Source organism: Apium graveolens, chromosome 1 (assembly GCF_009905375.1).
Source record: "Apium graveolens cultivar Ventura chromosome 1, ASM990537v1, whole genome shotgun sequence".
NCBI classification, from domain to species: Eukaryota; Viridiplantae; Streptophyta; class Magnoliopsida; order Apiales; family Apiaceae; genus Apium; species Apium graveolens.
In genome coordinates this window covers 178,820,007-178,892,095 of record NC_133647.1, presented here as the reverse complement: position 1 = coordinate 178,892,095, position 72,089 = coordinate 178,820,007, and the positions used below count along the sequence as shown (strand labels likewise).

Here is a 72,089-nt window from a genome sequence, read left to right as displayed (position 1 = left end):
TCCGAACCTCATCATTCCTTTCCAAGGCTTTCCAAGGGGATATCTTTCACAACACTAGGTCCCCTACTTCATACTCCTTGTCCTTTTATTGTCAAATCAGCATACTTTTTATGTCCATCTTGGGCTACTACCAGTCGTCTTTTATTAGATCTATTATATCCTTGGTCCTTTGGACCACTGCAGGTCCGAGCATCTTGTGCTCTACAACTTCATCCTAAGATAAGGGAGATCGACATTGTCTTCCCTCAAGGATCTCATAAGGCGACATCTCGATAATGACATATGATCTATTGTCGTAAGAAAACTCAATCCGTGTTAAGTGATCATTCCAATTTCTTTCAAGTCTATTGCACAGAATTTCATCATAGCTTCTGTCATTGTCTCTTTTTTGGCCTCCAACCTCTTCACCCTTGGTGAAACGTCCGAATTTTCCCCTTCGGATCAAATACTCAATCTCATCCTTAAGTTACCTACAATCGTCAGTATCATGACCAACATCTTTGTGGAACCTGAAGTATCGACTCTTGTCTCTTTTTTTGGGTCCCACCTTAGTGGCTTCGGCCATTTGAACTCTTTGTCCTTCTCTATTTCAATAAGGATCTGGCTCCTTGGAGCGTTCAACCTTGCATATTAAGTGAATCTTGATTGCTGATTCTTCTTAGAAGAGGAGAAGTCGGAGCTTTTGCTAATTCGAGGATACTTGTCCTTGACATCGTATTCCTGATCCGTCTTCCGCTTCTTATTTCCAACGGGTTCATTACTCACAGATATCTTCTTCATACTTTCCCTCTACCTTGATATACTTTCTGGCCCTATCCTGGTGCTGCAGCATACTTTCGGTAGGGCGCTTAGCCAGGGACATCTTGAAGAATCGTCTTTACTCCCTTATTGTAAGGCTATCATAGCTACCTTATCATCAAGATCAGGGACCTTCAAAGCCTCCTTCGTAAATCGAATCAGATATTCTCTCAGGGACTCCTTTGCTCATTGGACTATGCCCATGAGAGAGGACGAACTCTTCTCGTGTACTCTGCCACTTATGAATTGCTTGATAAAAGCTTGCCTCATGTCCATGAAAGATCCAATAGAATTTGGGGGCAAACCGTTGTACCACCTTTGATCCATACCCGATAGGTTTGAGGAAAGGCCCGACACTTGATAGCGTTGTTCACAGGCTATAGCAACAGGGCGTTAGGGAACATCCTGACATGATTAGCAGGGTTGCTAGTACTATCATATGCTTTGATGGTGGGCATCTTGAACTTACTTGAGATGCGGGAATTTATTATCTCGTCAGTGAATGGTGGGTTTGGATCATCAGGATCTCCTAGGGGCATAAGGTCACTTGGATCAGCCCTTGGAACAACAGCTCTTCTTGGTATTGGATCACCCGGGTCTATGATTGGAGGAAGATCTCTCCACCTCGGAGCAAGTGGGGGTCTTGGGGTCAGGTGCGTCTTCAGGTCGCGCTTCATCAAGCCTTTGGATCTCAGTTTCATGAGCCCTGATCCTCTCCTGTACATCTTGGGGATTCGTCCCTTGAGTGCTCCTGGGCCACTGGTCGGTACTATGCATCGGCTCTTTACCAACACGCCTCCTTCTTGGAGCAACCTCGTCATCCGATGATTTGGAGTCTCTATCAGAATAGGGTCCAGATAATTCTTGACTCCGGAATAGGAGCCAAACCACGTATGTATTGGGGCGTCCGCTCTTGAGCTTCACTCTGATTAGAGTGTCCACTTCCCCCAACCTCGGGGTATAGAGGCATCTCGTAAGGGGGTTAGTGGTCACGATTTTCGAGTACTCATACTCAACGGATTGAGAATTCACAGGTGCATGTAGTTGCTGAAATTGGGGATTCTCCCTTGATGAGCCAGGGGATTCGTCCCTTATGGTTATGCCTCAGTTGCCCCTACCAGGATTCTTCCTTGGGTGGAGGCATAAGTTGAGTGCCATATTTTATATATTCATTTAATTTAATTTAATTTAGGAAAGTAAAGGAAATAAGATTGTAATTATTTAATTGAAATTAACAGTGTTAGCGTAAAACTAACGAAAGCCATGATATTACATAAAAATTAATAATTCAGACACACAATCAGACACACAATCTGTAATTTTTATAATTCAAACACACAATTTACATTTTTGTAATAGTTGAGCTACACACAATATACTTTACTCATGATAAGATTTGATACTACTACATTATATAATAACATTGTAGCCTAATGTCTCTAGTTGAGGGTTCTACTGTTGGCATGTGAATGAGTATGCAAATAATTAAATATATTGGATCGAGAAGGATTTGATGTTGTTGATTATCTAACATGAAATAGTTAATGGAATAGTTAATAAGAAGGGTTTGTGCTGGTGCATATTATAAATGCAGGGAATTTATTATTATAAAAAAAATGAAAGATTATCAAAACTAGTTAATTATAAAATATTGTGCTTATTGATATACCATAGAAAAAACATATTAAGAAGTATAAGGTTTTTTTTCTTGATCTACAGTGTATGTAATGAGTATTAGTAAGTGATCAAACTAATAAACGAGCTACTTCACCGGTTGAAACCAACCTCTTGTAAATCTCCAAAACCAACCTTGCATCAACAACTTCATTGTTGGTCCCAGAAACTATAGGCACTGCTCGTCTTTTGTTGAAAAATCAGTTTTATCTTGCAAAAGCTTCTTATCAGACAAACTAGCAATAGTACCATTTCGAAACTTGGAGAAAAACTTAACGGCTGAAAAGAACTTTAACATAATCTTTGTAGTTTCACTTACATTCGCAACTTGTTGTCTTTGATTCCCAAGCCTTGCTATTCTAGGCTTTCGTTTTCTGTTTAGTCGCTGGTACTGTTTCCTCTTCCAGTACCTCTTCATGCTTGCAAGACTTGTCAATTTGTCAAGTGTGAGAAGATGATTTGTCAAGTCATTGGGTGAAAGACGGGGGTTTATATAACAATTAACAGCATTGCAATTTCATTCTCTATGATTATAAAAAAAAAGGCTTAATTATACATTAAACCCTGAAATATGATGTTTTGTACACATAAATCCTCGAAAAATTAAGTCATACACATTAAACCTTATGTATCGAAACTGTATATTTTGACCCTTATTCCAACAAACACTTCTAAATCGTTAAATGTTAGGTATCGGGTAAGGGAAATTTTGGAAAATAAATTAGACGGATACATATTATGTAATTTAGGAGAAGGGTTGATATGTTGGCGGAAAATGGACTTACAACTTTGGAAGAAAAAAATAATTTTCTGTCCACATTATCGTGCCTAAAATTGTGACATTTTATAATTCAGAATTTTTTGGCGGAGCAAGGGTCATAATGTATACATTTGATACATTAGGGGCTGATGTGTATGATTTTTTTCTTGAAGGGTTTATGTGTATATAGTATTATACTTCAAGATTTAAATTATAATTAAGCCTAAAAAAAATGTTTTACTGTTCGGTGGCCGAAACTTGAAAACGAAATTGCAGAATACATCATGCATTTTTTTTTGCAGAATTCATTGCAGTGACCTGTTCTCAGTGGTTATTTGTCATCAATTCATCATGCATATAAAGTAATACAAAGCTAGGCATTTAAATACTTGTTGATATACTATAACCCTCTCTAGGCTTTAGTTACTACATAAATACATGTACTTAAATATTAATTAGACACAAATCAGTCAGGATATATGTGTCCACATTGAGGTTATAAGCAACAAAAAAAAAACAACTGAAAAATTACAGAATGTTTTATCTTAATTTATCAAAAATTAAAATTTGAATCATTATATTTCTATACATTACAAAGGACAAAGCGGATCACAGGACGGCTAATGGGATCAAGTGGCCTGAGATTCTGTAAGCAGGGTGAACTATCTTGCCAACCAATTCTAGCGTCTAACGCAACATATAAAATAGCATTTACCGGTTCTTATTTCAAATTTACATGTTAAAAAGAGATCAACAATGAATTTGATGATAATCATAAGCTTAGTGTTAAAATTAGTATTTTAATTGTCATACATGTTATCCTGATATCTGTCTCTGACTGTTTCCTCTAGAATAAAAGCCAAGTACAAACACTAATATCTTCTTCCACTTTCAACTCCATTTAGCATAGGACTTACCACACCATTGTGAGATTGGATATACACATTTTCAAGTTCTGCTGGACGTACACCAAGACAATTGATGTTGCTGGATGAGGACTGGGTGCCATTTCCGGATGCTGAGTCTGCCAATGTCTGGAAGTACACATGAGGTCCCCAGCCTGAGGAAGGCATCGGTGATGTATGTATGTTCCATGTCTCAGATACAACTTGTTTCGAAATCATAGATACAGTGCAAATAATTTGTTTTGATTTGATGCAGTCTTTACCGATGCCTCCAATATGAAGAGCTTATTATAAGTTCAGTAATAAATGTGACAGTCACAGATCAACTACATATGCATAAAAATGTGAGCTAGCTAAAATAGTGACTACCTTAGCACTTAGTTAAAGTATTATTTATCCCAATGGCAAGTAAACATAGAAATGTAGAGCTCCTAGTTATCACTAAAATGAGTTTTGAAGTTTTAATTATTGTTCAAGAAACCGACGTTTTCAAATTTATGTCTGTCTTTGTTCATTGCATATGTGAAGTGCTGAGTGCATGATAGTATATGTCCCTTTCATACTTCAGGATGTTACCTTATAATTATCCTATTCTCCTTCAAGAATGCAACTTAAGCATGTGTGTGTATGATACATTGCTGCTAAGTTTACTGATATCTAAGATCTCTGGCAGGATACAAGCTACTTGGAGCAACTAGATTGATGTGATATAAGCTTTCAAACTAACTAGAGTGTGTGAACAATAAGACTGTGTTGTGGATCCGTAATGGTCCAAGATGACCTTAATTGATGTGTTTGGGACTAAGCATAAATTTTCATGTGCTTAGTTTGGGGAAGCTTGTGAGAGAGAACCGAACTGTGGAAAAATAATTCTAGTAGCAGGAAAATTACACTTATTTTAAGATACTCTTATCACAGACTCACAATCAATTCTGTAATCAAACAACAAACTATTGCAGTAAGAAAGTACCGTCAATGTCATAAGGTGGTGGAAAGAACTGCAAATAACAAAACGAAGCTACTGTCAACCCTGCATAGAAAAAGAACAGAAATATTTATAAAGATAATTGATATAAAAAAATAACTTGAGCCCATGTAATTTCTAAATGTTATAGGATAATATAACAACCTAGAACACCTCCAGCAAATACATCTTGCCAATGGTGCCAGTAGTCATCAACTCGCGAAACTCCAACTAGAGCTGCAACAAGCAAGGGAAGGAAGACTATGCAGAGTTTTGCAACATGGCCTCTACGGTCAAATACTCTGACCTTCCCTGATAAGTACCAGGCCAAAAAACCAAGGCCAGCAAAGGACCCTACATAATAGTAGTACATAGCTCATAAAGCTGAGATTTTCTTAAAACTAAAATTTTAAGTCTCAAAAGAAATCATGAAGATATAGAAGCATGGTCTCCAAAGTATACTCATAACAACCAAAGCTACTGCAACAATAATATTTAGATTAAATTTTCCAGATCAGGCTTCAGTAACTGGACTACATGTCTCATTTGTACTGTCAAATGCTATTTCCATATATAAACTGCTATTCTGATATTGAGTCTAGCACACGATTGATATCAGAATCCAAATGCTAATGTAGAATTCTAGTGCTAGCAAAGGCTAATTTTAAATTGAAGTCAAGTAGAAACAGCTCATCTGGTACACAGCGAATGATGATAGTGAGTGCAGAAAATTAATTTTATATTATTGTATTTTTGGCCTAAATTTCTGTTCTACTGATAAATTCATCTAGCTCTGCTATGACTACATGTAGTTCACCAATATGACTTACAATCGAGAAATTTGAGGCACAATCTGGCATTTGTTTTCCTGCAACTTCTTTCTGTTTATTGGTAAAGGTGGTGATTTTAATTTTAAAAATGTTTTAGACTGACGACACTTGACATAACTATGTTATTTACAAAAATCGTGTAGTCTACAGAATAAGATATTGAAAACTGTTGCCTGACTTACAAGAAGTATGTCCGCTAGGGAAGCTTTTGTGTCCTTCTCTTATGACACTCTTCTCTCCAGTACACATAACATTTTTGTTGTTGGATCAAATACCTGTTCACCAAATGCACCTAAAACGTTTACCACTTGACAAAGGATAGATGAAAGTTGACTAAAAAGCCAACTGACTAGGACTCACCCCTTTTCCATTAGGGAAGCACCGCCAAAAGAAGTCTGGACGAGGTCGACCAACAGCATCTTTGATAGAATCAGTTAAAACTGCAGTAACAAGTACAGCAAACAGAAGTCCTGCACATGCCAAAATTCAAATTTATTGCTATATATAATAGGTAATAACTGCTGAAGTATCTAGAGTATAGCATGGCAAAAAAGAAAACCTAAAACTGCTTGATGCAAGTCAAAGACATCCTTCCTAATGAAGTAGTATATGATAATGACAGCTAGAGGCAGTAATATTGCAATGATCTGTCAGAAAAAAAGATAGACGACAAAATCAGTCATATTATCCACTGTATCAGAAGATCCTGACTGTTAATACTAAAGTTACCGGAACAGCCCATAGGGGAACCGTGTTGTCCTGCAACGGATACTTGAGATCTTCCATCATCCCCTCTCCAACAAATCGGTGAAATGGTTCAATTACATTTAAACCAACTTCTATGACCACGAGAAGCATTAATATAAGCCAATCATGCATATGCAGCCTTGCCATATGAGTTCCATGTGACCTAATAGTGTGGGCGCCCAGTTGAATATCTGGCATCCTCGCCAACTAAATCAGATGAAAGATCGGTAGCCACATATAAATTGGTGATGATAACACAACAAAGAATTGAGAGAAAAAGACATTGCATTACGATATATCAATAATTAGGTTAGATAATTCCCAAGGACGGTATATTTCTGCAAATATGATATATTTATTCCTGCAGTAGTATGCATTACTGGATAATAAATCGAAATGATCCTCTAAGCCTTCTATTAATTATATAAATTGAAGTTTACAGTTATACGTTGATCCTCACAACTCACAAGCCTTCAGCATGTCATAATTTGTATTAGTAATCAAACTAAGGCATCTCATACCAGAGTCCAAACATTTTTATGTTTAGCAACCGTAAAGAACTATAAAACAAATGCTCGTAAAGAACTACAAAACAAATGCTCTTTCTAGTGGAGCACTCAAGCACCAATGCTCCTAAAACCTTGATGTGTTGATGGAAAACCTTAACATAATAATTCGATGCCAAATTAAGTAACCAACCCTCACAATTACTTAAGGTGTTGAGGCGAAGGGATCAATATCTATACCATGTGTAAATAAAAGTGGATCAACCTTTTTCTTCCTGTTTACGGAAAATTCTAATTCTGATTTAGAGGCCATGTCATTAGAAAGAGCTACATATTGTAATATGTAATGAAAAGAAAAAAGCACCTAATACTCCTCTATCTCAAATTGAGAATTCATTTTCCAAGTTACTGTATTTATATTCTAAAACAGATTAATATTCTACTACTACTATTGGAGAACTGAGTTTATAAAATAGATCTACCTCCAAAGAAAAGTTTTACAACTAGCTGCTAATACATGGTTAGTCTTAATTAGTTATCCAAATCCAAACTGATTAATTGTCAGCAGACAGTAGTAATTTCTAAATATCTCCCTCATTTATTACTTGAACACATAATGACACAAGTACAAAATACAAATGGTTCTGCATTACAATTTTTTTTTAAAAAAATAAAGGGCAGAACCTTACTAGCTTTTACGTGCTATGGATCTCCCCCGAACTTGACCTATGATCCGAATGTTTATTTATGATATAAAAATGTAGAACAGAAAGGAAACCAAGATATATGCTCATGAATTTACCTGAAGGATGAAGGAGATGACTTTTCCGGAAGTGTGTGAAAGAAAATGTAGCAAGGGGCTTTGCTTAAAGCCAAAGGGGTCGAGGGGGACAATGCAAAGTGCAGCAACAAATGAGAAACAGGGGAGGTCCTGCTTTAAGTCACTATATCCCATGCTTACAGCTTAGGTTACATTTACCCGGGCGATGGCAAAAAATATATCTTTTTTTAGAAGTTGTAACAAAAATATCACTTTTTGGAGTATATGGCCAAAAATATCCTTTTAATACGTATTTTAGAAATGAGTAAATCTATTACGCATCTGAAAAATGGGTATTACATAAAAAAAATTTTAAAAAAAAGCAGAACATGTGATACGCATGTCACAAATGCGTATCACCAGAATCAAATGGGTGAAACGTATTTTGTGAATGCGTGTCTCTTTTTTTATTTTTTTTTCATTTTTTAATACGAATTACTCATTTTTAAAATGCGTATTAGTAATACCCAACTGAAAAATATGTATTAGACGGGTATTTTTGGCCAAAATTTGAAAAAGGTGTATTTTTATCACATACTCTGAAAAAATAGGTATTTTGTTATTTTTTCCTTTCAGGAGGACAAACAAAAAGTTAAAACCAGCCAAATTCTCCTACAGTTCCTTGATTGCTTAGTTGCTTATGCTTCTTCTGAATTCTGATATGTTAATATTCTTTATCTACTTTTAGTAAAATTCGGTATACCTAGTCATCAATCCAATTGCTTGAAAGCAGTGGTGGTGGATCTAGCCAAAAAAAATAAATATGCCCAACATAATTGTTCTTTATGATAAATAATAGAGTTAATTGCAATTTGCAACCTCCACTTTTCATTTAAAATCAAAATAGTATTAATATCCGGGATTACGTATCACACCTAGTCATTTAAAACTTTGGGGCTGATGACAAGTTATCAGACCGAGAAACAGTAAATCAGGTGACAGAAGATGAGAATGCAAACTTAGTGGCTGAGATTACTATGAGGAGGTCAGAAGTGCAGTGTTCTCCATGCACCCGGATAAGTCACCTGGGCAAGATGGTTTAAATCCGGCATTCTTTCAAACTTATTGTTGCATAGTTGGAACAGATGTGGTCCAATTCTGCCAGCATTTTCTGAGTACGGAGAGCTCCCAAGTGGAATAAATCAAACGCTGGTATGTCTAATTCCAAAAGTTAAAGAACCTCAAGCAATGACTGATCTACCGACCAATTTCATTGTGTAATGTGTTTAGTTCGCATACTTTCTAAAGTCATGGCGAATAGATTAAAACCTTGTTTAAATTGTTGATTTCGGATACGCAGAGCGCATTTATAAGAGGGGAGATTGCTTAATGATTAATGCATTGATAGCGTTTGAAGTTAATCATTATATGAAAAGATTGTCTCAGGGAACTAAGGGAATTGCAGGGTTTAAAAATAGACATTTCAAAAGCCTATGATAGGTTGAATGGGAGTTTATTCGAAACATGATGATAAAGTTTGGATTCACTGACTTGTTGGATTGAACCGATAATGGGGGTGATCAATTCAGTTTCCTATAGTTTTATTCGAAATGGGAAAGTTTTTGGAGAGGTCATTCCATCCCGGGGGGTGCGACAAGGCGACCCAATATCTCCGTATATATATCATGTGTGCGGAGTGGCTTAGTTCTATTATTCGAAGGAATGAAGAGGTTGGTTTATTGCAACGGGTGTAAATTGCTCGGGGGTGCACCTACGATATCACATTATTATTCGCGGATGATTGTTACTTCTATTCGAGCCACAAAGACAGAAGCTAATATTATGAAGCGGATTCTGGGTAGGTATGTGTTAGATATATTTGATAATGTCATGGCTAATATGTTTTATGTTTAGATTTCAGATCTTACTTGAACAGGATAAATCAGTACTTAACTGCTGATCAGTACTTATAACTGGAAGTCAGGACTTAAGGGATATCAGTACTTATGTTATCAGGAGATAATCATCAGAAGATAGATATCAGAACTTAAGTGCTGAAGGACGATCAGATAAGGACAGTAGCTGATTAAAGGAAAGAAGATCAAGATAAACATAAGAGAGATATGCATGAGAAGGAATTCTGTAAATAATGGAATACTTGGAGGAAAAGATATCTGATTGATATATTTTAGGAAGCAGAATTATATTCCATATCAATTAGCGATTATCTTGTAACTGTGTAGTATATAAACACAGACGTAGGGTTTACACTATAAGTGTTATCATTATTAGAGAAGATTATTCATTGTAACCCTAGCAGCTCTCGTGATATTTGTTCATCACTGAGAGGTAACAGTTCCATACTGTAACAGAGTTTATTGTTTCAATAAAGTTTGCTTTTCTGTTACTTAAGTTCTTAAAGTTCGATTTGAGTGTACTATACACTGTATTCACCCCCTCTACAGTGTGTGTGTGACCTAACAATTGGTATCAGAGCCTACTCTGTTAACACACATACAGTTAAAGATCCAAACACAATCATGTCGGACACAGAAACTCCAACTAAGCCTACCACAACTGAGGAACCACCAAAGACACAAATTCAGAGTCGGTATGAGACCATCAGAGTCCCCATACTGAGACCATCTGAATATCCCATATGGAAGGTAAGGATGACCATGTTCCTGAAAGCAACAAATCCAGAATACCTTGATAGAATCAAGGAAGGCCCTCACAAACCAACCAAGCTCGCTGTTGCAGTTGCAGGTGAAGCAGCAAAGACCGTACCAAAGGAGAAGAGTGATTATACTGCTGAAGACATAGCATCAATTGCTAAGGATGCTAAGGTACGACACTTACTGCATAGTGCCATTGATAATGTAATGTCAAACAGGGTAATCAACTGCAAGACTGCTAAGGAGATATGGGATGTTCTGGAAACAAGGTGTCAGGGAACTGACATAATTAAGAAGAACAGGAAGACAATACTCACTCAAGAGTATGAACACTTTGACTCAAAGGCTAATGAGTCATTGAATGATTTATATGATAGATTTGTCAAACTTTTGAATGATTTGTCATTGGTTGATAAAGAGTATGATCTTGAAGATTCAAACCTTAAGTTCCTGTTAGCTCTTCCTGAATGCTGGGATTTGAAGGCAACGACAATAAGAGACAACTACAATCTTGATGAAACAACTCTTGACGAAATCTATGAAATGCTCAAGACTCATGAGCTGGAGATGGAACAAAGAAGCAAGAGGAAAGGAGGAAAGTCAAGGACAGTTGCTCTTAAGGCTGAAGAAGAATTCCCCAAAGCAGCTTCCTCAAAGAAAGACAAGGGTAAAGCTCTTTTTATAAAGTCTGATACTGAGTCATCAAGTTCTGAGAGTAATGATGACTCAGATTCTGAAAGCTTGCCTGAGACTGATGCTGATGAGGAGATGATGAAGCTATGTGCTCTTATGGTGAAAGGAATCACAAAGATTGCATACAGGAAGTTCAGGGAGGGAAAGAAGTTTTCCAGGAAAGGCATAAGTTCTGATAAGAAGAATTTCAGAAGATCTAAAGGAAGAGGAGGAAAATCTGACAGAGGAGATTACACCAATGTTAAATGCTATAACTGTGGTGAGAAAGGCCACATATCTCCTGACTGCAAGAAGGTAAAGGGTGACAAAGGCAAGGCTCTTGTCACAAAGCAGAAAAGCTGGACAGACACCTCAGACTCTGAAAGTGAGGAGAACTATGCATTGATGGCAAATGCTGATAAAGAAAGTGCTGAGAGCAGTTCTGAAGCTGCTGAAACAAAGGTACCTCAGACTACTTATGCTTTTCATACTGATGATATTAATGAGTTGAGAAGATATCTTAAAACCATGTTTGTTAGCTATAGAGATCAAACTTTAACATGTGAAAGATTAACTTCTAAAAATCTTGCATTTAAGAAAAGGAATGATTTCTTAGAAAAAGAGTTAGTCATGTTCCATCAAACTCAGAAGGATAGAGATGATGCTTTTTATGTTAGGAATGAAGTGCTAAAATTAAATGAATCTCTACAAACTGAGTTAGAAAAGGAAAGAGAGATTATCAGGACTTGGACTAACTCTGGAAAAACAACTCAAAATTTGCTAAGTAGTGGAAACTGGAAAGAGGGCTTAGGTTATGGAAAAGATAAGAAAGATAAAGGAACTGAAGAAATTAAGTCTGTTGATAAACAAAAGCCAAAGTGAAAACCTGTTAAGTTTGTAACTGTAAAGTCTGAAAATGAAAAATCAGAAGTTACAAAGGAATCAACTTCTGACAAACTAAAACAGGAAAAGACAGCTGAAGTGAACATAGGCTTAATGACGAAGAAGCAGCTTAAATATAAGCTGAAAGATGTTAAGAATGCAAACAAGGTAAAATCACCTAGGAAAAATAGGAATGGAAAGGAAGGTGTGAATAAAAGCAATGATTATAAACCTGTTCCTGATGCTCCTAGGAAAACATGTCATAACTGTGGAAGTTCTAACCATCTGGCCTCTTTTTGCAGGAAGAATAAGAATATTAACTCCTTACCTTCAAAATCAGGAGTTAAGAGTCAGTCTGTTAGATACAAACCACAAAATCCTTGTTTTCATTGTGGTAGTTTATGGCATTCCATTTATACTTGTAAGGAATATCATAGTTTGTACTATGATTATTATCAAATAAAACCTTCTTTGAAGAAAGTTTCCATTGTTCCTTCTAGTGTAAATTCTGATTCAAAGTCTGATAGTGTAAGTTCTGATAAGAAAAATGTTAACATAAACTCTGATGCTAAATCCGCTGCAAATGTTAACAAACTTAATAAGGCCAAAGGATCCAAGCAAGTCTGGGTCCTTAAAACTAATAATTAGTGGTCTTTGTGATTGCAGGGCAACAGGAAAAATATTCTAGTTCTGGACAGTGGATGTTCAGGACATATGACTGGAAATAAGGCCCTGCTATCAGACTTTGTGGAGAAAGCTGGCCCAAGTGTTTCTTATGGAGATGACAACATTGGAAAAACATTGGGATATGGCAATATCAATCTTGGAAATGTCATAATTAAACAAGTAGCTCTAGTCTCAGGACTTAAACACAACCTACTGAGTATAAGTGAAATCTGTGACAGAGGTTATCATGTTCATTTCTTTGAAGAACACTGTGAAATTGTGAGTAAATCTAAAGGCAAAGTTGTTCTGAAAGGATACAGGCGTGGTAACATTTATGAAGCTAAGCTTTCAACAAGTACTGATGGTTCTGCAATCTGTCTGATGAGTAGAGCATCAATTGAAGAAAGCTGGAATTGGCATAAGAAACTCTCTCATTTAAATTTCAACAATATAAATGAACTGGTCAAGAAAGATCTTGTGAGAGGATTGCCAAACACAGTATTTGCTCCTGATGGTCTTTTTGATTCATGTCAGAAAGCCAAACAAAGAAAATCTTCATTCAAGAGCAAGACTGAATCATCAATTCTTGAGCCTTATCATCTAATACATGTTGATCTATTTGGTCCAGTAAATATCATGTCAATTGCAAAGAAGAAGTATGCGTTGGTCATAGTGGATGAGTTCACCAGATACACATGGGTATATTTTTTGCATACAAAAAGTGAAACTGCATCAACCTTGATTGATCATATCAAACATCTGGATAAAATGGTCAAAGATTCTGTGAAAGTTTTAAGGAGTGATAATGGCACTGAGTTCAAGAATTTGATAATGGAAGAGTTCTGCAAAAGCCATGGAATAAAGCAGGAATTTTCTGCTCCTGGAACTCCACAGCAAAATGGAGTTGTTGAAAGGAAGAATATAACTCTCATTGAAGCTGCACGTACAATGCTTGAAGAAGCAAAGCTTCCAACCTATTTCTGGGCTGAAGCTGTGCAGACTGCTTGTTTTACTCAAAATGCAACACTCATTAACAAGCATGGAAAAACACCATATGAGATGGTGAAGAAAAAGAAGCCAAATCTGAAATATTTTCATGTATTTGGATGCAAGTGTTTTGTTCTCAAGACTCATCCTGAACAGCTATCAAAGTTTGATCTAAAAGCTGATGAAGGAATCTTTGTTGGATATCCACTTTCCACAAAAGCCTTCAGAGTCTATAATTTGAGAACAAAAGTGGTCATGGAATCTATCAATGTCTCTTTTGATGACAAGAAGATTACTGGTCTTGAAGATTTCATTGACCATGATCAGCTGAGATTTGAAAATGAAGACTCAAATTCTGATACTGAAAATCCTGACAGTCTAAGTCCTGATACTATAAACTCTGATGGATTAAACTCTAATGTTATTGAAACTGTGGTGACTACGTCAAAGGAAGATGCACCTATGCTGGGGGAGCATACTCAAGATCCTACCAGATCTCAAAAAACATCAGAACATGCATCTGGCTCTTCAAGTTCTGATTCATCAAGTTCTGATAAGCCAAGTTCTGATAGTGCTGAAAATCTAAATACTGAAGAATCCAACTCAGAGAGCATAGTTTCAGGGGGAGCATCAGAAAATGAAAATAGCATGGATCATGGGGGAGCATCCAGTTCTAGAGAAAACCTTCCATCTGCAAGGAAGTGGACAAAATCACATACACCTGATTTGATAATTGGAAATCCTGATGCAGGTGTCAGAACTACAATAGGTACTTCAAATGAATGTCTTTACAATTCTTTTCTCTCTCAGACTGAGCCAAAGAAAGTGGAAGAAGCTCTTTAAGATGCTGATTGGGTGCAAGCTATGCAGGAAGAATTGAATGAATTTGAAAGAAACAAAGTCTGGACCCTAGTGCCAAGACCAAAGAATAGATCTGTTGTTGGTATAAAGTGGGTATTCAGAAACAAAACTAACAGTGATGGCATAATTACAAGGAATAAGGCAAGGCTGGTTGCAAAAGGATATTCTCAACAGGAGGGAATTGATTATGATGAAATATTTGCACTAGTTGCTAGGTTAGAAGCCATAAGGATATTTTTGGCTTATGCTGCTCACAAAAAATTTACTGTCTTTCAAATGGATGTGAAAAGTGCTTTTCTCAATGGAGAATTGGAGGAAGAGGTATATGTTGAACAACCTCCAGGTTTTGTAGATACCAAACATCCAGATTATGTCTACAGGCTTGATAAAACACTTTATGGACTTAAGCAAGCTCCTAGAGCATGGTATGAGACTTTAGCTCAGTTTCTTCTGGAAAGTGGATTCAACAGAGGGATAATAGACAAAACACTGTTCTACCTCAACCATGGAAATGACTTACTTCTGGTCCAGATTTATGTTGATGATATCATTTTTGGATCTACAAATGACAAACTTTGCAAGAAGTTTGCCAAGCTAATGCAGTCAAGATATCAGATGAGTATGATGGGGGAACTTAGCTATTTTCTGGGCCTTCAAGTCAAGCAGAATGAGGAAGGCACTTTTATTTGTCAAACCAAGTACACCAGAAACTTGCTGAAGAAATTTGGAATGCAAGATTATTCAAGTGCATCCACTCCAATGGCCACTGCTACAAAACTGGATAAGAATACCGGTAAATCAGTAGATATTACTGACTACAGAGGTATGATTGGCTCTCTACTCTATCTAACTGCTAGTAGACCTGATATCATGTATGCTACCTGTCTTTGTGCAAGATTTCAAGCAGATCCAAGAGAACCTCACTTAACAGCTGTAAAAAGAATCTTTAAGTATCTTAAAGGAACAGCTGCTCTGGGATTATGGTATCCTAGAGAATCAGATTTTAAACTAATAGGTTACTCAGATGCAGATTTTGCAGGGTGCAAAATTGACAGGAAAAGCACAAGTGGAAGCTGCCAATTTCTTGGAGGCAGATTGGTTTCTTAGTACAGCAAGAAACAAAAGTCAATTTCCACATCAACTGCAGAAGCAGAGTATATTGCTGCAGGAAGCTGTTGTGCACAGATTCTTTGGATGAAGAATCAGTTACTGGATTATGGGTTAACATATTTCAAAATCCCTATTTACTGTGATAATCAAAGTGCTATTGCTATGACAGGTAATCCAGTTCATCACTCTATGACAAAGCACATCAGCATCAGGTACCACTTCATCAGGGAACATGTGGATGAAGGTACAGTGGAATTGCATTTTGTTCCCACAGATCGACAACTGGCAGATATCTTCACAAAACCACTGTGTGAAGCTACTTTTACAAGATTGGTAAATGAACTTGGAATGGTTTCAGGTTCTTTCTCTAAATCTGCTTAGACTTGTTCTGTGTTATCAGACTTTATGCTCAGTATTTACAGAATTAATCTCATTGTATATTCTGTGCTTAATTGATAAATGTCTTTAAGTACTGACTGTTGTCTGATATATGTTTCTAAACTCTGATAAGTGATATGTCTGTTCTAGTACCTATTCAATCCTATGAGGATAACTGTGCTAGATACTGACCTAGTAGTCTTCAATAAACAAATGATTCCATGTAAGAAGTAATTATTTCAGTGGAAATCTTATGACACTAGCAAATTCTGATAATTGAGCTTAGTTAAGTTTACTTTGTATATCTTATTACTAAGTCACAAATTAGAATAATGCTACTCATCTGTTAAGATCTAATACTAGTAAAACTGCTGAATGTACTAAGTGCTGATAAACCTCACTTATCAAAAGAAAAAGCAAAAAGATCAAAGAATAAAATCAGGTACTCCTTTGAGATCTAGAGTAAAAATATGGAAGGGACGACCCAAGTGCATTGCTGGTATTAAGTAAATATGCATTAGAAAAGCAAAATATTTTCTTGGTGACTTTTCACACTCTATGATTACTGGAGAAATACTCTGATAATAGCATAAATTCTGATAAACAGTCGTGACTCACTTACACTGAGAAGCCACTGTAAAATAGAATTTCAAAAGATGCATAAAATTAGCACAATACAGTTGAGGTGGACTCAAGCATAAACTCATTCATCAGTAGGTTTCAGGACAATGACAGCTCCTTAGCAAAATTTTAGTTATGCCTTATTTCTAAGATGTACTGAAGTGAATCAGACTTTACTCTTTGTCTGTTATTTAGCTTAATGCACACACAAATCACTCCATCTGAATGATGAAAATTTCTGTGGTGGTCTATGTTATTTTAGATAAACAGTCATTGTGTCATTATTGCACAAATTCTGAGGACAAGTTCTAGTTACACGTTCTGATGATTAAGTTCTGACGTCTATAACTCAGAACTTGTATGAGGATTTACAAAGATGGGCATTCCTTTTTCGAGTTAAGAAATTATGTTCTGATGACTGTTAAGTTCTGGTATAGGTCTAAGTTCTGATTTCTCAGTCTAATCCTTTACTTGGCTTATCTGTGAATAAAATTTGATAACAGTCTCAGTTCGAACTAGAATATGTTGAAGTGGAAGATTAATAGTCACTATGATTAGGATTAATGGTATTCGTCCTTGAATAGTCCACTGTTTCTTGTTTCTTGTGCGTTTTAAAACATGATTCCTCTTTCCAATGACTGTTATTCTTTTTCAAAGTCTAGAGAGACGAGGTAGAATTAATTCTACCTGTCAGCATTCAATTTCTTTGCGTCTCCTGGCATTCTCTTGCCTATATAAGCAACCACTTCACATCAGCCTTCCCATCACACTTTTATCACAAAATCACTCTCGTTTTTCACTTATCATCACAAATGGCTGAATTTGGCTGGTTCTACAATTATGGTGATGAGACTGTTCATGTCTTTGTGAATGGAATTCCAACTCCATACCCTATCACCAACATTCCTCACAATCTCTGGATTCAATTTCCAGAGGTTATCAAACGTGATCTGGTGGCCGTTCGAAGAGAACTTCATCTTCAGTGTCTCCGCCAGCAAGAGCGAATCATCAGACTCGCCATTCTGTTTGTCGAGAGTAGGAAGAAAAAGATGACTTAATCTCGTCTTCTTCCTGTTTTTCTTCATCATCAGCTTTGTCAGGCTTCTTAGCTAAGACTAAGGCTGTTGATGTTAGGATTAGAAGCTTAGGGAAAATCTTGTATAAGTATTGATGTAATTTCCATTTCATAAATATATTGTCTTGATATATTAATGAAAATTGTTTTTACTTCAAGATTTTGTCTCTGAGTTATTTTATCTTGTGTTGATAAATCCTGATTGATATTCTGATGACCATATAACTTTTGTTTTATATTAAGTTCTGATTCATTTTCAGCACTTACATATCTAATTTATCTTGGTCATTTTCATGTGATGTATTTTCAGAATTTCAATGATGCAGTGAAAAATAATTCAATCAGTGCCAACAGTTTAAATTTTGAATTAAAACCGTTTCTCTTGATAAATGGAACGGTTTTTCCTTGAAACTAGGCAACTGGGTAAGTAATGATTCCTGTTTTCTCGAGCCCAGTAATTGTCCGTTATTACTGCATGTCTGACAGGTGTCCAACGGTAACATTTTTGTTCAGAGTATAAGTACAACAGAGAGAAGATTTCTTTAATCTTTTATTTTCTTTATACTTTATCTCTCTCCTTTCTTTTACTCTCTTTCTCCTTCTTTCTCACGTTGGTTTTTCATACAGACATTATCTCAAACACCTAACAGGCATACTTGAATCTTATTTTTTTACATGGCACCAAATGATTTAATCATTGATGGAGCTAAGTTTGTCCCCAACAACTATGCTGCAGTTTTTGATCACACTGAAGCTCCATCTGAATTGCACTTTGTGCAAGATCTTCTTGCACATAGTGAGGTTGGGTATGCGTTCACACAGCCTGAATTCTTTTCAAGCCAACAAGTTCTGAGGTTTTGGAGGACTGGACTTTTTGATGATGGTGGTCAACGTGGAACTCCCAGTATTATCTTCCAAGTGAGTGATTCATCCTTTGTAGTCACTCCTGGTACAGTACGCAGGGCTTTACATCTTCCAGAAGATTGTACTTTCTCAATTCCAGAGGACTCAGCCCTTCGGGAGTTAATGGCTGAATTGGGATATGAAAAGAGTCTGACGAAACTTGGACAGTTGAAACGGGCTAATATCAGACGAGAATGGAGTTTCTTCTTTGATTGCATCACCAAAGCTTTTAGAAACAAATGTTCGAATTTTGATGCCATTCCCATTATGAGTCAGCACATCGGGTATGCAATTATCAATCAAACTCATTTTGATTTTGCAACTGCTTTAATTGGTTTTATTGGGGATAGGATGACAGAGGATCGAGATGTTGTTTATTTTGCTAGATTTTGTCAACTTATTTACACTTATTGTACTAATGAACCTCAGTTAATCAGCACCCAAACCCCACCTTTTAAGGTTGCAAAATGATACTTTAATGACCTGGTAAATGCAGATACTAAGAAAAAAGTGCTTAGACCATTACAGATTTCTAAGTCTGTAAAACAGATCCTGGTAAGTGCTGATCCTGATACTTATAGATCTGTTTACTCTGATGTCCAACCAACTCCAAACACCCAAAATCCATCAACCTCAGTACCTACCTCTCATTCTGCTCAACCTTCATCTTCAGCACCTACTGTGAAGCCTTCATCTTCCAAGCCAAAGAGGACAAAGAATGTTCCTCAAACACCTCAAAAGAGAAGGAGGATTGCCTTGAGCGATGACTCTGATTCTGAGGAACCGGTTCCTGCTAGAGAACCTGTTGTAACTGAAGCTGAGAAAGAGGTTTCTCAGAAGGATTCTGAAATTGGGGGTTCTAGGCTTCTCAAGAGGCTTAGACGAATGATAGTTCCTGAAACTCCCAAGGAATCCACATCAACAAGGAAGTACAAGAAACAGAGGGCACAAAGGCCAGTTTCAGATGATGAAGAGGAAGCAGCTAAGGAAGGGGATCGGGAATCTCTGATCTCATAAGACAAGGAATTTGCTCCAGTCACTTCTTCTCCATTAACTCCATCTCAGGAAGCTGTATCTGACAAGGCTAACTCACCATCTGTGTCTCTTGTTGATCCAGGCACAAGTGCTGATATTGAGGTTCAACACTTGGTTATGTCTGAAGTATTTTTTTTAGAAGCTCCAACAGCAAATAATCCTTCCACAACACCTGTTACTGATGCTGTTCAAACTCCAGAGTTATCAACAACACCTTCTCTGTATCAAGATGCTGATGATCAGACTTTAGGTGAGCATCAGGATATGGCTGTTGATCAGAACTTAGTATCAGATCAGCAATTAGAGGATGCTGAAGCCTCCATTGCTACTCACACTGTTGTCTTATCAGAAGATACTGATTCTTTAAGTTCTGATGCTGCAAATGCTGGAGATACTGGTGAAGCTGCTCCAACTGTAGATGCTGATGAAGCAGGTCCTTCAGGACATACTCCTCAACCGACTCTTCCTAAGTCTGAACTGGTAAAGGAGTTTGTTATCAGGGATGCACCAGTACCTTGGAGTGAAACTCCTGCAGGTCAGGAGTGGACTAAGGAATGGAACTCAGTTTCATGTGTTCCAACTGCAATACATCTTGCTGAGCACTTGACTAAAGCTGATGAAATGTTAAATTCTGATGATTTAAAAACCCAGCTTAGAGTCACTGCATTGAGTATTAAACATCTACAAGGTCTTCATTCAACTACTCATGCAGAGCTATACAAGATTCAGGAGAACTTTATCAAACAAGAACAAGTTTGGAAAATTGATAAGAAAAAGTTCTTTCAACCTACCATTGACAGGATTGCTTATATTGAGAAAACTCAAGAGAAACAACAAGCTCAGATTGATGCCATTCTAACAAATCAAGCTTCTCAGCAATCACAACTTACTGAAATCCAATCCTCAGTGGAATTACTTATCTCTCTTTTACTACCTGCTGATGCCAAAAAGGGGGAGAAGGTAATTAAGTCCAAATGCAACACTAACAAGACACTGCAAGGAAAGTAATGATGATCAAGGATACTCTGGAATGGGTAGCGGTCATAGTCAAGGTAGAAGGTTTACATCAAGACAAGCTAGTCACAGGACAAGTTCTGATACTGGGAAAAGAATAAGTTTTGCTGCTGGTAAAAGGATAAGTTCTGATGAACTTCTAGATCTTGATGAGGAAATGTCAAGATATTTATTTCTTCAAGAAAATCCAGGAATGGACTTGGAAAGTTTAAAGGAAGAAGAAGCCAGACTTAAATCAGAAAAAGTCACATCTAAATCTGAAGCTTCTGGTAAAAAGTCACTTCCAAAACTTAAAGGCATTGTGATCAAAGAAAGGACACATACTAAAGCAACATTGGCTAGATCACAACCACAGATAGATCCAAGATCCAAGATCCAAGGGTAAAGAAAAGGTTGGTGAACCTATCAAGGCTTATGTACCTCCTGAAGAAGAAGAAATTACTGATAAAAAAGATGATCTTGCTCTGACTTCAAGAAAAGTTCTTAAAACAACCTCTGACATGGCTCAAATTGTTCAGAGTCAAGAAATTGTAAGTTCTGATATTCAGAAGAAGTAAGTAACCTCTGACAGAGCTCAAGTTAACTTGATATCAGAAAATAGATCAAAGACACTCCTACCAGGATTCACTAAAGCAAAACAGACTCAATCTTTGAAGACTACTGCAAGTGGTTTTGAAACAAGAGTAGTTACTGGAAAGGAAGCTAGAGATAAAACTGGATTGGGAAGTGCTGATGAAAGAAGAGTACACAACACTACCAATGATCCAACTTCCTTGAGTGAACCAGGTATTGGAGCAACTCCTGAGAGATTGAATCAACTGGAATCTGTACAGATGGTTTACCATACCTACTTGAAAGAATATATCATGTTGTATTTCATGACAGATGGTAGGGTTTATCATATAAGACAAAATGCCATTACATTGAAGTATTTTGAAGAATTGGAGCATGTACTTTTCTTACTTCAAGTGGATGACAGAATAACAGGGACTGCTGCAAACTACTTAAAAGAACAGATTCAGAGACAGAAAAGGCTTTATTCTGTTAAGTCTGACAACATATATGTTCCAAAGTACAGAGATCACAATGGTTATATTGTTGATATGAAGCCTAATACTGCACAGATCAGAACGTATCTTGGTATTAAGGGACTTGAATTCAATCTAGAGTTTGACAAAGCTTATGTTATAAGACTAGATCAGGAGTTGAGAAAAGCAAAGATCAATGATCTCAGAGCTGCAATCTTTCAAACTGGTGAAGATACTGCAGAGCTTAAAGATGTTAAAAGGAGAATGATTGATGAACTAAGATATGCTGAGAAATGTTTGTTGAAGAACTATCTCAGAACAACTCCTGACATCAGAGAGATCAGAAAATGAAGAAGCCAAGTCGAAGATCTACAACTGCTTAAATTCTGATATTTATACAGACTGAAGTTGTTATCAGAAGTTGAAATTGGTAAAAACTTTAAGGACTGTAAGTTGTAGTTATTTAGTCTAATTCTCATGCATTTGTACTTAATGTTTTTGACATCATCAAATATCTGTTAAACTTGTATATTATGTTAATTTACAAGTTGGGGGAGATTCTTAGATATATTTGATAATGTCATGGCTAATATGTTTTATGTTTAGCTTTCAGATCTTACTGAACAGGATAAATCAATACTTAACTGTTGATCAGTACTTATACTGGAAGTCAGGACTTAAGGATATCAGTACGTATGTTATCAGGAGATAATCATCAGAAGATAGATATCAGAACTTAAGTGCTGAAGGATAATCAGATAAGGACAATAGCTGATTAAAGGAAAGAAGATTGAGATAAACATAAGAAGAGATATGCATGAAGAAGGAATTCCGTGAAGAATGGAATACTTGGAAGAAAAGATATCTGATTGATATATTTTAGGAAGCAGAATTATATTCCATATCAATTAGTGATTATCTTGTAACTGTGTAGTATATAAACACAGACATAGGGTTTACACTATAAGTGTTATCATTATTAGAGAAGATTATTCATTGTAACCCTAGCAGCTCTCGTGATATTTGTTCATCACTGAGAGGTAACAGTTCCATACTGTAACAGAGTTTATTGTTTCAATAAAGTTTGTTTTCTGTTACTTAAGTTCTTAAAGTTCGATTTGAGTGTACTATACACTGTATTCACCCCCTCTACAGTGTGTGTGTGATCTAACATTGTAGTTGTCTCTTATTGTCGTTGCCTTCAAATCCCAGCATTCAGGAAGAGCTAACAGGAACTTAAGGTTTGAATCTTCAAGATCATACTCTTTATCAACCAATGACAAATCATTCAAAAGTTTGACAAATCTATCATATAAATCATTCAATGACTCATTAGTCTTTGAGTCAAAGTGTTCATACTCTTGAGTGAGTTTTGTCTTCCTGTTCTTCTTAATTGTGTCAGTTCCCTGACACCTTGTTTCCAGAGCATCCCATATCTCCTTAGCAGTCTTGCAGTTGATTACCCTGTTTGACATTACATTATCAATGGCACTATGCAGTAAGTGTCGTACCTTAGCATCCTTAGCAATTGATGCTATATCTTCAGCAGTATAATCACTCTTCTCCTTTGGTACGGTCTTTGCTGCTTCACCTGCAACTGCAACAGCGAGTCTGGTTGGTTTGTGAGGGCCTTCCTTGATTCTATCAAGGTATTCTGGATCTGTTGCTTCCAGGAACATGGTCATCCTTACCTTCCATATGGGATATTCAGATGGTCTCAGTATGGGAACTCTGATGGTCTCATACCGACTCTGAATTTGTGTCTTTGGTGGTTCCTCAGTTTTGGTAGGCTTACTTGGAGTTTCTGTGTCTGACATGATTGTGTTTGGATCTTTAACTGTATGTATGTTAACAGATAGGCTCTGATACCAATTGTTAGGTCACACACACACACACTGTAGAGGGGGTGAATACAGTGTATAGTACACTCAAATCGAACTTTAAGAACTTAAGTAACAGAAAACAAACTTTATTAAAACAATAAACTCTGTTACAGTATGGAACTGTTACCTCTCAGTGATGAACAAATATCACGAGAGCTGCTAGGGTTACAATGAATAATCTTCTCTAATAATGATAACACTTATAGTGTAAACCCTATATCTGTGTTTATATACTACACAGTTACAAGATAATCGCTAATTGATATGGAATATAATTTTGCTTCCTAAAATATATCAATCAGATATCTTTTCTTCCAAGTATTCCATTCTTCACGGAATTCCTTCTTCATGCATATCTCTTCTTATGTTTATCTTGATCTTCTTTCCTTTAATCAGCTACTGTCCTTATCTGATTGTCCTTCAGCACTTAAGTTCTGATATCTATCTTCTGATGATTATCTTCTGATAACATATGTACTGATATCCTTAAGTCCTGACTTCCAGTATAAGTACTGATCAACAGTTAAGTACTGATTTATCCTGTTCAAGTAAGATCTGAAAGCTAAACATAAAACATATTAGCCATGACATTATCAAATATATCTAACAAGGGTTCAAACATATTTATAATAGGTATGCCCTCATTTCCAAGGACTTGCCTTTGACGATCAAGAATTTGGATTGATCTCTATATGCAGAACAACTTGGACAAGAGCCCCATTGGCTTCTTGATCAATTACTTAGTTTAAACCCAATACTTATCACTTTAATATTGACAAGTAAAATACATTAGGTATGCATACTGGAGTGACGGTCATATCATTTTATGAACAACTTTATCTATATGCATCAATACCTCGAATGGTTTACTAATTTTAGGACTTAGCTTGTCCCTTCTACTCAAATTTATCCAATTTCTTTCAAAACGACATTTTTACTAACACTACTGGTCCTATTTCTATACTCATACTTTCTCTCAATACAATTTCATTTTCTTTCTTTGTCTACTCCGAGCTGCTTCAACTAATAGCACTACGCTCTCGGCGTGCCGATTTAACTTAGGATTTAGCAACTTAGGATTTTACAACTTTCTTTCTCCCACTTTATTCTAATAGAAATGGGAACCTACACTTGCGTTCACACGAAGCTTAATACAGGGGCATTCCAAAACTGACATTGCTGATAAATGATCATTCCAATGTTTCCTTAAAACTTCACCTCTCAACATATCTTACATTTCCTAATTTCCGTACTTTGACTTTCCACTTAAGGATGTTAGACGGTGCTCATTATTTACTTGGTTTCTAAATGTTTAAGCATCTCTTATTCTTTTTTCATCAATTAAGGCTGAAAAGTGGTCTCATATATTCACGTATTATCACCTTTAAGTATTTAAACTCCAGATTCCACTCTTTCCAATTCGTCTGTTAGCTCCTCGGTGGTCTTAATTACATCCAATCTTCTCTGCCGGCATAATGCATCTGTTACCATACAGTTTTACTTAGGTAGTTGTTAATGGATTAATTCAGAATCTCTTGTTAACCCTAGTCAAAATTTCATTTTTGAAGACTCAACACATAGTTACTTTCCTTCTAATCCTTGGAGAGAAATTCTTGGGCATTCCACACAGACTTTCTTATTCTTTGAGTAGCTGAGGATGTTATCAATAAATATAGTTTGCTTATCCAAGCACTCCTTATACACCACGTTCCTTAATTCCTTATAATCACCTGATGCAGTCGTCATTTCACATAATATCACCCGAGCTCGCAATGCTCTTAACTCACCTTAATCGTAATCTCTGAAATTTTCTTAGGTTGGATGTTAAGTTATTCCTCGAGATATAATAGATTGCTTAAATTAGGTCTCGTAGGAAATTAATTCTTTATAGGGGTCACTTATTCTTATTCGTTGTTTTGTTAAACTCCCACTTCACGATTCGCCTCTTGTAAAGTCACTTCCTGGATCTGCTTTATCCACTAGGCGTTCCAATATTTCGTTTTTAACTCTTTGACCTGTCCAACACCTCCTAATCTATCTTGAAATTTCCTTTTTATACTTGGTTATCACTATTTTTTTTTAAATTTCCATATATCTTGACATTTCTTCAATAACTTAAATACTTAATATCGTGAATTCCCTGTGGGATCTCATTTCTTAATTCTTCTACTTGTAGCATCCAAGTGCTGGAAGAGAATCTGGAGATATCGTGATCATTCTCATGGGCGTATAAATTTCCGTTTTCTAACTACTAACATCATGATCCATTATTTTCTCTTGACATCTTATTTTTCCCTTCACAACTTCAACTGAAAGGTTACACTATCCATCTTCTTCCTTTTGGATTATGAACTTTAGCTTCCAATTCCAACTTTCAGAATTCTATAGTTAATTCCTCTAGTATAGTTTCTATGTCCGTTATTAGTTTCCTCTATCTTTGCTTTTCCTCGTGAACACATACTTCAACCTCTTATGGCCCGTATAGATCTTATACCTTTCTCCATACATATCATGTTTCCCAAATCCTTCAAAACGAATATTATTACTGTTAATCCCAAATTATGGGTAAGATACTTCTGCTCATAAGGTTTCGGTTGTCTGGATGCATATACAATAACTCTATTGTGCTGCATCAACACACATCCTATTTTTTAATGAGAAGCATTACTATACACTACCAACCTCCTTGATACTTTTAAAATGATAAAACAGGTGCTGTAACCATTCTTTCACTTAACTCTGTAAAACTTTCTTTACCCTTCTTTACTTCATATAAACTTCTTACTTTTGTGAGTGTTTCTGGTCTCTTTTCATTCATAGTAACTTTAACTTCTGCTGAATCTCTTTTGATCTTTTCTACATTGACTATTTATACTAAGAACTATATTTCATACAACTTCTTTCTTCTCCAACTTCCCAGTTATCATTAAATGCTTCGCATGGTCCTTCGTTGACTTTAAGTATCACAACTATAGCTTACTCGGATATTCCTTAAATGTGCTGTCCATCTAGTTCAAATATTACTGGTATATTGGTTAATATAGATGACAATATGAAAACAGTATTTAGTTATGAAAATTATCCTTGATACATCCATAGGTTTAATCCTCAACTAGTGAAATATCAAGTCTTAAATCAATCTCATAAAAATACTTTGCTTCTTTCGTTTGATCAAACAAATCATTGAGTCGAGGTAACATGTACTTGCTTTTGATAGTAAATTTGTTGAACTGGCTTTAGTTGACGCATAATCTCATACTTCCACTTTCTTATTAACAAATAGTACTGGTACACTTCATGGAATACATTGGGTTTAATTGCTTCTTCTCCTAGCATTTCTTGCATCCGCTTTGCTAACTTCCTCGTTGTAACTGGTGCCATTTTAGATAAGGTCATATTTTGGTAATTCGTCTGGAAATATATCTTGAAACTATAAAATCTTCAAATTTTGTTTACTCCTGACTTTTATTTATCTCATATTCACCGTAATGCTCACATCTTGATTACCATAATCATCATCAACAAATTCTTTACCTTCTTTCATCTTCTGAACCTCATCACCTTCTCATTTGACATCCTCAGAATTTATCTTTTCATCAAGACGGTCTGCCTGGACATCACGCTTTAATAGTTAATCCATTCCTTAGAATAATATCAAAACCTCTTATCTTTCATGATATCAATTCTTCACAACTTATTGCCAGGAATCTCAATTTCACCATTAGTACTCCCTTATTCAACACTTTCACATTCTTAACTTATTAATCCTTTGATCCTAATCTTATCAATAAAACCTTGAGAGATAAATAATTAAGTTACTCTCATATCTTTTAATATTTTAACGCATAAGGTATTCACCCTAATCATCCATGTCATCACGTACGTATTCTGAATAACATATTTCACAAGAAAATCGCAATTTCTCGTTCTCGGAAACGTATTCCTCATTGGAGTAGATTTCCTTGACTCTTAGTGGATTCTTCACTGGGGCTAGTAATTTGTAATCCTCGTCATGTGCCCGTGTTTCCTTTCCATGCATAAGAGGTAGATGGAACTTCGTCCGCTTGATTAAGGATACGTTGATTTATGCTTAAAAACCTCTTGCAAAGAACAACAGTACAACGAAGCAACTAGAAGGATTCACAATTCAACAAAATTGAAAGTTGAAAAGAAAGAAGAAACAAGGATTTGAATATGAATGAGACAACCACATTGGTACTTAAGATGGCCAGTCTTTCATACCATATGGCATACAGCACATGATTAGGTGGCGTCCCACCCGACTCTTCGTCATTCTGACAAAGTGTCTCACCATAACACTGTTTGTCCCAATCAGAAAGCAAAACTTAAGGGAAGAAAATAAATTTGAAAGGAATGGAATATCCTCCTTTTCGATATCTTAGAAAAGAGTTTATCTGAGAAAAGAAGTTCATACATTTTTAAGAATTGAGAAGGAATATACGCTGTAATATTGAAGACAAGAACGATACCGTTGGTTACCATCCACATTTCACTTGTATTCATCTTTCGAGCTTGTTCGATCATATCTCCATTCTGTCATATAATAACTTTAGAAAGTACGTTGAAATGCCTTCGCAAATTAAACATTATGGTAGATTCTTACTTGTCAAGTCTCGCGTCTGTAATGTCGCACCTACACGTATAATACTTTAACAATTCGATCATAATGGCGTTCTTATCTGATAACTTTGGGCTTCCTCTTTTAATTTAGAATAACCACGAACCATACGATATAACTATCCTTTTGTTAACAATATTCTTCTTTTAGAGAGGTTTGGAAATCTTTTCAATCTTTTCGATCACGCTCCGGCTTCTGTTGAATCAATGAATTCTTCGAACTCTGATAGTCCTAGTAATTGAATGTATAGTTACTCCGTACGCTGATTATGCTGTAAATTTTATCAAATAATACTTGCACCTTACAGTTAGGAATAATCAACTTCTTCATAATCACAGGTTACTTCGTTCTTGGAATTAGCAATACTAGGTCTGAAACAGCATATTTCCAGGTAATCCAGACTTTCTAACAAACAAGAAACTCAAGTAGTAACTCGACAACCAATGTTTAAAAATTATTTTATTCGAAAAGGCTTTTAGAAATTTGTAAAGGAAAATCTTTTTCGAAAATTTGTCTAAAAAGTTTGAAAAATCACAAACCTGGTTGTCCTTACTATATGCAAGTGTTTTAAAAGTTTCTGTGTTTTCAAACAATTTTGTTTCAGTGTTTGGTGTTTGGTAGTTATACCTTTGGGGAGTAGTATCATATTGGTGTGAATTGATATCTGGGGATCAACAAAGGATGGTTTACAAAGAATAAGGCTTACGGCTCAAGATCAAGAAAGATTCAGGGTTTAAGGTAAGCAGTTTAAAACACTTGCATTACAAAACAGGAATTATGTTTAATAATAGCAACATGTTATGAAATAGTTCGAAAACATTGGTAATATGTCTTGAAGAAAAGTTCAGAAATACTTGCCTTCCAAGGTTTTACAACTATTACTGATCAATTCTGGGCCAATTCTGCCGCTTAGGCTTTTACGTCCAACCACTATATTATTCTGGATTCGACCTCAACACTTAAGTCCTTTGATTGAGACCTTAATGAGCTTTTCGACTCACCACCAACTATCTTTCGTCCAATTCCAATTCGCAGGCATTCTGACTAGAACCTACAAGGTCGAAATATCCTAACTTAGACATTCGATTATGCTTGACATATCCTCGCTAACAATCTACCCAAACGTTAACAAAATCTGACTCGTAACATATTTCATATAATAATACACGTATCACTTAGGGCTCACGTTCTCGAAAATCGGTTCAGTGTTCGTTTTCGGAAAATACCCATACTCTTTATTTTATGAAATCAGGGTTATCGATTTAGAAAAATATTCCATCACATCGTACAATCAAGTTTCGTATAAAACACACGCACATATATATATAGTCATTCAACATCTCGATAATCATCGAATACGTTCTCGTATTTACGTAGTTCAGTTTCCCGAAAATTGAGCAGCACTTCCTTTATTTATCGGACTAACCCGTCGAACAATTTGACATCACTTCACCACAATAATTCACAACAACCAATATTCACAATTCCCCAAATCGTCAATTCAATACTATTATTATTCACATTTTACATTTATTTGTTAAATTAGGACTCAGAATATAATCATCATAGTCCACCGTCCACTCGTAAAAGTCATCACGGACGGCGACAAAATTTCGCGGGTACCCGATAAATTCTCGGGTTTCCAACGCAAAATTCTATCGATTAGTTATAAAAAAATAACTTTTGATACGAATAATTTAATATCACGAATGTAATCAATAAATTCCTGCGAGAAAAAGGGAATTTAAGTTAATAACAATTCTGCAAAAATCCAATCCAATGCACAATCGACCCAACAGGACAGGGCTCAACAGGAACAAAACATAACCGCACAACAGACCAGAGAATCAACCACCAAAAAGCAAAGCAACAGGCTGGAAGTAAAAGAACAGGCCAAAAAAACAAGGCCAACCGGAGATAGATACAAGGACACAATCACAGAACACAATAATCAACAACAACCATACCCTCCACTGCGATATACACACACGTGTGTGTATATATAGCGGAACCACTAACCAGGCCGATACAAAGGCGGTAGAACCCACCGGACTACCGCCGGCAACGAGACCAAGAAACAGAGGCGAAGGTCGCCGGAAAAGAAAGTACAACGCCGCCAGGACAAGAAAGAGAGAGGGAGAATTAGAAAGGAATAAGAAGAGAGATTGATGTTTATTAGCAAACACAGGAGTCACCCCCCCCCGACTTTGTTTGTGTTGCCGCGTGTCTTTTAATAAGACACGTGTCAGTTTTTTTTTTATCCGGACCGCATCGAGTTTCTGATCAGTTTTAATCCCGAAAATTTTCAAAATAATTTTAAAATTCTCGAAATATTCCAAACTTAAATAAATATGAGTTTCATAATTTTTGAAGAATTTTAGAATTAAATATGGATTTTACAAATAAAAGTGATCAGAAAATCATTTAAAAATAAATAAATAATAAAATATTGATTTCTCAATTTTATAAAATCCTAAAAATAATTATTATAATTATAAAATCATAAAAACAATTTTAGAAATATTTCAAATATTTATACAAATAAATTTGCATTAAATCAACTTTTAAAATTGAAACAATTCCATATGATCGCATAATTAATCGCACGGACAATCCGATACACTATAAATTACATATGGATAATAATCAAACAACACATAGTGGTCAATACCAACACACATATTTTATTTATTTAATAATTTCCATAGTTGCATAATTAAATAATTCAAAAAGGTTACACGAGTCGTTATACATGACACGCGTCACCACACCTTTGGTGTATCATAAAGGTGTCCTTACTTGGACATGTGTATGGAATCCATCCGAGCCAGGCGTCCTCCGTCTCTAACAACGAACAACCCTGATATAAAGGTACCAACCCCTAAACCCTACATTCGGGCTATATATACCCCAATGGGAAGGGATTTAGGGGTTATGTTCTCTTACACACAAATATACACACACATCCACCTTGCATCCCTATTTACCTTCATCTTCCCTAAGAGAGTTCTAACTCTCACACCGGAGGCGCCGCGGGGCTCAAACCCCCCTCTAGTGTTATTTTACAGACACCCCACAACAGCTACATCGCAACCACAAGAAGGGTCTAGGAGCTGCGTTGGAAAGAGCAGCTCCGTACACCGAATCATTTACGTTAGAAGAAGGGGCTCTCCATTCTTGGGTCTCGGTGCCCCTTGATTTACCTTCATCAGTAAACTCTTTGAAGAGTCCATTTCTTTAGCCTTTAAGAACACAAGCAACCTAGCTCTCTCATAACCATGAATGTTGTTTATTTAAGCCATATTTGTGTGTGCTCGTCATTTTAGGCGACGTTTGTGTGAGCCCATTTTTGTTCATTTTTAAGCCACGTTTGTGTGTGTTATTGATAGTTTTGATTTTTTTAGAACCCAGATCCACTTTAGCTTGCATATTGTCTTCGTGTTATAGACCCAGTTATACTTATTCCGCAATATTGTTAGTAAACCCAGAAAGTTTATTTGCTGTCATTTTGGGTAATTTTTGCTATTTTTGAAAAGCAACCTTAAATCTACTTTTTTAGCTTGAAATTTTGGTCAGTTGTTGTTTGTACACTTGAGACAATGGCAAGTGAAGGGAAGAGTACGGTTGGGAGACCCTTTGCCAGTATCCAGGTCCAGGACCAGGACCATTCACAGGAACGGGACCCTGAAGCCGACCGAGACACCATCCATGAGCAAGAATAAAAATACACCCCAATCATGGAAAGGGTAGTAACACCCCGGGATGCTTGAAATTTGATCAAGCTGAACAAATACAAGTACACCAATATTTCAGTGGCAGAGGAATACATGGCCAACCTGACTAGTGATGAACTAGCTGAAGCAATCCGGCTATAGAGGGAAAACCAAGCCCGGGCTTAAGAGGAAGCTGAACAAGAAGAGGAACCGGAAGAGTCCGGGGACTCTCAACAATCCCGAAGATATGTCTTTGACCGAATCGAAGCTAAAGGGAAGAAGCACCAAAAAGATCAAAGTAATCAGAAAGAGACAGAAGCAACCAGGAAGAAGAGGTTAGAAGAAATGAACGAGCAGATAAGAAGGGAGAAAATCTTTAAAGAAATCAAAGATAATCCATTCTACTATCCGCCAAAGCCAATGCAGACTCCCCCAGAGAGTTGGCCTTGCAATCGACAATGTGATTATCATGAAACTGATAAGTGGGATTAATAACCACTTGGAACCCTTCATACCGGCTTAAGTTGGTATTTTGGACTCAAGTATTTGGTATTTTTGATGTGTTTGGTGGTTAGTTGTTTCAGGGCACTAGTCAGAGGTGAAAATGAACTTTCAAATGATTTGATACTAATAAGAGGTTAGGAATGGAGTTGCGGAAGATTGTACGAAGATCAGAGAAAGAATCAACAAAATACAGGAATTTTTCCAGAGAGCAGGCGCGCCCGTGCCCAATCAAGCACGCCCGTGCCCATGTTGACAGAGAGATAGCACGCCCGCGCTCCAGTGCCGCGCGCTCGCACCAGTTGAAAGCTGTAGAATCCTGTTTCTACTATGATTTGGTTATTTGGAGAGTCCAGATGATCCAGGGGCTTATATATAAAGATAAGAAGACGTTTTTAAAAAAAGGAAGCCATGGAGAACATTAAGAAGACCTAGAGCACACAAGAAGACTAAGGAGAAGAAGAATTAGTTCATTATTTTATATTCTTCGATTTAGGTGATACTTTTGGATGCTTTTTTTTATTTGTTCTAAACCCTAGTACTTTTATATTATCTCGTAGTATTTTGAACTTATTTAGTATCATGTTTTCATTGGAACCCATGGTGACGATGTGTTCGATCATGAACTAATTATTGTCATGGGGTTCTAGCGGATTTATGTATGGATTTCAATAGTTGATTGTTTTACATCTTTAGTGTGTAGTGATTTATGATTTCCTAGTTTGGTTGTGCTTATTCGTCTTTGATGCGTAGCTAACAACTAAGATTGTTTGTTAATCTTTATTGAAGCAATAATGAATATAAAGGTTGAGAACTTACCATGCTAGCATAGGTTTATGTATGAATTGACATGCATAATTCGTGGAGTAATTTTAACCATCTTACACACCCTATGTAATCTTAATAGATAACTTGTTCTTAAACCATTATGTTTTCAAATCTTATAGACATATAGGGTCTAAGAATATTTGGTGTCTATATGGCTTCTATCTTGATTGTGGATGCTCGGTAGTAGGGTATACGTATACCGAAAGATAGCATATACTAATTTCGTGTTATCTGATTAGTTATCATCACCATCGCATACCATTGATAAGGACATAAACTTTGAATGAAGTATTTAATGAAGTTAAAATCTCATGTTTTATTCTCATATAAGTAATTCTCTTTTAATCTCTTAGTTAATGCATGCTAGTATAATCTCTTAAGTAGTTAATCAACTCAATTTGTTACTTATCTTAGTTGTGAATGATAATCATACATTATTGCATAAGTGCATAATCTGAACTTAACCTAAACCGGTCTCTGTGGGAACGAACTTGACTTAATCTTATACTACTTGTGATCGCGTACACCTGCGTGCGAATAAATTTTTGGCACCGCTGTCGGGGACTCGGTGTTATTTTTAGTTTATGTGCTTGACATCAGTGGTCGTTAAAGTTCACTGACTCGGATTACTTTATTTACTACAGTTACTTTGTTGTGTTCAGGTACTCTAGAGAGCGTGTATACGAACACGTTCTCAATCTCGTAAGGAAACACTAGAAAGAGTTGTAGAAGAGGAAAAAGAAGTTTTCGAAGAAATTGAAAAAGTTGAAGAAGAAGTTTTGATTACAATGGGAGAACCAGCAACAGCAACGAAAGCGTTGATGGATTATTCTTAACCAAAGATTAATGACATTCAATCTAACATTGTCATGCCAGCTATCATAGCTAATACCTTTGAGATCAAGCCTAGAACAATTCAAATGGTATAGAATTCAGTCCAGTTTGGGGGTTCTCCAACAGAAGATCCCAATATGCATATTAGGGATTTCATCGAGATCTGCGATACCTTCAAATTCAATAATGTTTCCGAAGTTGCTGTGAAACTGAGACTTTTTCTATTCTCTCTGAGGGATAAAGCTAAGAGTTGGTTACACTCTCACCAGCTGGTTCTATTGCGACTTGGGAGGATCTTGCTCAGAAATTTCTTACTAAATTCTTCCCTATATCAAAAACAGTTGCAATCAGGAATGCTCTTACTCAATTTACGCAGTAATCAGGATAAACTCTATGTGAAGTTTGGGAGTGCTACAAGGAGATGCTTAGGAAGTGTCCTCATCATGGCATACCTGATTGGATGATCATCAATTGGTTTTATAATGGGTTGGGAGCACAGTCAAAATCCATGCTCGATGCAGCATCAGGTGGAGTCTTATGGGCTAAGAGCTATGGGGAAGCTTATTAGCTAATTGAGATGATGGCTGTGAATGAATATTGGAATCCAACTCAGAGGCTACCACAAGGCAAGGTAGCAGGAATTCTGGAGGTGGATACAGCTACGGCTATCGCTGCTCAGCTAAAGGCGTTAACTATGAAGGTCGATTCTCTGACAACCTAAGGTGTTAACAGATAATGAGTGTTTGTGAGCTTTGTGCAGGATCGCAGGCGACAGAGCAATGTGCTATATCTTGTGAGTCAACTCAGTTTGTGAGCAACTTTCAGAGGTCGCAGTAACCAGTTCCTGCCACTTATCATCCTAACACCTGCAATCATCCTAACTTCAGATGGAGGAGAAATAATTAGGGTGGTATGGAACAGCCACAACAACCATACCAGCAGTTTGGAAACAAGCAATTCAATCCTCCTGGTTTTCAGCAACAGTTCGCACCAAAGGAATATTTTCAGCCACAGGGAGTGTAACAACAATCTCATGGAGGTTCCGGTCCATCTTCGAATGAAAAATCTGAATTGGAGGAGTTAAGGCTTATGTGCAAAAGTCAAGCGGTTTCCATTAAGGCTTTGGAGAATCAAATAGGATAGATTGCTAACGCCTTATTAAACCGACCACAAGGAACTCTTTCAAGTGACACAGAGGCTAATCCAGGCAAGAGGGAAGTCAAAGAACAGCTTAAGGCAATCACCCTGAGGTCTGTAAAGGTCGCAAGCCCCTAAAATCATCAAAACAAAGATTCTGAATTTTTTCTCCAGAAGGGCGGCGCGCCCGAGCCCTATAACAGCGCACCCACACCCTCTCTAATTCCATAAAATGAAATTTTGGCTGATTCAGTTGTACAGAAGGGTGACAAAGAGGAACCAAAGAAGAAAGCTGTTGAAAACACCCCTCCTGAACAGAATACAGGAGACAAACAAGTATATCCTCCACCTCCATATCCTAAAAGGCTTCGGAAGCAGAAGTTCAACAAGCAATTTGCTAAGTCTTTGGAGGTTTTAAAAATTTGCACATTAACATACCTTTTGCAGAAGCTCTAGATCAAATGCCGAGCTATGGTAATTCATGAAGGGTATTTTATCTCGGAAGCTAAAACTTGAAGAGTTGGAAACCGTTGCTCTAACGGAAGAGTGCAGTATTGTGCTGCAACAGAAACTTCCTCCTAAGCTTAAAGATCCAGGAAGCTTCATGATAACTTGTACCATTGGCAATCTGTCTTTCGACAAGTGTTTGTGTGACTTGGGATCTAGCATCAATCTGATGCCCTTGTCCGTTTTCAAGAAACTTGGTCTGCCTGATCCAAAACCTGTAAACATATCCTTGCAACTGGCTGACCGTTCCATCACTTATCCGCGAGGAGTAGTGGAGGATGTTTTGGTTAAGGTGGATAAACTCATCTATCTGCTGATTTGGTAATTCTGGACTTCGAGGAAGATAAGAAGATTCTCATCATCTTGGGGAGATCATTCTTAGCTATAGGCCGAACTCCTATCGATGTGCAGAAGGGTGAGCCTACTATGAGAGTTCAGGGTCATGATGTGACTTTCAATGTCTTCAATGTAATGAAATTTTCCTACTGATGAAGAGGCGTGCTTTAAACTAGAGTTGGTCGACTCTATAGTGACTTTGGAGATTGATCAATTGCTAAGGGCTGATGCCTTAGAGAGAGCCTTAAAAGGGGAATCTGATAGTGAAGATGAAGAGGGGGCAAAGCAGCTGCAGTATTGGAATGCTTCGCCATGGAAAAGGAGAGTGGACTTGCTATTCGAGTCTCTTGGATTATCAAAGCTTAAAAATTCTCAGGAGCATCTTAAGCCTTCTATTGAGGAAGCTCCCACACTTGAGCTAAAACCACTTCCTGATCACTCGAGGTATGCTTTTTTAGACGATGCATCTACTTTTCCTGTTATTATTGCATCTGACCTTTTAGGTAGTGATGAAGACAACTCTGCTCTTGCGAGTTCTGAGAGAGTTTAAATCAGCGATTAGTTGGACTATAGTAGATATTAAGGGAATCAGCTCTTCTTAATGCATGCATAAAATTCTGCTTGAGGAAGGAAGTAAGCCAACAGTTGAACAGCAGAGAAGACTCAATCCTATCATGAAATATGTTGTGAAGAAGGAAATTCTTAAATGGCTGGATGCAGGGATCATCTATCCGATTTCTAAAAGTTTATGGGTGAGCCCAGTGCAGTGTATGCCTAAGAAAGGAGGCATTACAGTTGTTGCTAATGAGAAGAACGAGCTCATTTCTTATCGGACAGTCACAGGGTGGAGAGTATGCATGGATTATCGGAAGCTGAATAAATCCACCAAGAAGGATCACTTCCCTCTTCCATTCATCGATCAAATGCTTGATAGGTTGGCTGGCCATGAGTATTATTGTCTTCTGGATGGATATTCGGGCTATAATCAGATTTGCATTGCCCTAGAAGATCAAGAGAAGACCATTTTTACTTGTCCTTTTGGCACTTTCGCTTTCCGTCGAGTTTTCTTCGGACTTTATGGTGCACCTGCTACTTTTTAGAGATGCATGATGGCCATATTCTCTGATATGATTAACACTAATATGGAGGTATTTATGGATGACTTCTCTGTGTTCGGGACTTCTTATGACGAGTGCTTGCATAATCTTGGTTTGGTGCTGAAAAGATGCGTTGAACCAATCTAGTGCTCAACTGGGAAAAATGTCACTTCATGGTGCAACATGGTATCATTCTTGGGCACAAGGTATCTAGAAATGGTCTTGAAGTGGATAAGGCCAAGGTGGGGGTTATTGAAAATCTTTCTCCACCAATCTCAGTTAAAGGAGTCTGCAGTTTTCTTGGTCATGCGGGTTTTTATCGGCGATTCATCAAAGACTTCTACAAAATCTCTAAACCCTTGTGCAATTTGTTAGAGAAGGATGTTCCCTTCAAATTCGATGAAGAATGTTAGGAATATGTTGTGTACTTTGTTAGATATATTTGTGATGTCATGTCTAATATGATTTGTGTTTAGTTTTCAGATCTTACTTAACAGGACAAATCAGGACTTAACGGGAAATCAGTACTTATACTGAAGTCAGGACTTAAGAAATCAGAACTTAAGTTGTCAGAACTTAAGTTATCAGGAGATATTTATCAGGAGATAATATCAGGACTTAAGGAGACGTTCAGATAAGGAAGGCGGCTGATTGAAAGGAAAGAAGATCAAGACAAATATAAGAAGAGATATGCATGGAGAAGAATTCTATGAAAAATAGAATACTTGGAAGAAAAGATAACTAGTTGATATATATTAGGAAGCAGAATTATATTCGATATCAATTAGAAGATTATCTTGTAACTGTGTAGTATATAAATACAGACATAGGGTTTACACTATATGTGTTATCTAAATCGAGATTATTATTCATTGTAACCCTAGCAGCTCTCGTGATAATTTGTTCATCACTGAGAGAGAACAGTTCTTTGTAACAGAGTTTATTGTGTTGAATAAAATCTGTGTTCTGTTACTTGAGTTTTTATATTCAATTTAATTGTAGTAAATACTGTATTCAACCCCCTTCTACAGTGTGTGTGACCTAACAAGTGGTATCAGAGCAATCTGTTAACATACATACAATAAAGATCCAAAAACAATCATGTCTGAAGAAGCACAAACTCCAACCAAGCCCATCAAAACTGAAGAAACTCCAAAGACTCAAATCCATAATCGATATGAGACTATTAGGGTTCCCATACTGAAACCTTCTGAGTATCCCATATGGAAGGTGAAGATGTCTATGTTTCTGGAAGCTACAGATCCAGAATACCTTGACAGAATTAATGAAGGACCACACAAGCCAACCAAGCTCTCTGTTGTAGTTGCTGATCAGCCAGCACATACTGTACCGAAGGAGAAAAGTGAATATACAGCTGAAGATATCTCATCTATTGCTAAGGATGCAAAGGTAAGACATTTGCTGCACAGTGCATTGATAATGTCATGTCAAATAGGGTAATTAACTGCAAGACTGCAAAGGAGATATGGGATGCCTTGGAGACAAGATGCCAGGGAACTGATTCAATTAAGAAGAACAAGAGGACTATACTCACTCAAGAGTATGAACACTTTGACTCAAAACCTGATGAGTCATTAACTGGTTTATATGATAGATTTGTCAAACTCTTGAATGATCTGTCACTGGTGGATAAGGAATATGATCTTGAAGATACTAATCTCAAATTCCTTTTAGCTCTTCCTGAAAGTTGGGATTTGAAGGCCACAACTATAAGAGACAACTATGCTCTTGATGAAACTACTTTTGATGAAATTTATGGTATGCTCAAGACTCATGAACTTGAAATGGATCAAAGAAGCAAGAGGCATGGAAGAAAGTCAAGGACAGTTGCTCTTAAGGCTGAGAAGGAATCCCCTAAAGTGGTCGTCTCAAAGAAAGGGAAAGGAAAGGCTCTCATCACAAAGTCTGATACTGAGTCATCAAGTTCTGATAGTGATGAGGATTCAGAAACTGAAAGTCGATCTGAGATGGACCCTGATGAAGAGATGATGAAGCTGTGTGCTCTTATGGTGAAAGGAATCACAAGGATTGCATACAGGAAATTCAGAAGGGGAAAGAAGTTTTCCAGGAAAGGTGCAAGTTCTGATAAGAAAGGTTTCAGAAAATCTGAAGGCAAAGGAGGAAAGTCTGACAGAGGAGATTACTCAAATGTCAAATACTACAACTGTGGTGAAAAAGGCCACATATCTCCTGATTGCAAGAAAGGAAAAAGTGACAAAGGCAAGGCTCTTGTCACAAAGAAGAAAAGCTGGACAAACACTTCAGATTCTGAAAGTGAGGTGAACTATGCCTTGATGGCAAATGCTGATAGCAGTTCTGAAGCTGCTGAGTTAAAGGTACCTCAAACAACTTATGCTTTTCATACTGATGATATTAATGAGTTGAGAAGATATCTTAAAACCATGTTCATTAGTTATAGAGATCAAACTTTAACATGTGAAAGATTAACTTCTGAAAATCTTGCTTATAAAAAGAGGAATGATTATTTAGAAAAAGAGTTAGTTATGTTCCATCAAACTCAAAAAGATAGAGATGATGCTTTCTATGTTAGAGATGAAGTGCTTAAAATGAATGAATCTCTAAAAACTGAGTTAGAAAAGGAAAGAGAGATTATCAGGACTTGGACTAACTCTGGTAGAACAACTCAGAATCTGTTAAGTAGTGGAAACTGGAAAGAGGGCTTAGGTTATGGAGATGATAAGAATAATAAAGGAACTGTAGAAATTGAGCCTATAGTTGTTAAACAAAATCCAAAGGTAAATCCTGTTAAGTTTGTAGCTGTAAAGTCTAATATTGATAAATCAGAAGTTAAAGAGAAATTAACTTCTGACAAACCAAAACAGGATTAGCCAACTGAAGTTAACATAGGCTTAATGAGAAAGAAGCAGCTTAAGCATAAGCTGAAAGATGTTAAGAATGTAAACAAGGTAAAGCCACCTAGGAAAAATAGGAATGGAAAGGAGGGTGTGAATAAAAGCAATGATTATAAGCCTGTTCCTAATGCTCCTAGAAAGAAATGTTATAACTGTGGAAATTCTAACCATCTGGCTTCTTTTTGCAGGAAGAATAAAAACATAAACTCCTTACCTTCAAAATCAGGAGTTAAGAGTCTGTCTGTTAGATATAGGCCACAAAATCCTTGTTTTCATTGTGGTAGTTTATGGGATTCCATTTATACTTGTAAGGAATATCATAGTTTGTACAATGATTATTATCAAATAAAACCTTCTTTAAAGAAAGTTAGCATTATTCCTTTTAGTGTAAGTTCTGATGTAAAGTCTGGTACTGTAAATAATGATAAGAAAAATGTTAACATAAACTCTGATGCTAAATCCGCTGCAAATGTTAACAAACTTAATAAGGCTAAAGGATCCAAGCAAGTCTGGGTCCTTAAAACTAATCATTAGTGGTCTTTGTGATTGCAGGGCAACAGGAAAAACATCCTAGTTCTGGACAGTGGATGTTCAGGACATATGACTGGAAATAAAGCCCTGCTATCAGACTTTGTAGAGAAAGCTGGCCCAGGTGTTTCTTATGGAGATGGTAACATGGGAAAAACTCTGGGATATGGCAATATCAATCTTGGGAATGTTATCATTGAAAAAGTAGCTCTGGTCTCAGGACTTAAACACAATCTGCTGAGTTTGAGTCAAATCTGTGACAGAGGTTATCATGTGGATTTCTTTGAAGAACACTGTGAAGTTGTAAGAAAATCTACAGGCAAAGTTGTTCTGAAAGGATATAGGCATGGTAACATTTATGAAGCCAAGCTTTCAACAAGTTCTGATGTATCTACAATCTGTCTGTTAAGTAGAGCATCAATTGAAGAAAGATGGGATTAGCACAAGAAACTCTCTCATTTAAATTTTAGCAATATAAATGAACTAGTCAAGACAGATCTTGTGAGAGGACTGCCAAAATCAGTATTTTCTCCTGATGGCCTTTGTGATTCCTGTCAAAAGGCAAAACAAAGAAAGTCTTCATTCAAGAGCAAGACTGAATCTTCAATTCTTGAGCCTTATCACCTACTACATGTTGATCTATTTGGTCCAGTGAATGTCATGTCTATTGCAAAGAAGAAATATGCTATGGTCATAGTGGATGAGTTCACCAGATACACATGGGTGTATTTCTTGCACACAAAAGTGAAACTGCATCTATCTTGATTGGTCATGTCAAACAACTGGATAAATTGATTAAAGACTCTGTGAAAATCATAAGAAGTGATAATGGCACTGAGTTCAAGAATTTGATCATGGATGAGTTCTGCAAAGACCAAGGAATTAAGCAGGAATTTTTTACTCCTGGAACTCCACAACAAAATGGATTTGTTGAAAGAAAGAATATAACTCTTATTGAAGCTGCACGAACTATGCTTGATGAAGCAAAGTTACCAACCTATTTTTGGGCTGAAGCTGTGCAGACTGCTTGTTTTACTCAGAATGCAACACTTATCAACAAGCATGGAAATACACCATATGAGATGGTGAAGAAAAAGAATCCAAATCTGAAGTATTTTCATGTATTTGGATGCAAGTGTTTTGTTCTTAAGACTCATCCTGAACAGCTATCCAAATTTGATCTAAAAGCTGATGAAGGAATTTTTGTTGGATATCCACTTTCCACAAAAACCTTCAGAGTCTACAATTTAAGAACAAGGGTTGTCATGGAATCTATCAATGCCTCTTTTGATGATAAGAAGATTACAGGACTTGAAGATTTCAATGATCATAATCAACTGAGATTTGAGAATGAAGTTTTAAATTCTGACTCTGTAAATCCTGACAGTCTAAATCCTGTTACTGCAAACTCTGAAAACTCTATTATTATTGAACTGTAGTAACTACGCCAAAGGAAAATGCACCTGTGCAGGAGGGCATATTGAAGATATCACCACATCTCAAGAAGCATCAGAACCTAAAACAGGCTCTTCAAGTTCTGATTCATCAAGTTCTGATGGGCCAAATTCTGATAATTCTGGAAACTCAAATTCTGATTCATCAAGTTCTGATGGGCCAAATTCTGATAATTCTGAAAACTCAAATTCTAAAGGATCCAACTCAGAGAGCATAATTTCAGGGGGAGCATCAGACAATGTTGATGGATACAACATGGATCATGGGGGAGCATCCAGTTCTAGAGATAACCTTCCATCTGCAAGGAAGTGGACTAAAGCACATACACCTGACTTGATTATTGGAGATCCTGAAGCAGGTATTAGAACTAGAACAACAACATCAAATGAATGTCTCTGTCATTCTTTTCTTTCTCAGATTGAACCAAAGAAAGTGGAAGAAGCCCTTCAAGATGCTGATTGGGTGCAAACAATACCAGGAAGAGTTAAATGAATTTGAAAGAAATAAAGTCTCGACCCTAGTGCCAAGACCAAAGAACAGATCTATTGTTGGTACAAAGTGGGTGTTCAAAAACAAAACTGATAGTGATGGCATAATTACAAGGAATAAAGAAAGGCTGGTTGCAAAAGGATATTCTTAACATGAGGGAATTGATTATGATGAAACATTTGCACCAGTTGCTAGATTGGAAGCCATAAGGATATTTTTGGCTTATGCTGCTCACAAAAATTTTACAGTCTTTCAAATGGATGTAAAAAGTGCTTTTCTTAATGGAGAATTGGAAGAAGAAGTATATGTTGAACAACCTCCAGGTTTTGTAGATTCAAAATTTCCTAATCATATCTACAGACTTGATAAAACACTTTATGGCCTTAAGCAAGCTCCAAGAGCATGGTATGAGACATTAGCTCAATTTCTTCTGAAAAGTGGATTTAACAAAGGGACTATTGACAAAACATTGTTTTATCTCAACCATGGAAAGGACTTACTTTTGATGCAGATATATGTTGATGATATTATTTTTGGGTCTACAAATGACAGACTTTGTAAAAGGTTTGCAAAGCTAATGCAATCAAGATATTAAATGAGTATGATGGGAGAACTTAGCTATTTTCTGGGCCTTCAAGTCAAGCAGAACGAAGAAGGAACCTTTATTTGTCAATCTAAGTACACCAGAAATTTGTTGAAGAAATTTGGATTGCAAGACTGTTCAAGTGCATCCACTCCTATGGCCACTGCAACAAAATGGGATAAGGATACTGGTACATCAGTAGATAGTACTGATTACAGAGGTATGATTGGGTCACTACTCTATCTAACTGCAAGTAGACCTGATATCATGTATGCTATCTGTCTTTGTGCAAAATTTCAAGCAGATCCAAGAGAACCTCACTTAACAGCTGTAAAAAGAATTTTCAAGTACCTTAGGGGTACAGCTGATCTAGGATTGTGGTATCCTAGGGAATCAGACTTTAAGATAATAGGTTACTCAGATGCAGATTTTGCAAGATGCAAAATTGACAGGAAAAGCACAAGTGGAAGCTGCCAATATCTTGGAGGCAGATTGGTTTCTTGGTTTAGCAAGAAACAGAAGTCAATTTCTACATCAACTGCAGAAGCATAATACATTGATGCAGGAAGCTGTTGTGCACATATTCTTTGGATGAAGAATCAGTTACTGGATTATGGGTTAACATATTCCAAAATCCCTATTTACTGTGATAATCAAAGTGCTATTGCTATAACAGATAATCCAGTTCAACACTCAATGACAAAGCACATCAGCATAAGGTACCACTTCATAAAGGAACATGTGGATGAAGGTATAGTGGAATTGCACTTTGTTCCAACAGATCAACAACTAGCAGATATCTTCACAAAACCACTGTGTGAAGCTACTTTTACAAGACTGGTAAATGAACTTGGAATGGTTTCAGGTTCTTTCTCTAAATCTACTTAGTTTATATTTTGATACATCAGAATTTATGATCAGTATTTACAAATATTACTATCTTTGTGTATTCTGTGCTTAAATTGAAATTTTCTAAGTGCTGATTGTTGTCTGATGTGAATTTCTAAACTCTGATAGTGATATGAATGTTTCTGTGACTATTCAATCCAATGAGGATAACTGTGATAGATGCTGACTTAGTAGTCTTTAACATAATGATGATCCATGTATGAAGTAATTATTTATATGGAAATCTTTTAACACTAGCAAATTCTGATACCGAGCTTAGTTATGTTTACTTTGTGTATCTTATTACTAAGTCAAAAACTAGAATAGTGCTTCTTATTTGTTAAGTTCTGATGTTTGTAAATATTATGAATGTACTAAGTGCTGATAAGCCTCACTTATCAAAAGAAAAAGAAAAAGAAAAAGAAAAGAAATAAATATCAGGTACTCCTTTGAGATCTAGAGAAAAATATATGTGGAAGGGAAGACCCAAGTGCATTGCTGGTATTAAGTAATATGCATTAAAAAAGCAAATAAAATTTTCTTGGTGACTTTTCACATTCTCTGATTACTGGAGAAATACTCTGATCACAACATAATTTCTGATAACCAGTCATGACTCACTTACACTGAGAAGCCACTGTAAAAAGGAATTTCAAAAGATACATAAAATGAGCATAAAACAGTTGAGGTGGACTCATGCATGAACTCATTCTATAGTAGACTTCAGAATAATGACATATTTTGAGCAAAGTTCTTAGTTATGCCTTATTTCTAAGATGTACTGAAGTGAATCAGACTTTACTCTTTGTCTGATATTTAGCTAAATGCACACACTTACACTCCTTATGAATGATGAAAATTACTGTGGTGATCAATGTTGTTTTAGATGAACAGTTTAAGTGTCAGTTGCATAAATTCTGAGGACAAGTTCTAATGGAAGTTCTGATGATTAAGTTCTGATGTACCCATATCAGTATTTGTGTGAAGAATTAGAGGAATAAACATTCACTTTTCGAGTTAAGGAGCCATATTCTGGTGACTTTTAAATTCTGATAATAATCAAGTTCTGATGCTGATATGACAGTATTTATTTACTTGGTTTATTTTTGGTCATTACTTGAACGATCATATTTTCTCAGAATATTGGTTTATGTGAGATAAAGCAGTAATAATCATTTGTTTAGTGGGAACAATTTTTTTTAAAACTGAATGTGTAATGTAATCATTACTTATTTACCGTGCCCATTAAATTTTGCCTTAACTGCTGCATGGCTGACAGGTGTAAAGGTCTGTTCCACTTCTCATTAACTGTTGTCACGTGGGGTGTCTAAGTAAAAGAGATAAAAGATCTCCAAATCTTTTATTTTCATTTTTATTCTACTCACTCTCTCTCTATTCTTATTCTCTCTCACATTTTCTGACGGTTTTCGTTACAGACATTTTCTCAAACACCTTACAGGCACTCTAACTTCTCACTTATTTCTGATGGCGCCCAAGGATTTAATTGTTGATGGAGCCAAGTTTGTACCAAATAACTATGTTGCAATCTTGAATAAGGCTGAAGCTCCATCAGATCTGCACTTTGTGCAAGATTTATTAGCCAATAGTGAGATTGGGTATGCTTTGACCCAACCTCAAACTATTTCAAACAAACAAGTGCTGACCTTTTGGCGAACTGGGCTTTTTTATGATGGTGGTGCTACTGGTACTCCAAGCATTGTTTTCACATCAGGAGATGTCGAGCATGTGGTTACTCCTGGAGCAGTTCGTAAAGCTCTCCACTTACCTGAAGGTTGCACATTCTCAACAGTGGAGGATCCTGTCTTACAGCAGCTTATGGCCAGTCTGGGCTATGAGAAAAGTTTGGGAAAGCTGGGTCAACTGAAAAGATCAAATATCAGAAAGGAATGAAGCTTTTTCTTTGATTGTATCACCAAGGCATTCGCCAATAAATGCTCCAACTTTGATGCTATTCCCATCATGAGTCAGCAAATCGGGTATGCCCTTATTCATCAAACTCATTTTAATTTTGCAAGTGCTGTGCTAGGTTTCATAGGGGATAGGATGACAGAGGATAGGAATGTAGTATACTTTGCTAGATTTTATCAGCTTATATATACTTTCTGTTGTGCTGATGAACCCCAACCTACCAGTGATTTAATTCCACCCTTTAAGCTTGTAAAAAGGGCTTTTAATGATTTGTTAAATGCTGATAATAAGAAATAAGAGCTGAGACCCTTATAGATTCCTCAATCAGTAAAACAAATCTTGGTAAATGCTGATCCACAAAGATACACATCTGTTTGCCCTGATGTCCAACCCACCAACACATCACAGCCAACACAATAGCCATCAGAACATACCATCTCTCACCAACCTCAAACTTCTCAACCTCAACCAACTCAACCCTCCATCAGGACATATTACAAACCAACACAGTCATCTCAACCTCAACCTTCAACACATCCAGTGAAGCCTTCATCTTCAAAACCCAAGAGGACTAAGATAGTACCTCAGTCTCAACAAAAGAGAAGGAAAATTATTCTGAGAGATGAGTCAGATAATGAGGAACAGGTTCCTATATCAGAACCTGTTATTATAGAAGCCGAGAAGATCTTTTCTCAGAAAGATACTGAAATTAGGAGTTCTAGGCCCCTCAAAAGGCTTAGAAAGCTAAATTCTGATGATGAAGCTCCCAAAGTCTCAACTTCAGCAAAGAGACTTAAAAAGCAAAGAGCCAGGAGGGCTGTAAGTGAATCATCACACTCTGAAGAAGTTCTGGAAGCAGCAGCTAAGGAAGGAGGGTCAGGAATCTCTAATCCCAACAGAACCTATAGTCATTGAATTACTTCCCACAGCTTAATCAGACTTTACTCAAGCTCAAAAGTCTCCTATTCAAGAGCAAGAGGATATTATAGAGCAAGTGTCTACACCTCCCGTGTCTCCTATAATTGATCCAGTACATGCTGAAGACCCAGGTACAAGTGCTGAAATAGACATACATAACTTGGTTGTACCTGAGGTTCTGTACTTGGAAGCTCCACCAACTCAACTCACTCCACCAACAACACCAATTTTGGATGCTGATTTCAATGCAGACATTCCAACAACACCAGTTCTGAATCTAGATGATAAAGATCAGATTGAAGGTGGGCATCAAAACTTGGATGTTGATCAGAACTTAGATGCATATCAGAATTTAGAGGATGATGTTGAAACCTCTATAGCCTCACATACTATTATTTTATCAGAGGATGCTGATACTGCAGGCTCTGTAAGTTCTGATGCTGACAATACTGAAATTACTGGTGAAGCTGCTACAAATATAGATACTGATGCAGCTGGTCTATCTGGACATGCACCTCAACAAGCTCCATGCAAAGCTGATTTAATCAAGAAGTTTGTTAGAGAGGATGCACCAGTACCTTGGAGTGAAACTCCTAGAGGAAAGGAGTGGACTAAGGAATGGAACACATTTAGTTTTGTTCCTACTGAAAAAATTCTTGCTGAGCACCTGGCCAAAGCTGATGAAATGCTGAAAAATGATGATTTCAAGGCACAGCTGAGAGTTACTGTAATGAGTACTAGGCACCTTCAAGGTCAACACTCAATAACTCATGACAAGGTGAACAAAATTCAAGAATCACTGATCCAGCAAGATATGAATATAAAATTGGAAAAGAACAGATTTTTCAAGCCAGCCTTTGACCAAATTGGGTATATTGAAAAGATTCAGGAGAAGCAACAAGATCAAATTTCTGAAATTCTAAAGAATCAAGCTTCTCAGCAAACTCAACTCAATGAGATCCGATCCTCAATGGAATTTCTTGTCTCTCTTCTTTTACCTGCTGATGCCAAAAAGGGGGAGAAAGTGATTAAGTCTAAATACATATCTACTCAACCACTGAAGGGTAAGGATGATGGAAATGATGACCAGGGAAACTCTGGAACGGGTAGAGGTCATGGTCAAGGAAAAGGTTTTTCATCAAGCAAAGCTGGAACTACAAGTCAAAGAACAAGTTCTGATACTGGGAGAAGAATAAGTTCTGATACTGGTAAAAGGATAAGTTCTAGTGAACATCTGTAACTTGATGAAGAGATTTCCAAAAGGCTATTCCTAAAAGATAATCCAGGCATGGATATTGAAAGTCTGAAGGAAGAAGAAGCCAGACTTAAAGCAAAAAATATCAAGTTAAGGTCTAAAGCTCAAGTCATGGAAAAGAAGCCACCTAAGCCTAAGGGCATTGTGATAAAATAAAAGACAAATTCTGAGGCAACCAAAGCCAAATCACAAGTGGAGGTAGATCCTAGATCCAAGGGCAAAGCAAAAATTGATGAACCTGTAAAGGTATATATGCCAATCATGGATCTGGAGACAAAATCTGATGAAGATGCTAGTCTGATTTTGAAGAAAAAGGATATTCAAACAACCTCTGACAGAGCTCATGTTGTTCAAGATCAGGACTTAGTAAATTCTGATATTACAGTGAAGCAAGCAACCTCTGACATAGCTCAAGTTGGCTTGATATCAGAAGATAAGGAAAAGGAAACCTCTGACATTGCTCATGTTAAACCTTCAAAGATTCTACTACCAGGATTCACCAAATCTCAACAGACTCAACCTTTGAAGACTACATCAAGTGGTTTTGAAGCAAGAGTTGTTATAGGAAAGGAAGCAAGAGACAAATCAGGATTGAGTAGTTCTAAAGAGGAGAATAAACAATACTACCAATGATCCAACTTCCTTAAGTGAACCAAGAGTAGGAGCAAATCCTGAGAGATTGAATCAACTTGAATCTGTACAAATGGTTTACCACTCTATTTTAAAAGAAGATATCATGTTATACTTTATGACAGATGGGAGGGTATTCCAGATCAGGGAGAATGATATTCCATTGAAGTATTTTGAAGAACTGGAACATGTTCTATTTCTACTTTAAGTGAAAAACAAATCAACAGATGGTGCTGCAGGTTATCTAAAATCAAATATTCAAAGACAGAAGAAGCTTTACTCTGTAAAGTCTGACAACCCATACTGTCCTAAGTATAGATCTCACAGTGGAGAAATTGTTGAAATGAAGCCTAATACTGCTAAAATCATCACTACATTTTCTGGTATTAAGGGACTTGAATTCAATCTAGAGTCTGATAAAGCCTATATCATCAGACTAGATCAGGATATAAGGAAAGCAAAAATAAATGATCTCAGGGCTGCTTTCTTTCAAACTGGTGAAGATATAGTTGAATTGAAAAATGCTAAAAGGAGGATGGTCAATGAACTTGAATATGCTGAGAGATGTCTGTTGAAGAACTATCTCAGAACAACTCCTGATATCAAAGAGATCAGAAATTGAAGCCAAGTCAAAGATCTACAACTGCTTAAATTCTGAAGGATATACAGACTGAAGCTGATATCAAACTTTAAGGATGGTAAAGCTATAAGGACTGTAGTTGTAGCTATCTAGTCAAATTCTCATGCATTTGTACTTAATGTTTTTGACATCATCAAATATCTATTGAAGTTGTATATTATGCTAATTTACAAGTTGGGGGAGATTGTTAGATATATTTGTGATGTCATGTCTAATATGATTTGTGTTTAGTTTTCAGATCTTACTTAACAGGACAAATCAGGACTTAACTGGAAATCAGTACTTATACTGAAGTCAGGACTTAAGATATCAGAACTTAAGTTGTCAGAACTTAAGTTATCAGGAGATATTTATCAGGAGATAATATCAGGACTTAAGGAGACGTTCAGATAAGGAAGGCGGCTGATTGAAAGGAAAGAAGATCAAGACAAACATAAGAAGAGATATGCATAGAGAAGAATTCTTTGAAGAATAAAATACTTGGAAGAAAAGATAACTAGTTGATATATATTAGCAAGAAGAATAATATTCGATATCAATTAGAAGATTATCTTGTAACTGTGTAGTATATAAACACAGACATAGGGTTTACACTATATGTGTTATCTAAATCGAGATTATTATTCATTGTAACCCTAGCAGCTCTCGTGATAATTTGTTCATCACTGAGAGAGAACCGTTCTTTGGAATAGAGTTTATTGTGTTGAATAAAATCTGTGTTCTGTTACTTGAGTTCTTAAATTCGATTTGATTGTAGGAAATACTATATTCAACCCCCTTCTACAGTGTGTGTGACCTAACATACTTGCTGATAAGCTAAACAAAACACCTTAGTAGATTTAACTTAGTGAATTTTGTAGCACCCGACGGATGATCAATTATAGTCCCGACTGATGATTCAATATAGTCCTGATGGATGACTAATTGATATCCATCGGGTGAGTAGCTTATGTAACAATAAGTAATGTAGCACATTTCTGCAAACAACTTTGTATAGTTTCCGTAGTAGCTTATGAGTCATGGAGACTACTAGTAGATGTGCAGAATAGGTTGATTAAATGTAAATATAAGATGTCTTATAATTCTGCACAAATGAAATGGAGTCAAATGATAAATGGCTACCCGACGGATGATTAACAAAGCTACCCGACAGATGATCAACAAGGCTACCCGACGGATAACAAGCATGTACCCGACGGATGATCAATTCAAACATCTGTTGACAGTGACAACACAGTCACATGCGTTGGGTGTTTGCAAAAGGAATGTGGCAGCCTGTTTAGCAAGAAAATAAGAACAAAGAAGCATTACCATTTTCATGCAAGCTATGAAGGTTTTCAAAGATGCTAGAATAGAGTAATGAAGTAGCATAGAGTTAGACTTGATAGTTTTGTTTTATTATCTTGTCTTTTTACTATGTAAACTTGGTGATATATAAACCAAGTGCAGCACGTAGAATAACAACTAACTAGACTAAGAAAATACATTCTCAGAGAAACATTTGTAAGTTGTATCCTTTAGCATTTCTCTGTAAGTTTTAGTTGTTCATACTTGTAAGCAGCTGTGAGCTTATTTGAGCTATAGAGAGTTCTCTCGATATATAATATATATATATATATATTTGGTGGATACATTCAAATCCACCAGAAAGTTTTAAAGACTTGCGTTTTTATTACTTGTGTTTTGATTTATATAATTCTTTCATTCCGCACTTTGCAAATCAAACACATATATATTATTGAGTTAGAACCATTTTTCGAAATTCTTAAAAAGAAGCCAGAATTACATTCAACCCCATTCCGTAATTCTTGTTGTATTCTTAGGGAATAATAATTGGTATCAGAGCAAGCTCTTGAAGTACAAAGAGTTTAAAGATCACAATAAAACAGCAAGATGAACAAGAAGGATGTTGGAGTGAAGATTCCATTTATGGACAAAGACAATTATCACCACAGGAAGGTGAAAATGCACCTACATCTTCTTTCTCAAGATGAGGCCTATGTGGATTGAATAGAAAGAGGTCCTCATGTACCAATGAGAGCTACAACAGGGAATGAACCATCTGTTCCCAAGCCTAGGCATGAATGGTCAGATCCTGATATTGAGCAAGTCAGGAAAGACAAGAAGGCCATGAATATATTGTTCAATGGAGTTGATGGTGATATGTTAGATAACATCATTAACTGTAAAACTGCCAAGGAGGTTTGGGATACAATTCAGAATATCTGTGATGGTACTGAGCAAGTAAGGGAAAATAAGATGCAGCTGCTAATTCAGCAATATGAGCACTTTCATTGTGAAGATAGTGAATCTCTCACTGACATTTTTAGTAGGTTTCAAAAACTACTAAATGCTCTGAAGTTGCATGGAAGAGTCTATCAGACAAAAGACTCAAATCTCAAGTTTCTTAGATCTCTTCCAAAGGAATGGAAACGAATGACAGTCTCACTGAGAAATTCACAGGATTACAAGGAGTTTACCTTGGAGAGACTATATGGCATCCTGAAAACTTATGAGCTTGAAATAGAGCATGATGAGAGGATGGAGAAAGGAAAGAATAAAGGAGGGTCCATAGCACTGGTTGCTGATTTGGAGAAAGAGAAAGAGGTGAAGGTAGAAGCTGTTGAGTCTACTTCAAAGGTCTGTGAAAATAAGGGCAAGGGGCTGATAGCAGAAAATGAAGATTCTTTGAGCCAAGAATGGATGATATTGATGAACATCTTGCATTCCTTTCAAGAAGATTTTCCAAGATCAAGTTCAAGAAGAACTTTGGAGCAGCTAAGCCAAATAGAAACATGGTGGATAAATCAAAATTCAAATGTTTCAAATGTAGCTTGGCAGGGCACTTTGCCAGTGAGTGTAGAAAGTCAGATTCTGGCAAGAAGAAGTTTGAGCCTGTGGATTATAAACAGAAGTATTTTGAGTTGCTCAAATAAAAAGAAAGGGCATTTATTACACAAAAAAATGACTGGGCAACAGATGGTTTGGATGAGGATGAAGATGTCAGCTATGTCAATCTAGCCCTAATGGCTAAGTCTGATGAAACAGAGACAAGTTCTTCAAGTAATCAGGTAATCACCACTAACCTTTCACATTTATCTAAAGCTGAGTGTAATGATGCAATTAATGACATGTGTACAGAATTATATCATCTGCGTGTTACACTTAAGTCCCTCACTAAGGAAAATGCTAAAATCAAAGAAAATAATTTGCTTTTAAGTGAGAGGAATATTGTGCTAGAGTCTAAGTTTATTGAATTTGAAAAATCGAGAATAGAATGTAAGATTGCTAAGGATGAATTAACTGGGTCCTTAAAGAAAGAAGAGATTTTGAAGAAGCAGCTTAAACGAGAGCAGGAGGTGATTAAGGCATGGAAATCATCTAGAGATGTCCATGCTCAAATCACCAAAGTTCAAGGAATTGAGTCCTTCTGTGATGTAGCCTGGAAAAAGAGTAAAGAGAAGCTGGAATCCAATTTGGTTGAAGGATTGCTAACAGATGTAGACTCGACAGATGATGAGAGTAATCCGTCGGATTATCAAAAAGATTATCCGTCGGGTGACATAAATCTTCATCTGTCAGCTTTGAGCAAACCTGTGAGTAAAACAAAACTTGCCAAGTTAAATGAAAAATATGGATCAGTTTCCAAAAACTTTATTTCAGGAGAATTAAGTCTAGTGAAGAAGGAGAAGAAAGTGAATGTTGGTCATCTGTCCATCAAGCAATTGAATGACAGATTAGAAAAGATTGAGGTTAAAACAGAGGCTAAAAAGAAAAATAATAGAAATGGGAAAGTAGGGATTAACAAACATAACAACTACACACCTGATAAGTATGCTCCAAGAAAAATATGTCTTAAGTATGGTAGTGCTAACCATTTGTCTGTTAATTGCAAACTTGCCATGTCTACTCCCATATCTGTACCACCTTCTTTTCCCAACATGAATGCCATGCCTTCTATGCCTACGAATGCTATGTCTGCACAGAATATGAATGCACAATTTTCTAATATGCCATTTGCACCTAATCCTTATTATGGTGCATTTAGTATGCCTTAAATGCCATTTAGCATGCCTTGCTGGAATAACATGTTTGCAAATAGCATGCCATTTCCTGTTAATCAAAATATGTATGATAATTCTGTTTTAATGACTGGTTTCAAAGGTCCAACTCAGATGACTAAGGATGAATCTGATATCTCCCAAGTCAAATGAGATAAAACCTAAGAAATAAAAGAAGAAAGCTAACAAGGCAGGACCCAAGGAAACTTGGGTACCAAAATCAACTTGATTTGGTTTTGATGTGTGCAGGGAAACAGAAAGAATCTGTGGTACTTGGATAATGGTTGTTCAAGACACATGACTGGAGATTCTACCCTGCTCACAGAGTTCAAGAAGAGATTTGGCCCAAGTATTACTTTTGGAGATGACAACAAGGGTTATACTGTGGGATATGGCTTGATTTCTAAAGATAATGTCATCATTGAGGAGGTTGCCCTAGTGGATGGTCTCAAGCATAATTTGCTGAGTATCAGCCAGCTTTGTGACAAGGGCAATTCAGTAACCTTCAATTCAGAAGCCTGTGTTGTGACAAACAAAAGGAGCAACAAAGTGGTTCTCACTGGAGTGAGAAAAGGAAATGTGTACCTAGCTGACTTCAACTCATCAAATGCATAATCTGTTACCTGTCTTCTCAGTAAAGCAAGTCAAGATGAAAGTTGGCTATGACACAAGAAGCTGTCCCATCTAAACTTCAAGACCTTGAATGAGCTTGTCAAGAAAGAACTGGTTAGATGTATTCCTCAAGTGGAGTTTTCTAAGGATGGACTGTGTGATGCTTGTCAGAAAGGAAAGCAGATCAAAGCATCATTCAGAAAGAAGCTTGATTCAACAATTGAAGAACCTCTGCAATTGCTACACATGGATTTGTTTGGACCAGTCAATGTGTTGTCCATCTCAAGGAAAAGATTTTGCCTAGTAATTATAGATGATTTCTCAAAGTTCTATTGGATATATTTCCTAAAGTCTAAATATAAGGCTAGTTAAATCATCATCAATCACATAAGGCAAGTCAACAATCATCCTGATTTTAAAGTTAGAAGAATTAGGAGTGACAATGGAACTGAGTTCAAGAATTCTGTTATGGGAGCATTTTGTGAAGAAAATGGGATTATGCATGAGTTTTCAGCAGCAAAAACTCCACAACAAAATGGAGTAGTGGAAAGAAAGAACATATCACTTATTGAAGCTGTAAGGACAATGCTTGAAGAATCAAAGATACCAACATACTTCTGGGCTGAAGCTGTAAATATTGCATGCTACACTCAGAATATTTCTTTGGTTAATCAAGCAAAGTGTATGACACCCTACCAATTGTTCAAGAACAAGAAGCCAACTCTAAATTTTCTTCATGTCTTTGGCTGCAAATGTTATATCTTGAAAAATCAAACTGATCAAAATGGGAAGTTTGATGATAAAGCATATGAAGGAATTTTTGTTGGATATGCTATTGGTAAAGCATACAGAGTCTACAATCTAAGAACCAACATTGTTATGGAATCAATACATGTTGTGTTTGATGATAAGAAGATTGAAGGACTGCAAGATGGAGATTACCATGAGAGCCTCAAATTTGATAATGTGGAGATGGTTAGTGATGATGAAAGTGATAAGGAAACAATGACAAATGATATTCCAGAAAAATCTACTACTAATGAAGCACAAAATTCAACATCTGTTGAGTTAAAAAATGCTTCATTCGTCGGGAGACAATCTGCCTTATCTGTCGGGAGAAAATCAGCTTCATCCATTGGAATTCAAAATACACCATCCGTCGGGTCATCAAAAGAAGCTGAAAGTCAGAATAGATCACTCACAGAAAGTTCTCCTTTCTCAAATCAAAGATCTATAAACTCAGGGGGAGTTTTTAATAATCAAAACTCAATCACACGTCAAGAGCAAAATGAGGCCTCTTTATCTAGAACTAATCTACCTCAACAAAGGAAATGGACAAAAGATCACCCCTTTGAGCTCATCATTGGTGATGTATCTTCTAGAGTTCAAACAAGGAGAGCAACTCAAGAAGAATGTCTATATAGAAGCTTCCTATCTAAGGAAGAACCAAAGAAGGTAGAAGAAGCTTTGTTGGATCCTGATTGGATTTTAGCTATGCAGGAGGAGCTAAACCAATTTGAAAGAAATAAAGTATGGAAGCTGGTACCCAAGCCTAAAGGAAATAATCCAATAGACACCAAATGGGTATTCAGAAACAAGATGGATGAAAATGGCATAGTAGTCAGGATCAAAGCTAGATTGGTTGCTAAGGGCTATTATCAACAAGAAGGAATAGATTTTGATGAAACTTTTGTTTCTGTTGTAAGACTTGAAGCCATCAGAATATTCTTAGCCTATGCAGCCCATGCCAATTTCAAGGTCTATCAAATAGATGTCAATAGTGCTTTTCTAAATGGAGATTTGTAGGAGGAAGTCTATGTCAATCAGCCTCCTGGTTTTGAAGATCCAAATTTCCCAAATTATGTCTACTATCTTTTGAAAGCACTCTATAGACTGAAGCAAGCACCTAGAGCCTGGTATGACACTTTATCAAAGTTCCTTTTGGGAAATCACTTCTCAAGAGGTACTGTGGATAAAATTTTATTCTTTAGAATTGTTAATGGCTCTAGTATACTTGTTCAAATCTATGTAGATGATATTATATTTGGCTCTACAGATGAAAAACTTTGCAAAAAGGTTGCCAAATTGATGCAGAGTAAGTATGAAATGAGCATGATGGGAGAACTAACTTACTTTCTTGGTTTACAAGTTAAGCAGGTTAGTGATAAAATATTCATTAGTCAAACTAAATGTATTCATGATCTTATAAAGAAGTTTGATCTAACGAATTGCACATCTACAAAAACTCCCATGGCCACTGCAACTAAGCTTGAATTAAACACTACTGAAAAGTCTGTGGATATTTCAAGTTATAGGGGCATGGTTGGTTCATTTCTGTACTTAACATCTAGTAGGCCAGATATAATGTTTGCTACTTATCTTTGTGCTAGATTTCAGGCTAATCCTAGAGAATCTCATTTAGTAGCTATTAAGAGAATTTTCAGATATCTCAAGGGAACACCAAAACTTAGCATTTGGTACCCTAGAGATTCTGGCTTTGATCTAACTGGTTATTCAGATGCAGATTATGCAGGTTGTAAAATAGACAGAAAAAGCACAACATGAACCTGTCAGTTTCTAGGAAACAAGCTTGTGTCCTGGTTCAGTAAAAAGCAAAATTCAGTTTCTACTTCTACAGCTGAAGCTGAATATATTGCTGCTGGTAGTTGCTGTGCACAGATTCCATGGATGAAAAACCAATTGTTGGACTATGGTCTACAAGTGGATAGGATTCCTATTTTCTGTGATAACACAAGTGCAATTGCCATCACTAAAAACCCAGTACAACATTCAAGAACAAAGCACATAGACATCAAGTACCACTTCATAAAGGAACATGTGATGAATGGTAATGTGGAACTGCATTTTGTTCCAAGTGAAAAATAGCTTGCAGACATATTACCAAGCCGCTGGATGAATCCACCTTTTCAAGGTTGGTAAGTGAGTTAGGTATGCTTAATTATTCTTGAATTATTTCAGATATTTTGCAAGTTGTGATGCAGCCAGAAATTTAATTGATTATTCAGTTTTGGATGAAATTTTGGCTAAGTTAAAATTTACATCCCGACGGATGATCATTATCCATTAAGTTCGATCATCCATCGAAATACAATTTGTTAATAAAATCAATTATTTTTCTGGAATATTTTATAACTCGACGGATAACTGATTTATCCTCATCCGTCGAATTATTTCAATCCTAGCCGTTAATTGTCTGAACATTATCCATCGAGTATACTTACAGTTTGTAAGCATAACACGACGGATAAATGACAGAATTTTTACAGTTTATTTTTAAACGGCTATTTTGGGCAATTTCTATTGGTCACTTTATTTTACTTTATTATTTTTGACAGTTATTTTCTGAGATTGTATAAAAGCAATTTTTTTTAATCATTCTCAAGATTCAATTACTCTAATTTCTTTCTTCTCAAAAGCAAACTCTCTCTCTCTCTGCAAATTCCAAATCTCTAACAATGGCACCTGTAGTGAAAATCATGTCTTAAACTGGTTATATCTATGAGAAAAACAACTTCTCAGCTTTAGTGAACAAGGAGATTCAACAGTCTGGTGACTATCACAAAATGATGGATTTTGTGAAGAACTGCAAACTCAACTATGCCATGCTAGAATCACCCACTATTTACTGTGAGGTTGTTGAATATGGACAACTGCAGTGTACAACTCAACAAATAAAATCATCACATTCACTTTGAAAGGTAAGCAGTTTTGCATAAATAGTGATGTTATTAAAGCATGCTTCAAGATTCCTGATAATACTGTAACTGCCTCACACACAGACACTGACATTGTTAATATGCTTAATTCCATGGGCTATTTACTCACTACTTCTAAATTAAGTGAAATTAGGAGGTTGAGTCTTAGGAATGAATGGAGTTATTTATGTGATGTTGTGACTAAGGTGTTTTCTGGTAAAGTTAGTAACTTTGATTCTATAAACATTTCTATGCTTAACATGCTTTACATGCTAGTTCATGATAAGTACTTTAATTTCAGTGATTTGATTTTGTTTGAGTTAGGCTTTAAGTTAGGAGAGGTCAATAAGAGAGGTAGAAGTGTCTATTATGCTAGATTTTTCATGATTCTTGCTAACCATCTTGTTGAGGAAATTGTAATTGAGAATCCAACCAACAAGCTGAATTTTTGGGTTCAAGAAAGAAGGATAATTGCATATTTAAACAGAGCAAACCATCACGAGGAGGTTCCCTTATTCTACTTTCCAGTAATGGAGGGACCTCAGGTAAGTGAGGTAATTTCTTCTGTTTCCACTCTTCCAACCTCACAAACTTCTTTGTTTTCTAGTGTAGCTATGGCAACTGTGTCAATGACCCAACAGTTGCCTACCCAAGCTACCAAACCAACAAAAGTTTCTAAATCCAAAGCTAAGAAAGCCCCCTCTAATTTCTTTCAAAAGAAATCAGTTGTAAAATCCACCAAACCTAAAGAGGGGAGTGTGAAGGTGGGAAAGAAAGGTGAGGGACAGGGTGAAAATCAAAGAAGCTCTAAGGATAAGGATGGAGAGGTGAGAGTTTCCCAGCCTGGCCACACTGTAGTTTCTCAACAAACTGCAGTGATTAATAAGGATACTAGCTCATTACTGGTTTCATCCTCCCAAAAGGATGTTACCATTAAAACAAGCTATCAGCCAAGAGCACATGCCAAAAGGGTAAGGGACACAAGCTCACCCCAAACTTATACCAGAAAGAAGAGACCAAAAACCCTTGGGGATGCACAGGGTTCACAAACTGTGCAAACTGGTGCTAAAGACACAGTCACTGCACCTTCTCAATGTCAGGTTGATGTGGCTCCAATAAATGTGGAGTCACATCCAAAATTTCTAATAATTGAAGCACCTGATACACCAAACTCTCCCACACACTCATTTTATGCTAACATGATAAACACATCATTTCCGAATTCTCCATCTGTAACTCTCTTGGAGAAGCCAAAAATCCATGCAAGTGAGCATCATCTTCTAGATGATTTGTTATCTCACTTGCCATTTCTTTCTGAGACTGTTGAGACATCTGTGCCAAAATTTTCATCAATCTGCACAGAGTCCATAATAGTCTCCGCTCCAAACTCAGTTATTTCTTTTATCCAGATGGATATCTTTCATCCGTCGAGTAGTGATTGTATCCCGACGGATAAGTTTAACAGCAGTCATCCGTCGGATAGTCAAACTGCTAACCCGATTGATATTCCTCATCCGTCGGGTGTCTATACATAGCTTCAAATTTTATCAATTACTACAAGTGCAGAAGACTTAGTAGTAGTTTAATCACTCCTAGGACTGAGGGAAGGGAGTGATTTGAGTGAGAGTCTGGGTTGCTCCCAGGAAAAAGGAGAGGAAAAGAGTGATCAAATGCAGTCCATTTCTTCAGGACTCAAAAAAGTGAGTGAGTGGAGTCCCACCTTAGATGGTGAAGGTGAGGGTGTGAGGGTGGGGATCCAAGGTAAGACCTTGATGAAAGAAAAGAGAGATAATGAGAGAAATGCAGGTACAAGAGATATAAGGGTGGATGTCATTGCAAGTGAGTTAATGAATGTTCCAGATGCAAACAGGGAGGGACTATTTCAGCAAAGTCAAGTTATTATAGATTCTACCTCCTTGGATGTTGAGACATTTACTCACCCTGTTCCAGCATGTCAACTTCTAGCTGGACAGGGCAATGATAATGCAGAAAGGATGATAAATTTGGTGCACACCACACAGTCTATGCAAAGAACAAAAATGCAATCACAACTCTGCCCTCTACAGCTGGTGACATTGACTATGAGACTGGTGATTCAAAAGATTTCTTTGGTGGTGAGGATGCAGAAAGTGAAGAAGGGTCATTGGACATAGGGGGAGAAGTAGGTCCTAGTTCCAGATCAGGCATGCAATCATGGGCCTTCTCAAAGAAATATGATGAACACCATTTCAAGACAACACTCATCCAACTTATCAGTCAAACATACTCAGATCTTCAATCAACAACAAATGCCAGCACCAAGAAGCTTCTGCAAGCACATCTTGCTTCTCTTCAATTGCAATAAATCCAAGGTTTTCAACATACTCAGGATGTCACCTCCATCAAAGGTGAAATTGATCAAATGAAGAGGGACATTTCTGATAGATTGGATTCTAAACTTCCAGAAGCTACAATACTTGACATTAAGAGACAACTCAGGAAGAATTCTGATCTTTCCACAAAGATAAATTCCTTGGATACAAGAATGACAATAATGGAAGCCTCTCTAACAGCAATTCATCTCCACCAAGCACAACAAATAGACTTGCTTCAAAGGTTAGTGGCAGCACAAACCTCATCTTCTACTCAACTTGCTGATAACAAAAAAAGGGGGAGAAAGAAACCTCCTCTAAGGGAGAGAAATAAAGCTCAATTGTCTTATTCAGTCAAGGGGAATCAAGAAGTGAGGGGGAGCAAAAAGTGCTCAATGTTCAAGTAAGTAAAGCAATTATGCCAATAATTGTTTTCACAAAGCCACCTGCTAAAGATAGCATCCAATTTGAGAGCAGCTGAGAAGAAGTAATTGAGTCGAATCAATTGGAAAAAAATTGACGAGAACATCCAGAAGATATTTGGCCCAACACAGAAGACAGGCAAAGTTTTCAATCATCACTCTAAAGTCGTGAAAATCTCTGTGAATGATATCAGTATGAACTATCTGGAAAGGGGTCAAACTTCCTGTGATAAGTCTCCAAAGAAAGATCTCATCATGAAGGCCAAATGAAACTATCCTAAGGTTTCAGACTAGACTCCTATGGATACAGTGTTTGAGACACCAAAGCCAGATGAAAAGAAACTGTTGTCAAGATCTATGGCATTCTAAAAGGATCCAGCTGATTCAGCATTGAAAAGAAGAATTGCCAAAATTTACAGATATGGTAAGGAGATTTGTGTGGTGGTTGGACACCCACTGTTTGTGGAAGCTAAGAAGGAAGAGAAAGAAAGAATCAGGCTAGAGAAGAAGCAAGTTGCTTTGGATGCTAAGAAACAAAATCAAAAGAAAGAACAAGCTGTTATCTTGGCCAAGCTTCAAGCTGTAAAAACCACAACCGAACCTCCTCTACAACCAATTGTAATCACTGAACCTAAGGATCTGAAAATGCAAAAGAATCACAGCAGAAAAGAAGGTTTAGATATAAACTTCATTCCAAGAGGAAAATGAACTTTGATCAAGAGGAATTGGAAGATCAGTTTCCCAAAAAGCCTACAACTACAACTCAGACATCAAAACCCTCATTGGTATTTGAAGAATTCAAAATGGTTGATCCAACAAGAAATAATCATGGTGAACCAATTGTTCCCAAGGATGAGCCAGTAGACTGGGATAGTTTACCAATTCTTGAGCTAAATTTGCCCATCTTCAAGACAAAGAAGACAAAGACTAGAGCCAACAAGAAAGTGAAGCCTGTATCTCTCAAGTCCAAAGCTCTAACCAAATCCCAACCCACAGTCAACAAGAGAGATCTCATATATATTTGTGATATCAAGGAACTTTCAGACTTGAATCTCTACTTGAATAAATTGGAAGAAGTGAGAGGAATTGATGTTTACAGATATCTTCCTGAAAGACTTGTATTTAAATACAAGGGAGGGAAAGAGATGACATGGTCTCTTCACAGGATTCTCCAAGAAAGCCAATCTGTTCTGATTAAAGTCTACTCATCCTTCAAGAAGAACTTTGGATACAATGTGATTGCAAGAGGAATAGTTCTAAAGAGGATTGAGGAACTAAGGAGTATTAGAGCCAAAGATGCACTTCCAAAAACTCTATCTATTTCCTTTACAGGAAAGAGAGTGCATCTAAGGCCCTATTGGCTGATGGAGTTCATGGATGACAAAGATGTCAGAAGATTCTTCAGATTGGAGGACCAATTGAGTATATATAGCAATGAGACTCTTTTGGAAATGCAGAAATGCTAAATATCTCAGAAGCTGATGAACTAAAATTCCACAGACAACTTCAGAATCAAATTGAAGAAAACAACAGAAGGCTTGGGAAGAAATCCAGACAATCTAGGAAATATATCTATCTGCTCAGACTAGAGGAGCATCTTGATAACAATTATGAGAAATTTCTTTGTGTACTTTGCACTGTTCAACTTTCAGCAATTTTGTAGCACATATTAGTTTTATCTACTATCTTTCAATCAGTATTTTCTTTTTGGGTGTTTTGTTATCATCAAGTTTCTCTTAGTTTATGGCTATAATTCCAGTGGTCATAAATTGGGGGAGATTATTAGGAATATGTTGTTAACTTAATGATAAGCTAAACAGAACACCTTAATAGATTTAACTTAGTGAATTTTGTAGCACCCGAAGGATGATCAATTATAGTCCCGACGGATGATTCAATATAGTCCCGACGGATGACTAATTGATATCCATCAGGTGAGTAGCTTATGTAACAATAAGTAATGTAGCATATTTCTGCAAACAACTTTGTATAGTTTCCGTAGTAGCTTATGAGTCATGGAGACTACTAGTAGATGTGCATAATAGGTTGATTAAATGTAAATATAAGATGTCTTGTAATTCTGCACAAATAAAATGGAGTCAAGTGATAAATGGCTACCCGACGGATGATTAACAAAGCTACCCGACAGATGATCAACAAGGCTACCCGACGGATAACAAGCATGTACCCGGGGGATGATCAATTCAAACATCTGTTGACAGTGACAACACAGTCACATGTATTGGGTGTTTGCAAAATGAATGTAGCAACCTGTTTAGAAGGAAAATGAGAACAAAGAAGCATTACCATTTTCATGCAAGCTATGAAGGTTTTCAAAGATGCTGGAATAGAGTAATGAAGTAGCATAAAGTTAGACTTGATAGTTTTGTTTTATTATCTTATCTTTTTGTTATGTAAACTTGGTGATATATAAATCAAGTGTAGCAAGTAGAACAACAACTAACTAGACTAAGAAAATACATTCTCAGAGAAACATTTATAAGTTGTATCCTTTAGCATTTCTCTGTAAGTTTTAGTTCTTCATACTTGTAAGCAGCTGTGAGCTTATTTGAGCTACACAGTGTTCTCTCGATATATATATACATATCTCTGGTGGATACATTCAAATCCACCAGAAAGTTTCAAAAACTTGTGTTTTTATTACTTGTGTTTTGATTTATATAATTCTTTCATTCCGCACTTTGCAAATCAAACACATATATATTATTGAGTTAGAACCATTTTTCGTAAATCTTAAAAAGAAGCCAGAATTACATTCAACCCCCCTTCTGTAATTCTTGTTGTATTTTTAGGGAATAACAAAGAATGTCTAGCTGCTTTTGAGAGCTTGAAGAAGAGTTTGACTACAATACCTGTTATTACTGTACCTGATCGGAATGAGCCCTTCGAGATGATGTGTGATGCTCGTGATTTTATAGTTGGAGCAGTTCTTGGACATAGAAAGAAGAATATTTTCCATGTGGTTTACTATGCTAGTAAAATCCTAAATGATGCTCAGCTGAATTACACTACTATAGAGAAGGAGCTCTTGGCAATTGTCTACGGTTTCGAAAAATTCCGATCTTAATTACTTGGAACAAAAGTGACAGTTTTCACTGATCATACCGCTATTCGATATCTGGTCTCGAAGAAAGATTCAAGACCTCACTAGATTCGATGGATTTTATTGCTTCAGGAATTCGAGCTGGAAATCAAGGACAAGAAAGGTACAGAAAATCAGGTAGCGGATCATCTCTCACGTTTGGACGATCAAGGCAAAGCTTCACAAGATAAGACTTTAATCAATGAATTTTTTCCCGATGAGCAACTTTTTGGGGTGCAAGAAGATGAACCATGGTTGGCAGATATTCTTTTGGCGGTGGATTATGTGTCTAAATAGGTTAAGGTTAAAGCTTTGCCAACCAACGATGCTAAGGTGGTGATCAATTTTCTTCATTAGCAGATATTCACACAGTTCGGTACTCCAAGGGTTATAATTAGTGATGAGGGATCGCATTTCTACAATCGTAAATTTACTGCATTAATGGAAAAGTATCATGTGAATCATCGTGTTACCACAACCTACCATCCTCAAACTAATGGGCAAGCTGAAGTGTCGAATCAAGAGATCAAGCGAATCTTGGAGAAAGTTGTGAGTCCATCGAGGAAGGATTGGTCGATGAAGCTAAATGAAGCTGTTTGAGCCTATAGAACAACATTCAAGTCTCCTCTAGGAATGTCTCCGTTTCAGTTGGTATATGGGAAGACATGTCATTTACCTGCGGAGTTAGAGAATAAAGTGTATTGGGCTTTGAAGAAGCTGAATCTGGACATGGCAACAGCTGGAGAGAAGATAATGCATCAACTTAATGAACTCGATGAGTTCTGACTACAGGCTTATGAAAACAATAAGTATATAAGGAGAAGGTCAATAGATGGCATGATAGGAGGTTAGTGCACAAGTCATTTGTGCCTGGTTAGCAAGTTCTATTGTTCAACTCCCGTCTCTGACTTTTTCCAGGAAAGCTTAAGTCGAGGTGGTCAGGTCCGTTCATTGTCAAAACTGTGTTTCCATATGGAGCTGTGGAGATTTTTGATAAGCATTTGGACCAAGCATTTAAAGTAAATGGTCAGAGGTTGAAGCATTACTATGGTGATACGGCGAACCGTGAGGTGGTGAGCGCCGTTCTTATGACGACTTGATTTCAAGGTTTCACGTCAAGCTAGCGACGTAAACCAAGCGCTTCGTGGGAGGAAACCCATGTTTGTTTTATAGTAGCTTCAAGAAAAAAAAAATAAAAAAATCAAAATTCTGGAATTTTTTCCAGAAGCGGTACAGTCGCGCGACCCATCTGGAAAAGAAAAAAAGAGACAAAAATCAGAAAATTCAGTTTATATGTAATATCCTATATTTTAATATATTATTATTATTATTTAAAATTATTTATGTGATTTTTATATAAATTTTAGTGAATTATCTGGTAATTGATGTTGATATTTTGGATGTTTATATGTGATATTCTTTGAGCATTCTAATTTTTATATGTCCAGAATAAAGTATAGATAATTTTGATATTTTTCTGGTAAATTATAAGTTGTTATATAATTTTATAAAGAATTTATAGATTTAATAATTATTTCTTGAATGGTTATAAAACTATTTTATAAAACCGGGAATCGTTCAACTTTAATCATTTTTGCGTTTTTACAACCCGAAACTCTTCGGAAAACTCCTTCCTAACCTAATTTGATTATTCTGAACATTTTCTATGTTTTGACTTTTTCGATCCGGAGTACGGTTTGACCAGTGTGGATCCCTTCACAAAATTTTCAATACGATGATCATTTTTATAGATCAATAAAACCCGTATTCTAGAGAGACGAGATATTTTTATATTATTTTCTCATAGGGTGTTTTATAGGAAGCTCGGTTTTGATAATGGAACAAAATCTGGTATTAAATTGTATCATTTTTATAGTTACTTAGCAGCTAAGTAATCTATTTTCGGATCCGATATGATCCAACGAGGTACTCTTTACGTGTTTAAAATGCGTTTATATGAAATTATACGTAATATGGACGCGTGTTAAAGTGTGTTTTATCGAGGTACTCGTTTTATCTCGTTTTACGGGCATTTGTATATATTATATATATTTTCGGGGTTTATTATGAATTTAGAAAGTATTTCGATGTACAAAAATGATCAGACCGGGACCCCATCGGGACGTCAAACCCCGTAAATTTTGTACTTTTATTTTTATAAAATTAGAGACCATAGGAATGTTCCGTGTTTTGTATTTTTGGAATATTCATAATTTTTTGGGGAATTTTAGTATACATTTTATATTTGTTTAGAAATAATATGTTAAAACTATTCCCTGTAAATTATTATTTCCGGGTTGTCTATTTTAATTGAAAAGGTTCAAACATCTTTATTTATTTGGGGGGTATTATTTTCCCTTGTTATAAATAGCCTAAAAATCTGATTTATATTTAGATAAAAATTAAAAATATTTCTGATAATTATAAAAGAGAATCAGATAAACTCGGAGGTTTTTCAATTCGTTCTTCACCTTTACCTTGTGATTTCCGGAGACTCGATTGACGGTTCTTGATGCTCCGATAATCAGATTAAAGCTCTCTTCAAGCTCTTTCTACTCGTACAAGAATCATCAAACAAGGTGGTTTATTTCGTAAAATCATTATTCATCATTTTGGGTTCGAATTGGGACGTTGATTTCGGGTGATTTTTGGTTACGTTTGATGTTTTGGTTAGCTTCACCATGTTTATATCAATCTGTTTACATAGTTTTTACTGATGTTTTTGTTGGAAATATTAACTATTACAGCAATATAGAGGCAATTTATAACGTATTTAGCAAGTCAAGGCCAAGATAACAGTTAACAAATCAAAACATGTAGGTAAATAACATGCAAATTATAAACTGTAAGAACAAAGAAAAGCAAGAGAGCTTACCAGTAACCATAGCTTTAACACAGAAAGAAAAGACGGAAAGCAGTGGTGTGCAACTGGTACAATGCAACAAGAAACTAAAATGAAACCAGCTGAGTCGTCAGGCCTTGCTCGAAGCCCTGACTGCTCTTGAAGAGATAATTGCCCCCGCCTGCTGCGTTGGGATGCTTGCAATGCCTCCTCCAGGATAAAACAACTCCGGATTTGATGTTCACGGCAACAACAAATCCAACTTCGACTAGCACCTCAGTCGCCGGAAAAAAATCAGCGGCTCTCAGACAGTGTTTGGGAGAGAAAATAAAGCAGAAAGAAGAAGAGTATGTAGGTTGTGGTGTTTTTCATCAACAACTTAGGTCTCTATTTATAGTAGAGGCTAAGAGTAACTGACCACCCTGACATTAATAGACTTTAATATCAGAAATCAAAACTGCTCATTTAATACATAAATCAAAACTGCTCATTTAATACATAAATCAAAACTGCTGATTTTGAATTTAAATAAAATGTAACAACTTTTGTATTTAATCCACACATTAAATCAGTTTTAATGTTTTCAATTATGAATTTATATTATCAGTTACATGTCCAGATTTATTGAATCTGACTCAGCCCACTTACAAAGTGACCAAACCCAACAGAAACAATAACCCAGCATAACTGATAAATTAATTCTAATTAAAAAATTAAATCACAAATAAATAAAATCCTTACTTTATTTATTTTCAATGTGGGGCAAATGACACATTCTCCATTTCAAGCTTTTACAAGGTACTAGTTTCAACTCTATTTCTCTATGGATTTCATTAAGATAAATTCTTAAAACCATACATGAAAGTTAAAGTTCACATTTTATGGGACAACTTCCAATTATTTGATTTTAGGATTATCATCATGAAAATAAAAAAACTATGATCTAAAATCCAATTTTTCTAACAGTTTTAATCCGATTTAGTGGTAAGCCGAGTTTATAATGTTCTTGAATTTTAATTTTGATTTTCCAGATTATTCAGATGTTGGTTGCTGTATTCGGATATATGAACGTGTTATAAGTAATATAAGCTTGATTTTGGTACCAATATCGTGTTGTTTCATTTGATATTGGCCGGAATCGACCTCTCGCCGGAAAACTCGAGTTTTAAATCAAGTTTTGATCGGTTTCTGTGTTCAAGGGTGTGATTGTTGTGGTTGTTATTTCTAGGGAGTTGATGGATCAATTTTAGTTCGAGTAGGCTGAGAAACCAGACTGAACAAAGAGGTTTGGGCGGCGTATGGGACTTGCCGGATTTTTCTAGGGTGGCCGGAAGACCCCGCCGGTTTCTGGGTTTTCCAGAAATCTGGTGGGTTGTTTTTGGCAACCCGGATTGTTCCTGTCAACCCAAAACCCGACCCGTTTTAATATTTTCCAACCCGATTTTAATTCCCCTTGACCCAATTCAATTTCCAAAATTCTGTTTTTGGGATTTTCTGTTTTAATAATAATTCAAAAATCAATTTTTACTTCTAAAGTTGATTTTTAATTCCAAATTTAATTTGGTTAATTATTTTAATAATTAACTAAATTGTTTTAATCCTGAATTTTTTTTATTATTTTCTAAAATCCAGATTTGATTTAATTATTTATAATTTATTTTGATTAATAATTTATTCATTTAATTAATCGAATAATTTTTTTTATAAATAGTTAAATAAAAAATAATTATTTATAATTAAGCCAATTAATTACTAAAAATTATTTTGAGCCTTCAAAAAATTATATTTGAGTATTTAAAAATCAATTAATATTATTATTAATTGATTTATTCATATTTTTTTCGTAATAAATAGACCGTTTATCCGTTTTATACGAAGTGAACGCGTCTAGACTCAGAAAAATATTCTCCTTTTATTAATATACTTTCGAGACACAAATCCTTTTATTTCGAAAGGTCTCTTATTTTGCAAACGGATTATGAGTTGTATAGTGACTGAAAAGTCATATTTTGACCCAATTTTGATTTTAAAAATACAGAGACCCACCTTTTGACGAACCGAGTCATGTGTTGTATGAATTATATGATACGTGGATTATGTGTTCATAAGTTATGTGAATTACGTGCGTACGTGAGTCAAGAGTCTTATATTAACTGTCTTCTTTATGCTTGGGCTATCATATAGGTATACGATAGGGTTTTGACGCGCAGTTCATCGAGTAATTATCGTTTAGACGATTACAGTTGTATCTTTTAATTATAGATGTAGATCATTTGAGTTGATCTGGACTAGACATCGGAAAGAATGGAATGGAATGGTATTGGATATCTGGCTTCTAGCAATCACAGGAGCAACACATCGGTGAATTGTCAAAAGGAAATAAGGTGATGCCATGAGATGTTAGAATGAGAGATTGTGTTATTGCGAGTATAACTAGCTGCTAAAAACCCAAAGGAAAGTATCCCTATCTTCACTTATCGTTCAAATGATAGTTATTTTGAATCATATTATGCAAGTTTTCTATGCTATTCTAATTCCAGAATAGTTCAATATTTTTCAAATTCAACTGCTAGTGATTATGCAAGTATTGCTTTCCTATTCTCATTTCTGAATAGATAAATATTTTACATATCGCAAAATTAAATGCTAATTATGCAAGTACTCTTCTGCTATTCTATGTTCAGAATAGTTAAGTGTTTTTACTTATCCAAAGACCGGGTTTTATAAATGTTTTATACCTTGAGAAAAAATGATTTTGCTGCGAATGTCCCTACCAAGTAAATGGGGGAAATAAAATTATTAAGGGTGTCGATTATTATGACCCCTTCCAAAAAAAAAGGTTTTGAGAATGGATGGTTATTGGTTACAGCGTAGGTGATCGAGAGATCGGTCCAGCTGTAATATCTTGCATGGCGAATATATGCCTTTTCTGGCGCCCTATAGGTACGGTATGGCTACGGGATACCGGTGCTGTTTCATGACTGATCATCAGGGACATCATGAAATATAATTGGTTCCAATCTAAACTGTTATTTTCTAAATTGTTTTTATAATCATAGAATAAATAATTTATCAACTGTTTCTGTTTTGAATAAAAGGTGAAATGCAGTTTTGATTCAGTTTCTGATTGATATCGATTATCAAAGGTGGTATTAGTATAGATGATTGATGTTGACTGCAGTATGGGATGTTATGAGCATCAAAGTTCGTATTGATATCTATTTTGATATGACAACAAAATGAGTATTAATATCAAGAGTTCGGTTTTGAATAAAATTTATGATTCGGTCCATAATCAAAGTTTCATGTTATTGTTGTTTACGATATTTCCGTAAACACTGTTTTGTGAGTTTTATTCTCTTCAAGATTCAAAGTATTGCTGAAGCATTTCGCTCAAAAATATCAAAAGGATTTCTAATACATTTAAGGAACCAAGTTTGGGATTCCTTAACTAAAATTTTCTAATTCAGCAATGCTGATTTTAAATGTTCTACTCTAATGCAGATGTCAGTTTTATATCAAAATGCCACATATATACTATAATGAACTTGCTGAGCATTTCTTTCACTCATACTTTCCTATTTTTAAATTTAACCTCCAGTGAGGATTAGCTTGCGCTGTTTAGCTGCATAATTCAAGAAGGAAAAGAAGAAGCTTTTGGAAGATGGTTGGTCCAGGGTTTGCAGAACTAGAGTAAGTTCTATTGTATAAAGTTGTGATTATATATATGTATTAGTTATGTTATTAAATCGTTGGTCTAGTATACTTATTTTCGAAGTTATACTAGTGGGTTAAGTTTTGAGTTTGGGAATTTGTGAAAAGAGTTTGAAAAGAAAGTGAAAAATTATTTATGGAATTTGGAATGCTTGTTTCTAGAACTATAACCTTAAAAGATATTGGATTAGTTTGGGGTCATAGATGTTAAATATTCAATTATTGGCATTTATTTATTGATTTAACAGGTTAATTTGGATTGAGTTTTATAGTGATGACCAAATCCTCTTACCCCGAATTTGGGGGCGTTACATTATACCCAAGCCCAAGCCGAAATTAAACCTATTTCTACCCTAATTATTCACCCTAAACACTTCTAATCCCACACCCATTCTTTTACCTAATATATATATATACATCTCTTATTATACACATACATCTCCTATTCTCACAAAACCCTAGCTTCTCCTAAACACTACAAGCACCCAAATCTCTTTTCACTTGTTGTTATGGCACCCAAAAGAGCGAGAATCGCTGGGAGTAGTAGTACCCATCCCTCGTCTACCGAGGATTCTAGTGTGGGAGGTACGGCTAATAGATTTTCTTCTCCGGAGGCTCAGGCAAAGTTTACTAGGTTGATGTCTAAGTCGATTGCTAAGGAGATGTGAAAGGCATATGTCATAGCCTACTCGTTTATTCGAGTATTTAACTCAACTCAAATAAGAATGTAATAAGTAAATAGTGGATTAATCATCAGAGAGATCTCACAATGTAACATCTGTCAAAGAATAAAGAAACATTGTTCATCTGCAGACTTGAAGATTCACTGGAAGAAGTTCAAGAATTTGATCATGCCTCAGTGATATAAATCAAGATCGTGGATTTAATCAAGTGACAGAGATCTCGTCAAGGTATCATTTATTACAAGGATTTAATCAGAGTATCAAAGTCAAGACATGAAGAAACGTCACGGAAGTTAGTCACTCATGAACCAGACAGTACATCGAGTGTCAGCATTGAAGTGGCGGAATTGATTCATAAGTCTCAGTGATTTTAAGAAGATTGTCAGAAGAATGGATGCTGCTCAGGGTTAGTATTAATTCTCTATTAATTAATTAAGTCATATAATTTAATTAAGAGAATAAATTATATCTGTAAAGATTAATTTATTGATTAATTGAATTAAATTGATTAATTAATTTAGAATTAATATTAAAGGATTTACAAGATTTTAATTGATTTAAAATCTGCTTAAATTCAGCAAGACAATTTATTTGAACTAGTATGACAATCGGTATGACAATTGATAGTCATACCGAAAGTCATGCCAATACATTTAATTGTCTTATTAGAATTTCTGTTTAGATTAAAATCTGTTATTAATTCAGCAAGACAATTTATTTGAACTAATATGACAATCGGTATGACAATCTATAGTCATACCGAAAGTCTTGCTAGCTCATTTTTAATTGTCTTTCTAGTTGTAAACATTATCCTACCGAAAGTCTCACAAGCTTAAAGGATTGTCATTCCAATTCAATCTACTCGGCTGTGTTGTTTAAAAGAAGCAGAAGACCAGTTCATAATAAAAAAAGAAGAAGGCAATCAAACAGAATACACACTCAAGAACAAAAAGAAAAAGGAGCAGAAAAATATTACATCTCATCTGCAACTTCAAGATCAATTTCTAGATTGTAAAGTTAAATCCAATCAACTAGAAATACTTATCTTGT

The 72,089-nt window shown here is 36.2% G+C and overlaps 1 non-coding gene and 1 pseudogene across 1 annotated transcript; both read right to left on the bottom strand.

The window, feature by feature from the left end:
- Positions 1 to 3,969: 3,969 nt before the first annotated feature.
- LOC141672140 (lipid phosphate phosphatase 2-like) lies at positions 3,970 to 8,156 on the bottom strand (annotated as a pseudogene).
- Positions 8,157 to 34,592: 26,436 nt separating this feature from the next.
- Positions 34,593 to 34,699, bottom strand: LOC141681893 (small nucleolar RNA R71). Its single transcript, XR_012559317.1, has one exon. It is a non-coding gene; the product is annotated as a small nucleolar RNA R71 (small nucleolar RNA).
- Positions 34,700 to 72,089: the final 37,390 nt, after the last annotated feature.